At 50.6% G+C, this 70,970-nt stretch overlaps 3 protein-coding genes across 4 annotated transcripts in view; all 3 read right to left on the bottom strand.

The window, feature by feature from the left end:
* Positions 1-1,589: 1,589 nt before the first annotated feature.
* On the bottom strand, positions 1,590-2,984 carry DRD5 (dopamine receptor D5). The gene has a single exon (XM_039248979.1). It carries the CDS (start codon positions 2,982-2,984, stop codon positions 1,590-1,592), a length of 1,395 nt encoding a protein of 464 aa, XP_039104910.1.
* Positions 2,985-21,285: 18,301 nt separating this feature from the next.
* OTOP1 (otopetrin 1) lies at positions 21,286-55,594 on the bottom strand. Its single transcript, XM_039248993.1, has 6 exons — positions 55,189-55,594; positions 43,376-43,512; positions 40,035-40,093; positions 32,370-32,500; positions 27,252-28,183; positions 21,286-21,456 (listed from the first exon to the last, which is right to left on the bottom strand). Exons 1-6 carry the CDS (start codon positions 55,592-55,594, stop codon positions 21,286-21,288), a joined length of 1,836 nt encoding a protein of 611 aa, XP_039104924.1.
* A 14,633-nt stretch (positions 55,595-70,227) lies between these two features.
* The window catches only part of TMEM128 (transmembrane protein 128), a 10,010-nt gene continuing 9,267 nt past the window's right edge, over positions 70,228-70,970 (bottom strand). For both annotated transcript variants that reach the window (XM_039248983.1, XM_039248984.1), the window contains one exon: positions 70,228-70,860. Coding sequence is in view for 1 of the 2 variants with exons in the window: in XM_039248984.1 (XP_039104915.1) it covers positions 70,839-70,860 (22 nt within the window). In the remaining variant the exon portion in view is untranslated. The remainder of the gene's footprint in view (positions 70,861-70,970) is intronic.

The following is a 70,970-nucleotide window of genomic DNA, read 5'->3' as shown; positions in this document are numbered from 1 at the left end:
ACCTTTTGCAGTGAACAAGACGTGGTTATTCAGTAGACTAATCAAATTATCCCCAAAGAGACCAAAATTGATGAACTGTCCTTGATAATCCTGCTTCAAAGTAGGGGCTTGTAAGAAATTACATATTCAGATTTCATCCGCTTCCATTAACAGTGCTCACATTTAGATCTAGGGGTAGTAACAGGCTCTCACCTGGAATGCTTCTGGAATAAAATGCTCCCCTTTTCTGTTCAGGCTGCAGAGAGGAATAAAAAGACTGGAATTCATTGGGCTCTTTCTTGTTGTGGAGTGGCTCAACAAACCGAGCTTCCCATTTTGAGTTGATTCAAATATCATTCCTGGTTCCTACGTTTTTGTGAAAATGCTTGCCCTCATTTCCTACTGTCTACAAAGGAAAACGCTGATTAAAAGAAGAGGTTTGTTTTATAAAGCGTGTCCACTCACACATTTCAAAGCCTTCCAGAAATGTTGGTCATAAGCCACATAACTCTGAAACACCGTAGATTTGAGATTGAGAAAGATTAAGCTATTATTCTGTGTGATGTTTACAGTGAACTGATATGCTAGCGTCTGCCTAGGAACTGGGAGAATCCTCTTATGCTGTTTTTAAAAAGAAGATTCCAAATGAGAAAACAAATAGAGTTTTAGGCTGAAAGACTCCCTATCTGGTGCCAGTGGCACTAAAATCAGCTTTCAGCACAGACGTGAAATGTGTGTATCTAAAAAAGAAAGAAAGAAAGAGAGAAAGAAAGAACGAAAGAGAGAGAGGGAAGAAGAGAAAGAAAGAAAAAAGAGAAGGAAGGAAGGAAGGAAGGAAGGAAGGAAGGAAGGAAGGAAGGAAGGAAGGAAGGAAGGAAGGAACAACTGAGGAATTGGAAGTTCTTCAAGGCCCTTGCTCCTGTGTGTACCTTTAAGGCCGACCTGTCTGCAAAGAAAATAAATGTGTGCTTCCAGACCAAGCCCAAACCTTCCCTGCTTGTAAAGGTGCTCTGGTGGCTTCTCGAGGAGCTATCCTCAACACCAGTCTGGCAAAGCAGAGAGAATCACCCCATAATCCACATAATTTGTGTTTATTAGACACCAGAACAAATCAGAAAGAGTTCCCCAGCTGTCGTAAAGACACACGCGGAGGGCAGAAACCGCATAAACACGGACGACCGGAAGCAAGATACAGGAAAGCCACACGCATCCCCATCAGCACCACACGCACACGGGACCTGTTGTCCAGCAATCAACCGAACAGAAATTCACTGAACAATTCATTTCTGTAAAGGGGGGAGGGCGGAGGGCGAGTATATTTTTTAAAGATCAACTACCACTTTTTTTTTTTCTTTTTAAAGAACCGGACACCGCCTTCTCCAACTGGACCACCCGTCCATTTCTGCCAGGCTGGAGCACATCTGAGCTTATTCCAAACCTTCTGCCAATTCTTCCAGCAACAAATCAGTCTGGTGACGCTTCTAAGCACGTGGGCTACTACACAGACGCAGAGAAAGCGACACTGCAACTGTGTTTGTGAGTGTGTGTTCTGCATGCTTGTTAATGTCTGGGCAATTATATCGATCCACAAGGGGCCTTCCTTGGGCGCTCTAATAGAACCCGTTTGGGGTGAAAGGCGTTATTTTGCCCAAAGAAACCTCTCCCTCGCAGTCCAGCTCCCAGGCGGATTCAGCAGCAGGGTCGCCGTCTGGGGCCGTCTGAGAGATCTGGGACATTCGATCGAAAGGGCTCTCCTCCTCGTCCACCTCCCCGGCCCCCGGGGACACGGCGTTGGGGATCACATGGATGCAGGCGGCTGCCATCTCCTTGTGGAAGACGGCGTCCTGATTGTAGGAGACGAGCTCATTGCTGATGTTCACCGTCTCCACCGGGGTGCGCGGGCAGAGACGACTGCACCCCAGCAGCTGCGCAAACACCTTCCGGAAGTCAGCGTTGAAGGCGTAGATGACCGGGTTGAGGGAGGAGTTGGCCCAGCCGAACCAGACGAAGACGTCGAAGGTAGTCTCGCTGACGCAGGGGAAGCCGGCCCCGGGCCCCTCGCAGAAGGGGACCATGCAGTTAAGGATGAAGAAGGGCAGCCAGCAGCACACGAAGACCCCCATGATCACCGACAGCGTCTTGAGGACCTTGGTCTCCTTCTTGATGGACGCGGGCAGGGTGGGGTCGGGCGCGCAGGCCGCAAGGCCGCGGCAGCTCTGCGCGTGCTCCGCCGCCCTCTCCAGCGAGGAGATGCGGCGGATCTGGACCTGGGCGATGCGGTAGATGCGCGTGTAGGTGCCGATCATGATGGCCACGGGGATGTAGAAGCTGATGAGCGAAGAGGAGATGGCGTAAGTTCGGTTCAGGCTGGAGTCACAGTTCTCCCCGCTTGCCTCGGGCTCCCCTGCCTCCTCCCAGGGCGTCCCGTTGGCCAGGCGGGATGGCGGTTCCCAGGGGCCTGCCTTGTCCCTGTGCCAGTGGAGTTGAACCGGGATGAAGGAGATGAGGATGGACAAGGTCCAGGCCAGGCCGACCATGACCAGGGCCACGCGCTGGGTCATCTTGCGCTCGTAGCGGAAGGGCCTGGAGATGGCCCAGTAGCGGTCCACGCTGATGATGCACAGGTTCAGGATGGACGCGGTGGAGCACGTGATGTCAAAGGCCACCCAGATGTCGCAGAAGGCCCCAAAGGGCCAGTAACCGGCCACCTCGGCGACCGCCTTCCAGGGCATGACCAGCAGCGCCACGAAGAGGTCGGACACAGCCAGAGACACGATGAAGACGTTGGTCATCTTGGCGCGCAGGTGGCGGCTGCGCACGATGGCCGCGCACACCAGCACGTTGCCCAGCAGGGTCCAGACGATGAGCAGGGTCAGGAGGCCCGCGGTGACCACCTGCGCCGGCCCCAGGGGCGCCGCGCCCTCCGAGCCCCCCACGGAGCCCCCCAGCTGCTGCTGCCTGAACCGCGCCCGGGACGCGGTGCCGTTGCCCCCCGGCGGCAGCATGTCGGGCTCGGCGGCGGGGGCGGGCTGCGCGCGTCCCAACTTCAGCCTTGCGCCCCCCGGGTAACCCCATCGGGCACCCGGGGGCTAAGGACCCCCCGAGCCCCGGGGAGGGCGCTCACCGTGCGCTGCGCGGGTGCCCAGAGTGCGCGAAGACCCCTCCTCGAGCGCCTCCGGGTCGGTGGCCGCGTTGCGCCCCTCCAGCGCGGCGCCGGAGCAGGTCGGCCGGTGCGCGCCGGTCGGCGGCGGCCGCGGCTGTGTCTGGTTCGCAGCCGGAGAAGCGCAGAGCCAGCCGGCACCGAGGGGGCGGGGGCCCGCGCCCCCGCGCCTCCGCGCTCCCCAGGCTCCCGCGCGGCCGCCCCACCTGTGCCACCGCGCGCTCCCTCTCCGCGCTCCGCCGCCGCCCGAGTCTGGGGGCAAACCCGCAGGGCTGAGCGGCGCTCCAAGGCCAGGCCGTCCCCCCGCCCCCCCAGTGCCAGGGAGAGCGCGCCCCGGGAAGACCCAGAGAGGTCCCCGGCCCGGCCCTGGTGTCCTGGCCTCGGCCACTTGGGGAGCTCGGAGGCGGGTTAGGGATGGGGACAATCACTGACTTCTAGGCTGGGAAAGAGAGTTTGTAAGGTAGACGGCCGCTTCGGATTTCACGGACCTGAGACACCTTCGGGACTTCATTTCTGGCTGTGTGACCTTGAGCCTTCTACTTAGCTTCACTGGGCCTTGGTTTCCTCATCCGCAAAATGGGCTAATGATTCTTGTGTTAAGGTTCAGTGAAACCCGCCATCTGGGAAAAGAGTGCAGGAGTTTGTCTCCTGGGAGCCACTTCTCCTGACCCCCCTCCCTCACCCCCACCCCCCCCCCCCGTCAGTCCTGAAATTGGAAGTAACCCGAGGGAGAGTCTTTTTCCCCCACCATCACCCCCAATCTTTAAGCGATTTTTCCTCTGGGGACGAATTTTGGATGAACCCAGAAGACAGGGAAGAGGAAGGGAGCCTCCGGGCAGTTGGGAGTCCCCTCCCTGCTGGCCACTTTAAGGCTTTCTCTTTTAGAACCTTGAGAAAGACGCATTAATATCTCGGTGCTTGACAGAAGTGGAAACTGAGACTTGAATCGGTGGCCCAAAGCCCAAAGTTTTGAAAAGAATGGCAGGAAGCATGGCAGAGAACAGGTTCCTGGCTCTTAACCCCTCTCCCCTCCAGCAGACAAGTTCCGCTTCTGAAGGTCCCAGTCTCTGCCTGTGCGAAACTCCAGCTAGAGGCAACCGGGAGACTCTGATGAGGCAGCCGCGTGCTGCACACTTTCCATCCTGACCCCGCACTGCGGTCTGGAAGCAGGGTGTGGACTGCCTCGTCCCCTCCTTAATTGCTCTCTGCACTCAGACCCCCCACCTGCCCCACTCACCCCGCCACCATCTGCGTGCTGGACCGACGCCTGCAGCCGTATGCAGCCTCTCCTCTCTCACATCTCTGCCCGCAGTGCTTTCTGCTACTGGAGGTAGAAAGACCATCCATCCATCTCCCAGGAGCTGGTCCGCTCCTCTCTCCCCCAATGCCCCGTCCAGGACCGTGTCTTCTCCAACTTCTTGACGGGGACACAGGCTCTGCCCCGATCCTCTGTCCACCCTCCTCTCAATGGCAGGCATAGTGACCTTTCTCAGATGTAACTCTGATCCTGTCACTCCCCAGGTGGAGAACGCTCAGTATCACCCTTGCAATCCCTGATCCTTGGATAGCCCTGGTCTGTGAAGTCTTTGAATCTTCTTGCCCTTGCTCCTGAATCTTCTCCTGCACACCTCCTCCACCTACAGCCTGGATTCGAGCTGCCGCCACCACGACAAAACACAAACAAGCAGACAAATAGAACATGAATCATAATTTCCCTAGTGGGTCTGATGGAAATGTCTCCGCCTGGAATGGCCTCCAATCCACCTTGTCTTTCTGGAGAACACCGACTTAATGATGTCAGAAGAGAACGTGGGTTTTGGAGACAGGTCTGAAGTTCAATTCCTTATGCAGTGAACCCTGGCTTGCGAGCACAATTTGTCCTGGGAACATGCTTGTAATCCAAAGCACTTGTATATCAAAGCGAATTTCAGGAACCACTGGCTCATGATCACATGACGTTCGGTGCCACGTACTACTTGTATGGCAAGACACCTCTCATTTATCAAGTTAAAATGTACTGGAAATGTTTGCTAGTCATAGCACTGCTAGGAATTTACCCAAGGGATACAGGAGTGCTGATGCATAGGGGCCCATGTACCCCAATGTTCATAGCAGCACTGTCAACAATAGCCAAATCATGGAAAGAGTCTAAATGTCCATCAACTGACGAATGGATCAAGAAGATGTGGTTTATCTATACGATGGAATACTACATGGCAATGAGAAAGAATGAAATCTGGCCACGTGTAGCAACATGGATGGACCTTGAGGGTGTTATGCTGAGCGAAATAAGTCAGGCAGAGAAGGACAGATACCATAAGTTTCCACTTATAGGTGGATCAGGAGAAACTTATCAGAGGACCGTGGGGGAGAAGAAGGGGAAAAGTAGTTGGGGAGAGGGAAGGAGGCAAACCATGAGAGGCTCTTGAATACTGAGAAGAAACTGAGGGCTGATGGGGCGGGGGAGAGGGGAAGGGGGGTGATGGGCATGGAGGAGGGCACTTGTGGGGACGAGCACTGGGAAACCAACTTGACAATAAACTATGACAGAAAAAGCAAAGAAAAAAAAAGAAATGTCTGCTGGTCTTGTGCAATACTTGCTGAACAAGTTACTCGCAAACCAAGCCTCTATGCTACTTTTATTTGGCAAATATTTATTGAGCACCTATTATGTCTTAGAGGCTGTTTTGTTCACGGGCAATACAAGGGAGTATAAAAAAACATATCAACTCTCCCCTCTACAAGGTGATAGTCTAGTGTTGGAGATAGACTTTAACACAAGAATTATCCAAATAAAGGTACAACTGCAACTGTGACAAGTCCTATGAAGGAAAGGTGCAGTAGTGGGGCGTGACTTAGATGAGATATTTGGGTTGAAGTCGCAGTTAGGTGGACAAAGGGAAGACAGAAGGTAAGAACGAGCAGGAAGAACAGGCATTTGCAGCTGTGGGATCTTGGGCAAGTTACTTGACCTCTCTGAGACTCGTCTCCTCATCTTCAAAACAGGTTTAAAATTAAAATAGTTCAGAAGGTAAGGGGGAGGAGGCCACAGGAGTTCACATTCGAGTGGCTCAGAGCCTCCTTCTCCCACTGATGCTTCCCAGGTAGCTCCTTGCCCTGGGCTGCTCTCCAAAGAGCCTTGCCCTGGCTTTTGTAATGGAGCCAGAAAGTAGACGCACATTGGACCCGAGAGGCTGGTGCAGGAGCGAATGGTCCGAGGAGGAAGAGACTATGCTCGTGGCTGTGGAAGAGGGGAGGGCACCAGGGAATGAAGGAGAGTGGAAAGGAGCGTCAAGGGGAATTTTAGAAGATTACCTGTTTCCTTTGCAGAACTTAACAATTTGAACTTGGGAATCTCTCCTTGAATGCAGCCCGGCTGCGAGCCTGAACCGCATGGATTATGGCTTTACAAGTTGCACGGAGCACTTGGCCATGTTGGCACACTCCCTACCTCTCACATCCACCCGTGCACAGCCCCTCTCGGGAAAGCCTGCCTGGCTGCAGGGTGGAGCAGGGGCCCCGTGTCCAGCAGACCCTGTGCTAGCTCGTACCGCCGCAGTTATGAGGCTGTACTGTTACCCTCCGCTTATGTGGCCGTTTGCTCCTCTAGACCCTGAACTTCTGAGATCAGGGAGCTGTGTCTTCTTCATGTCTCCCCAAACTTCAAACTCCCCAAACCAGCACAATGAGCGGGTGCTCGGCAAGTCTTTTTTTTTTTTTTAATGTTTTATTTATTTCTAGGAGAGAGAGAGAGAGACAGCGTAAGCAGGGGAGGGTCAGAGAGAGAGGGAGTCACAGACTGAAACAGGCTCCAGGCTCTGAGCTGGCAGTCAGCACAGAGCCCGACGCGGGGCTCGAACCCACAAACCGCGAGATCATGACCTGAGCGAAAGTCGGACGCTTAATCGACGAAGCCACCCAGGCGCCCCTTGGCAAGTCTTTAGTGGTGGACGAATGGCAAAAGGAGGGCTCCGTGCCCAACACTGTGACAGTAATGGACAGACAGGACAGACGCACAATAGAGGCGTGCACATGCTCACCACACAATTTTGCATTGGTCTTCCGGGAAATTCTGAGTCCCTGAATTCCATCTACCCATTCATTCACCCAACAAGGCTTTGCTGAGGACCTTGGCGTGCGGAGAGGAAAGGAGGGGTATGCAAGTCATGGCCAGGCTCAAAGACGCCGAGCACTTCTGGACTGATTGCCTTATAATGCAGCAATTACACCATCAGAGGAGGGAGAGGGAAGGGAGAGAGAGGGAGAGAAGAGGGAGGAGAGAGGGAGGAGAAGGAGAGGAAGAGAAAAAAGAGTCAGACACGTGAGGGTAGGGGGAGAAAACTACATCCTTGAGCCTCTAGATCCAGTTACAAAAGTCAATAAATCGCCCATTTGCTAACACTTGCCTGAGTCTGGTTTCCATTGTCACCTACCCCTGAAAAGAGCCACTTCACGCAGGGAACAAACACGGTCCTGTGGGGGCTGAGAACGAGGGGGTGGTCTGCCCGTTTGGGCGAGCAGCACAGGGAAGGGCCGCACAGAAGAGAGGACGCCTGAGCTGGAGGGTGAATGGCATCCACCAGCATTCTGGGTGGAAGAACATTCCTAACAGAAGGAACAGCCTGTGCAAAGGCTCAGAGGCACGGAGTTTCCTGTGCGAGAAAGGGTAGAATTTTCAGGACTCTAAGGCCTGGCTTTCCCTCCGTTATCCAAAAAGCTAGGTTTCTCATCATTTTTGGAAACAAGAATTTTCTATCAATAAGACACTCTGCAATCAGCCTGGTTGTTATAGCTTGTCTCTCCCGCCTTCACCGGGAGGTTCCTGGAGTTGTTTGTCTCCTAGGGAATATGGTTTCTTGTGAGCAGCAGCTGTCCTCTCTCGCTCTGGCTCTTTCCCACATTTTCCGAAAGGCTCTCGTTGGCCTGGGAAGCCAGCCTCTCAGCACGGGCTCTAACCAGGTAGGCGGCCGATAAGCTTCCGGTCTGGTGTCACCCCGGCCGGAGCCTGGCCCTAGAGGATGGCAGCATATTTGACGACCTCACCCAATTTGGCTCCTGCAAACCTGTACTAAGAGGATTTACTGTGAACATTTTAGCACAAAGGGGTTCCCCTAATGCAGGTGGCAAATATTCTTCCGTTTGGACTCACCGATCCTCCTTCCCCTGAAGACGTATTTTCAGTTGGATTCGCTTCACTGAGACAAATGACCAAATCAATAGGATGACAGCCAGGATGCTGCTGCCGCCGCCATGGCTAGTGTCAAAAGACTCAAGTCTGTTTTACCCCAAGAAAGGTTGAGTCATTGGCCACAGGACACACGTGAGCTCCCCAGATGCCCGCTTCGTCAGTGTCCTCAGCTTGGCGCAGCAAAGCCATCACATCCTTCCTGTGGCTGGTCGAGCACATGGCTGCTGATGGTGACCTGGAGGCCTCCTCTTCGAACCCAAAGGTCAGTCCCTAGGTCCCCGCCCCCTCCCAGCTCAGACCCACAGTAAACTTGGAAATGAAGGCATGTCACCAGGACACAGCCGCCATCGTGACGGGGCTCTCACCTGCCAAATCTGGGAAAACTTGAGCATCAGAATTAATAACGATAAGAAGGGATTATGATCTATTTGTTAAAGTGAGAATCTATACTGATAAAAAGAAAGAAGGAAGGAAGGAAGGAAGGAAGGAAGGAAGGAAGGAAGGAAGGAAGGAAGGAAGGAAGGAAGGGGAGGGAGGGAGGAGAGGCAGGAGGCTTCCTTACAGGAGAATGCCAATTCATCAATGTCAGAGGAATAAGAGTTAGAAAATCTCATTTTGCAACCATGGATAGTAATAACTGATTGAGACAAGAGTCATCACCAAGTAGGGGCACCTGGGTGGCTCAGTCAGGTTGAGCGTCCGACCCTTGATCTCGGCTCAGTTCATGATCTCATGGTTCATGGGTGTGAGCCCCGTGTCGGATTCCGTGCTGGTGGTGACGAGCTTGATTGGGATTCTCTCTCAACTCTCTCTCTGCTTCCCCACCCCAAATAAACATTAAAAAAAAAAAAAGAGTCACCACCAAGTAAAAATTTGGAGAGGAATAGGATATTCCATGGTCTTTACTCATTTATTGATTTCAAAGAGAAAAATATGGTAACATTTTCGTTGAGAAATGTGGCAGGCATTGCCTTAGAAACAAACACAGTTAACATGACCAGAAATGGGACAGATGGACACCAGGTGCCCTGTGGTTGGATGCACTAAGGACACAGCATCCTTGCCTAGTGTCCCTGTCCCCAGAAGAAACATGAGACAAACCCGGAAGAGGCACCCTCAGCAACTGACCTGAACTCTTCAAAGTCCCAATGCCCGAACAGAGACAGGAAGGACAAGAAACTGTTCCAGGTTGAAGGGGACCCAGAAGCATGCCAGATCAGGAGAGATCTATCTATCTAGAGTCCCGAATACTATTGGGACAGTTGGCAAACGTGCAGTGGATTGTATATTAGGCAATTATTGGAAATTAGACCATTGACAATGGACAATTATTGACAGACAATTAGACAATTGTATGGCATCGATCTTCGGCTTCCTGAATTCACTCTAGACTCTTCTTGTTCTTACAGACCACACACAAACTGTTTCTAGTATCAGGCAGGGGGGAGCAGAGTGTCCAGGCTTGGCTTAAAGAAACCAAGGCTCATCACCAAAGACCGGGCACATCGCTTCCCCAACCAAAATCACGATTTTCTTAGCAAGCAAAGGATCATTGTTGGGAAGGCAATTAACAGTGTGTGGCATGATTCACATTTTCGAAGCTCCTCAGGTTGACCCTGTAGAGAGGAGGAGTCAGTCCCCATCCCCGGGGGCTCAGTGTGTGTGTCGGGGGGCAGTCCCCGTGACTCCTCTGCACAGCTCTCCATCCAGAGCGTGGAAACCTCTTCAGGGCTCAGTTAGGAAGAGATGCTGGAAAAAGTGGTTGATCTGGGCTTTTCCAAAAGGAAATACATAAATAACTTTTTAACCTGCCCCAATAAGTATCAAATAAATACATGTGCCTTTTGTTTTTTGGTTTTTACTGAACTTCCCACCATATTGAAACTATCTCACAAGTTCCCATTTTTGTCTGAAAAGATCTTCAAGCATCTATCCATTTGTTTGTTTGTTCAACAGGGATGATGCAGATCTTCGTCTGCTGACAGAGGGTATACAGTTGGGGAACAAGACAGGCATTGCATTGTCCCTTCTTTTTGAGGCTTACAGTTAAGTGGTTTAAAAGAAAGAGAGAGAGAGAGGCTTATAGTAAGTGGTCAAACAATCCAACACGCAATGGTATGATTAACAGCTACAGTAGCCACAATGAAAGAAAGCTAGATGTCATGAACATTCACAACAGGGACCTCAGACCTGGTCTAGGGGTGGGTGAAGGCTTCCCCCGAGAAGCCGGTGTTTGGGTGGAGAGCTGAATGATGAGTTGAATTAATGAAGTGAAAGAAAGAGGGAGCAGCAAGTGCTAGGGCCCTGAGGCAGGAGGGAGCATAGCACATCCAAAGAACTAAAGACGCTGGCCAGTGTGGTGGGAACACAGAGGAAAAGCAAAATGCGAGGAAAGGCTGGAGAGGTGGGCAGCAAAGACCACACAGGACCCCCCACCACACAGCACCCCCGGACCACACAGGACCCCAGACCACACAGCACCCCCGGACCACACAGCACCCCTGGACCAAGGTAAGAATCTCGGTTTTCATCTCATGCAGTGAGAAGTCATTGGAGGATGTTGTAGGAGGGACATGAGCATATTTGTCTTTCTCAAACACCACTCTAGCCTCAGTGAGAAGGGCAGACTGGTTGGGGCCAAGGAGGCCCGGAGGGGATGATGGTGCATCGGAGTGGGGAGGGGGTGGATGTGGGCAGAAGCAGATGGAGCCAGGAGTTGGGGAACAGACGTGACACGTTTGGCTGCTGCTTGGACGTGAGGCATCAGGGGCGTGCAGAGACAGCCCATGTAAGTCGGGCTTGCCAAACAGAGGCTGGTGCCATCCACGGGGGTGGGGAGAAGCCAAGGAGAGGGAGGGTTAGCCGGGGGACAGGACTCTTGGGTTTGGGGCCAGACACACTGGGTTTACAGCGGCTCTGAGTCACCTAAGCAGTCACCTACCCAGCAGGGAACTGAGAAGTGGGACCGGAGTGCAGATGCGGAGTCAGCAGCATCTAGACAGCAAGCAAGCCAGGGGCCGTGAGCCAGGCCACCGCGGAGAGCGGAGTGAGAAGCCAAGAGCTAAGAGGATGCCGGGCGGCCCCTGGAAAGGCAACACCCCCTGCCCAAGAAGGGGGCGAGGAGCCTGCTGGCCCAGAGGGGAGGCCAGGGGCCTGGGCCGTGCCCCAGGGCGGCGCACCCTCGAAGCCAGGTCCCTCTCACACTGCTCCTCCCCTCCCTCTCTGCAGATGGGAAACCGACACTGGGAGGGGCTGGTTCTTCTTCCCCCCCGCCCCCCCTGGTCACCCAGCTTTTGCTGGACACACTGCAGCGACAATCGAGCTCTCGTGTGCTTGTGTGTGAGGCACAAAAAAACAGGGTAAAGGTACCGCCTGAGTTTCCTGCAGCTGCTGTAACAAAGCACCACACCCTTAGTGGCTCTAAGCAACACAACTTTATTATCTTGTGGTTCTGAAGGGCAGACATCAGGAGGAGCCTCGCTGGACTAAAACTGAGGTGTCAGAAGGGACTTTGGCGGGGACCCAAGGGGACAATCCCAGTTCTGCTTCTTCCAGCTGCTGGTGGCTGCTGGTGGCTGCTGGTGGCTGCTGGCACTCCCTGGCCCGTGGCTGCATCACTCCCTCTCTGCCCTCCCTGTAGCCCGGTTCCCTCCTGCCTCCCTCTTAAAAGGACCTTAAATTTGGGGCCCTCGCAGATCATCCAGGATAATCTCCATCTCAAGATCCTCGACTCAGTCACTCTGGCAATGTTACCTTTGCCAGGTAATGTGACAGATTCACAGGCTCCAGGGATGAGGATGTGGACATCTTTATGGAGCATTATTTGCCCTCCGACAGGCTCCTCCCCTCCACGTAGAGGGAGGACCAGAGACCTGAGAAGTTTTTGGAGCAGCACCACTCCCCTCCCTGTGTGAAAACAGACATCTGGTCTACCCTCAGCAACAACCCTGGGGGGGCGCAGAGACATGAAATCTATTCATGAAATCAGAGTTCAGTGCGGGCCAGACGCCGTGGGCTTTAACCTGCACCATCTCGGTTCGTCTTCCAGAAGTTCAAGGTATGAACTTCTACTGTCGCTGTCTGACAGAGGAGAAAACCAGGTGCGGGGGCAGGCGAGGTTGGCTTGAAGTGGAGACCTGAGCCCGGCCTCAAGCCTTGTCCGGCCCTGCACCACCGCTGCACCACAGCTGACAAAGCAGCATTCCTCAGGGACCCGTTGCAGGGCCGGCCCCAGCTCTGTGTGCGCCCGCAGGGCCCTTCCCCAGAAAATCCCCCCTTCTGCTAGAATCTTCCAGGGCTCAAGGAGCCCCTGACTCCAACACCTCGGGTGTTTCTGCAGTTGATCGGTGGCCTGCGGCCTTAAGGATCATCGCGACACATCACCTTACGCCGTTGGAGGGGCTGTACTTCCCGGGATGGAGCCCAGTAGGGGAAGGCGAGGTCTCCCTGTTCCTCCCTGGCCCGGTCCACACTCCGGGGCTTCGAGCTCAGGCACAGCCACCTCCCTGCCTCTCTTGCTCTGTGTGGCTCAGCTCTGCTCCATCAGAGGGCCACGTAGGGAGGGTGAAGTGCGGCAAGTTGAGGGGAAGGGGGGAGGGCTGTGGCTCCCTGTGGTGCCCTCCACCCCTGCCTGGAAAAGTGAAAGCATTTAAGGTGATGTATTCACAGGACAATTGTTCGGATAAGGAGAAGAAAACCCTGAAGGAAACTGGGAAAGCATGACTGTGAACATGTAGAGACAGACAGACCAGTATGGGGGGTGGGGCCTCTGGGCTAATCCCTCCAGACCCCCCAACCTGTTCTGTGGACCCCGCCCCTCTCAGGCTCACCCTCCCAGCCAGCTCCAGGCCCCGCCTCTTCCCACAACCACACGGGCAGGGAAAAGGGCGGACCTCTTCCACCTGGCTTTCTTACTAGGTATCACAATCCTTCCAGAACTATCCAGCAGAGATCCCTTCCCCCTCATTGTCAAGACCAGGGGTCAGTGGACGTTTTCTGTAAAGGGCCAGGTAGTAAATATTTAAGAGCCATGTCACTGCAGCATAATCTTTTTGTGTGGGTATTTTTGTTTGTTGGTTTGGTTTTTGGTTTTTTGTTGTTTTTTTTTTACCAGCCCTTCAAAATGTAAAAGCCATTCTTAGCTCATAGGTGGTCGTTTGCAGGCTCCTGGCGTAGAACCGTTCACACGTCCCGCTCTATACCCATCTCCAGCCAAGGGGAAGCAGGCTCGTTATGTCTGGCTTTGACGGATCATCCAAAACCAGTGTTCTGGAAACATCTGCCAGAGATCCCTAGACAGCACTAGCCGTTGTCGGGAAGACAGCTCAAGCTGTCGCCCGCTGGTTCTCCCCTTCCAAGGAGGAGAGCAGAGCCCCCGTAAGCTTCTGTGCCCCATCCACAGGCCAGAGCGAGCAGAGGGGCCTGTATCCTAAGCAAGACTGCAGGCTGAAGGCTCCATCTTGTGCCTTAAAGGCGAAGAGGGAATTGGAGGCGTGTTCTAGAAGCAGGCCAAGAATCTCCCCCAAGACCTTAAACACTATTCGTGGAAACACACCAATCGTGAGCACCCGCTGTGCTCTGGGCACTTCCCCACGCCCTGCAATAGTCTGGATTGTGGGGGCGGCAGCCCACATGGTGAGGTCTGAGGGAGGAGGTTAAGCCTCACAAGGCAGACAGCTGTGTCAAGCACACATGAATAAGCAAGTAAAGGGGCCAAGGTGAAGTGTAATGGGGGAACTGTTTAGGTAGATGACCAGGGCACCCCCCCACACACACAATGGAGGGACCTCTACACACTGGCTGAGGGATGAAAAGAGGCTGATCTGTTTCAAGGAGCCAGAGAAGCACTCTCCTGAGAGCAAGATCAGCACATGCAAAGGTCCTGAGGAGTAGAGGAGTTATCAGTGTCCAAGGAAGGACACCTGTGCATGGCTGCAGCAGTGCTGGTGGGGGTGCTCGGGGGCGGGGGGCGGGGTAGAGGAGGGGACAGGATGAGAAGACGAAGTAGCAGAGGCCAGACCATGAAGATCCCAACAGACCACAGTCAGGAGTCTGTACTTTCTTCTTCTTTTTTTTTTTTTTAATTTTTTTTTAATGTTTTATTTATTGGGAGAGAGAGACAGCGTGAGCAGGGGAGGGTCAGAGAGAGAGGGAGTGACAGACTCTGAAACAGGCTCCAGGCTCTGAGCTGGTAGTCAGCACAGAGCCCGACGCGGGGCTCGAACCCACGAACCGCGAGATCATGACCCAAGCGAAAGTCGGATGCTTAACCAACTAAGCCACCCAGGCGCCCCAGGAGTCTGTACTTTCTTCTAAAAGCAACGGAAACAGATAAAGAGTTGAAGCAAGTGACTTGATTTACATTTTTGAGACAATGAACATTACTATCATTGTTGTGGTGTTTCTTACGTTATTAATGCGGCTGAAACACCATACCAGAATTATCACCCTTTTTGAGCATTAAAACAGTGCCCCCCTGGCCCCTGGGTGGCTCAGTCAGTTAAGCATCTGACTTCAGCTCAGGTCATGATCTCACAGTTCATGGGTTCGGGCCCCGCGTCGGGCTCTTTGCTGACGGCTCAGAGCCTGGAGCCTGCTTTGGATTCTGTCTCCCTCTCTCTCTCTGCCCCTCCCCTGACTGCACTTTGTCTCTCTTTCTCTCTCAAAGATAAGTGTTAAAAGGAGCACGTGGATGGCTCAGTGGGTTAAGCATCTGATTTCGGCTCAGGTCAGGATCTCGAGGTTCCTAGGTTTGAGCCCTCCATCAGGCTCTGTGCTGACCGCCACCTCAGGGCCTGGAGCCTGCGTCGGATTCGGCGTCTCCCTCTCTCTCTGCCCCTCCCCTGCTTGTGCTCTGTCTCTCTGAGTCTCTAAAACAAACAAAAAACATTAAAAAGATTAAAAGAAAGAAAAGCAACAGTGCCCCCGCTCTTCCCCGCCCCACCCCTGTGATCCTAGAGTCCGCTCTCAGGAGGAGCTCATGTTACCATCATGCCCTCAGACCCTATGAAACTGTCCTCTGTGCCCCAGCACCTGACCAGGTTCCACCCACCCTATTTGGGGTACTCTCCACGCGTGGGAACCCCCTCCAGCCGTGTTCCTCCGAAGCCTCTTGACGGGGACAAGGACATGGAGAACAGGTCTTGGGGGTGGGGACAGGTGCAGGGAACTCAGAATCCTCCCAGCCCTCACGTGGCAGTGAGGACAGCCGTCCCGGACACACGCCCCCAAGAGCCCAAAGTTGCAGACAGGGTACAGACGGGGCATTGTGCGCCCCTGCCCTCATTGGGTACCCTCAGGTCTGCTGCTCACCCACCAGATCGCCCCTCACTTTGCCCTAAAAGCTCAGGTGAGGACTCAGCGGAAAGGCACCAGCGCCCCCTGCTGGCCGTGCTCTTCCCCAGCAGCGCTCACGTGGGGCGGAGAAACCAGCTGTTCGTCCTTCACCATTTTAAGCCAAGTGTAGCAATTTATAACTGGGTATAAAGAGAAGTAATCTATCAGCTGATGACTTGTTCTGCACACATATCCTCAAGCATCAAGCAATTGTTTGACATTTTTTTTTTACCAAAGTGACTCTTTTTTAAGATTATGTGACTAATAGGAAAAGTCTGGGTTTTTAAATTTTTTTAAACTTTATTTTTCTTATGCTTATTTACTCTTGAGAGAGAGAGCGAGAGAGCAGGAGAGGGGCTGGGGGGCGGGCAGAGGATATGAAGTGGGCTCTGTGCTGACAGCAGAGAGCTCAATATGGGGCTTGAACTCATGAACCGTGAAATCATGACCTGAGTCAAAGTCAGATGCTTAACCAACTGAGCCACCCAGGTGACCAAATGTTTTTGTTACTGTTTATTTATTTTTCAGAGAGAGAGAGAGAGAGAGAGTGTGTGTGTGTGTATGAGCAGGGGAGGGGCAGAGAGAGGGACACAGAGGATCCGAAGTGGGCTCCTCACTGACACCAGTGAGCCCAAGGCTGGGCTTGAACTCACAAACCGCGAGATCATGACCTGAGCTGAAGTCGGACGGACACTCAACCAACGGAGTCACGCAGGCGCCCAAGGCAACAAGTTTTTAAAAGGCATAATAATCCACCGCGACAACTTTCTAGCCACGTAGGCGTGTTGAAGGCTCCCTCCTCTCAAGCAGAGCAGGGATGCTCACCTAACTGGGCCATGTCTTCACAGATGGAGACAAACACCAGAGGCGCCTTGTGAGCCGCCAGGGTTACCCAGCACGGAAGGCTTGTGATTGGTGTTTGCATAGACCAGACCTCCAGGCACAGGTGACCAGCAGGTGCTGGTGGGGTCCAGAGTTTGCAAAATCTGGAGCCATGGAGGCTGGGTGTGACCCTGGGTGTCCAGCTCCCAAATTCTTGCCCTCCCAGTTGGCCTCATCAAGAGCTATGGTGCCGTAGAACGTGAGTTGAAGTCCTGCCTTGATGGAGGTCATGGATGAATGAACTTGACCTACCAAATGTACAGATTCTTCTGTACAAGGTCACAACAGGAAGGGATTTCTCTGAAACCTTGAGTCCCCAGGACATCTCTCCCCACAGTGTAGAGCCACATGGGAAGGCAAATCGATGTAGAGTTTCTTTATGAGCACAGACTCATCCGAGGAGAGTGAGTTGGGAGATCTTAACAGCTAATGGCATTAAGCTACCCCACGTAGGGGCTCTACCCTCTGAGAGGACCAGACAGGGTGGCCCTGATGCCTTCCTCCCAACAACAGTGGATGAATGTTGGAAATCACTTTTGCTGATGACTCTAACTTGATCTTCCTTACATGGACTTTCTTTTCTCTTTATTTCAAATGTTGTTATTATGAAGTATCTCATGCATGTAAAAAAGTACAAAAGAAAATAATAATGAATGTGATTCGATACAGGTCACTTTGCTAGAGAAATCATGCATTTCAGACAGAGCAGGCTCTCAGCTCTCGTCTCCACCTCAGTCCTGTCTACCCACCTAGTCCACAGGTGGCCACTGTACTGAACTCGAGGTGATTTCTTACTTCATGGGTGTTTATAATTTTACTATGTATGTATCTCAGAAATATCAGATTGGCTTACCTGTTTTTAAGCATTATATTCATGATATCATGCCAATTATATCACCATGATACTTGTCAATATGGCATGGTCTGGAGAGATTACACACGTTGATGCATGTAGTTGCAATCCATTCATTTTTCACTGCTGTGTAATATTCCACTGTAGGAACAGCCCATAGTTTATCATTTCATTCTCCTAACTGACGGACATTCCAACTGTTTCTCATTCTTCCCTATTACAAGCACTAGTGCAGGGGACATTTCCAAACACATCTCTTTACACGTACATGTGAAGGTTATCTCTGGAGCACGTTCCAAGGAGTAGAATCGCCACGAGGAACATGTGCCTTCAGCCCAACTCAGTATTACCAATTGTGCTCACATCTGGCTTTGCCAATGGACTGCCCACCAGCAGTTTGTTTGCATTCTCTGTCCTTCACCTTTGGCCAACCCTTGCCAACCGGATGAATGGGAAATGGTGTCTCATTACTGTCTTACTTTGCATTTCTCTTCCACTAGCCAGCCCTGAGAGCTGACACTTGTTTATTGCACACTCTGGTTCCTCATCTGTGTGTTGCCTTGGTATTAAGGTGGTAAGTTGTCCTTGCTGCCTAAGCTGGTCGAGTCAAGATGCTTGGCAACCTGTGGGTCGAAGCTGCCTGGCTGAAATGGCCATCCTGATGCCGTGGGCCCTGTTTGTGTAGGAGCAAGAGAGAATCCATCTTTTTTTTTTTTTTTAATGTTTTATTTATTTTTGAGAGAGAGAGATAGAAACAGTGTGAGCAGGGGAGGGTCAGAGAGAGAGCGAGACACAGAATCTGAAACAGACTCCAGGCTCTGAGCTGTCAGCACAGAGCCCAACGCGGGGCTCGAACCCACAAACCGTGAGATCATGACCTGAGCTGAAGTCGGACGCCCAACCGACTGAGCCACCCAGGTGCCCCGAGAATCCATCTTTAAGGTCACGTCTCAGAAGCTCTGAGCCCAGCAAGACTGTGCTGACTTTTCCCAGCTCTGATGGTGCCCCCCAGCCACACCTGGATCATCCCAGCATTACTGTGATTCCCTTCATCTCCTTGGCAGAGTCCTAACCCCACAGCCCCAGGACTGCACCGATGTGCTCCGACTGGGGGAAATGAATGCCGACCAAAATGAGGTCCCCTGACTAGACTGGCATTCACATGTATTCATTTCATGCAGGGTAATTTATCAAAACGTGCAGATATATAGCCATGCAAATGCATGCCATGGTGTCGTTTATAATAGCAAAAAGAAAGCAAAAGAAGAAAAAAGGAAAAGAAACAAACCAACCATCAAATGGCTCTAAATGTCCAACATCAGGTTCTGACTAAATAAGGAATAATCCAGCCCTTCGTGGAATGTACTTTGGAGCTACCCAAGGTCATATTGCATAAGGATATACAATGTCAAGGCATGGTGTTCAGGACTCTTGACGTGGGGTCCATGGACTCTCAAGGAGGTCCCCTCTCTGGAAGGGAGACGGCATCACCTGAGATGTTTACCGAAGCATCTGAGCCCCACTCCAGCCCAAGGGAACCTGTGTGCACGTATGGGGGGGGGGGGTGTCCCGATAGGTACTGAGGTACCAAAAATTAACAGCAATTACCTCTAGATCACAGTATCAACCTTTGGATCCAGATCATCCTTTGTGGTGGGGCCATCCTGCGCACTGAGGATGCTTACCAGCATCCTGCTACCTGCTCACTAGACACCTGTCACACGCATAGCAGTAACAGTAAAAAATGTCTCCAGGCTTTGCCAAACGTCCCCTTGGGGACAAGATGGCACCAGGCTGAAAACCACCACCCTAAATATACTTCCACTTATAGGTGGATTAGGAGGAACTTAACCGAGGACCGTGGGGGAGGAGACGGGGAAAATAGCTGGGGAGAGGGAGGGAGGCAAACCATGAGAGACTCTTGAATGCTGAGAACAAACTGAGGGCCGATGGGGTGGGGGGAAGGGACGGGGGTAATGTGCATGGAGGAGGGCACTCGTGGGGATGAGCACTGGGTGTTATATGGAAACCAACTTGACAATAAACTATGAAAGAAAAAAGAAGGTATGATAGATCATATTTGACTTTGTTTTTAGTCTCTCTGCCCATTTAGTTTTTTTCTAGGATGAACTTAAAGTATTTGGTCATGTAAAAAATGTGGTGTTTCTTAACGTGTCATTGCCTGTGCTGTCAAACAAACAAATAAAAAATACACTCCGATGAAAGGATATTCACATTAGTGTTTAAAGGAAATAAGCTAATTTTATTATGATCTTAAAATAATTATGGCAAAGCACATAAAAAGGCCTTCCCAATGTCATTATCTCCTACGAGGCTTTAAAATATTTATGACCTTTGGAACAGGCATCCAGATTTTAAGTATATATCTTAAAGCAGCAATTATAATATATAGGAAATGCCTTACAAAGCTAGTGAATTTTTGCAGCGTCCCTTAAAACCAAAACATATAAACACTCTTAACAGCAACAACAGGAAAACTAACTGTGGCAGATTCATTTGAAGGACTTTAATACAGCATCAAAATGATATTTACAAAGCGTTTACGACAATGTGGAGGAAAGGTTTATGCTCTGTTGTTAAGTGGGGGGAAATAGCTACAAAATTGGACATGTCCATCACCACTGGCAAGTACAATAATGACAGTAAAAAGAATCCCGTGAGTCTCGTTGCACCTATGAGAAATACAACAAGGTGTTAAAAAGCGATTTCCAATCCAACAGTGATGTCCTAGGTGATTTTCCTCTCTACTCTGCTAAAATGTCCACATATTCTGTAATGAGCATGTATGCATTTCTAGTGAGAGAGAGAATAGCAAAGTTTATTTTTAAAAAAAATTCAAAATGATCACAAAAATGAGCCAAAATTTCCGGGAAGAAATAGGTGTCCATAATTGATCTGTACACTAATTTCCATCCAGATGAAAAAAATTAACTTTGTTCAAAAAAATGAACATATTCAGAAAGTACAATATAAACTAAGTGCGATTGTATCGGCACTTATCAGCTCTGGGAGGGATAAGACGTAAGCAGGATTGTACTATGTGGCCGGTCAGAAGAAGCTGTAGGCAGGGGAGCCTGGGGCGCTCCGTTGGTTGGGCGTCTGACTTCGGCTCACGTCATCATCTCGCGGTTCGTGGGTTCGAGCCCCGTGTCGGGCTCTGTGCTGACAGCTCAGAGCCTGGAGCCTGTTTCAGATTCTGTGTCTCCTTCTCTCTCTCACCCTCCCCTGCTCACGCTGTCTCTCTCTCTCTCTCTCAGAAATAAATAAAACATTAAAAATTTTAAGAAAAAGGAGAGGCAGTAGGCAGTAACGTGATAACAGAAAACAATTTTTATGAGAAACAAACTAAATAACATTTTTCCCCCAAGCTGAGATCACAGTCTTCTAAAACAGAGGATCCTGTTTAAAAGGCGAGAAGGGGCGCCTGGGTGGCTCAGTCCGTGAAGCGGCAGACTCCTGACTTCAGCTCAGGTCATGATCTCACGGTCAGGAGCTCGAGCCCTGCGTCAGGCTCCAAGTCGAGTTCTGTACTGGGCACGGAACCTGCTTAAGATTCTCTCTCCCTTTACCACTCGTGCTCCCCCTCTCTCAAAAAAAAAATAAATAAATAAAAAGAGTTATAAGAATTTGGGTTTGATCAGAATTTTCTACTGGAGACCAGGTCTCAGCCACTGCAGCGATGGTGCTCTAACTTGCTCATGCTCATCCAGGGTGACTGACAATTCCAGCTCACAGGAAATAATTACTGCAGACAAAGGCAGCCCTTCGCACACTTGTCAGGCGATAGTTGCCCAGCCTGGCCATTCCCGGGTGGCTCCAGTGAATTGTCTCGTTAGGTCACTCCTCGGGCTCAGCTGTGGACACAGACTATATCTTACAATAGACCTCAAAGAGAGAGGCAGCTGCGTGCATTCGGTAGAAAATAGAAAAAGGCATGGCCAGGTTGACCACAATGATCCAGGGTTCAAAGCCAAAGACGATTTCCTCTAGTCCGTTGTCGTACTCGGGGCGGCAGCCGAAGGCGGGAGGGATCCAAAGCTGCAAAAGGAGAGGAAGCGGTGCTAGTGGCCGCCTGGGGAGCCCCACGCACCCCCAGGCGCTGGCCTGGACTCGGGGACGCAGAGTCACACCTGTCCCCACACAGCTCCGTGGAGCCCTCCAAATGCAATCAGCCTGCCTGACTCTTCTGTCTTCCTCAGCCCCCTCCCGAATGAATGCTGCTCACACCCACCTGATTCTCTCCATCCACAGCTCTCAGCTTGGTCAGGACCTCGGTATCCCCCACCTGAGCTGCTGCAATGCCTGTCCACGTGTGCATGTCCCTCACCACGCCCGTCACTTCAGACTCCGAGGGCTAGATGTGCCTTTCTCCTCCCAGCCTTCAGGGCTTTGCATCTACCTCTTCCCCTATCAAGGGCTCTCTGTCTTCCTTCTTCGGCTGAATCCTACCTTCTTCCAAGTCCTGAGACACTTCTTCCAGGAAGCCCTCCTTGATCTAACTAGTCTGGGCAGGACCTCTCTATGTGTTCCCTCAGCCCCCAGGGTTCACCTACAGCAGGGGACATCTGTTTATCACACCCACCTTTCCATACCAGCATTGGTGCCTGGAGCCCCCAGCCACGTGGGCCTGTGTCGCTGAGCTCTGTGACCTCCTTTCTGGCTTGACCTGGACAGACAGCCCAGGCCCTGTTCACATCCCCCCTGATTAGGGGAGGAACATGTGCTTTGGAGCCACACCTGGGTTGGGGGCACTTACAGAGTGTCATTTAACCTCCCCAAGCCTCAGTTTCCTCATCTGGAAGATGGGACTACAGACACCTGTCACAGACGGCTCACATGAGAATAAAATGGTAACTATGTTTACAAAACCTAAAGCAGTAACCTATCGTTACTGTTGCTCGTGGAAGCTACACACCGGGCCTGCCTCAGTCTCCCTGCCCCCCAGTCCTGCTGTCGGTCTCCTAGGCCTGCTTCTCTTTGACACTGCACACTTCTGGAACCTTCTCCACCCTTGCATGGTGGTCGTGCAGCCTCTTGGATAACCCCCCCTCCCACCGATCCCACCTCCTAAGAGTCACAAAAATCCCTTCCCCTTGAGTCGGGCTGAGCCTAATGACTCACTTCGAACATCAGAATATGACAGAATGTGAGACGTCACTTCTGAGATTAGGTGGTAAAAGGACTGTGGAGTCCATCTTGCTCTCCTGCAAGAGAGGAAGCCAGCCGCCCTGCTGTGAGCTGCCCCGTGGCGAGTCCCTGAGCCGAGGGAGGTCTCAGGCCAGCAGCCAGCAAGGCGCTTGCGCCCTCAGCCCAACAACCCGCCGGGAACCAAATCCTGCCAACAGCCACATAAGTGGGTTTGGAAAGACCCCTCCCCCCCAGCAGTCAGCTGAGTAGAGCTGGATTCCTGACTTACAGACACCATGACATTAATGACCAGGTGTTGTTCAAGTTGCTGAGTGCGGGGCAATTTCTTACGCAGCGGCAGGTAACTGATACACTGAGCTTTCGTGAGCATCTCCATCCAGTTCCCTCTGCATCTCTGCCACTGTGTCCTCAGGCTCTGTGATTCTTACGGTGCCTCCTACCCCTCTGGCTGGCTCTTCCCATCTTCTTCCTGGCTCCTCCTTTGCTCAGTCTCCCACTTTTGGCTCGAGGCTCATCCCTGGGTCCCCTTCTCTCCTCTATGCACGTGACCCTGAATGGGCTCACCCAGCCTTGGCTGTCAATACCAACAATGGGCCAATGACTCCCCAGTGTGAATCATCCACCTGCTCCTCCCTTGAGGACCCCACGAGCTTCTCAGCCTCCAGCTTGCACCTCAAGCTCCCCCTCACATCAGCAACATCTTCCTCCCGTTGCTGGTAAAACCCCAGGTGTCACGTCACCCTCGTTTCCCCTCTTTGCCTCCACACACTCCACCCGCTACGCCGCCCATCAGCGAGCCCGGAGGACCATGCCTCCACGACGCCCTGGGGGTGGAGCCATCTCTGCCCACGTGCACCTGCCCGGCCACCACTGTCCCCTCACCCAGACCACTGCGGCTGCCTCTGGGCCGTCCTGGCTCGGTCCACCCGGACCCCTCAGCTACCAGACTCGTTTCTCGTGTGAGTAAGATCACACCCCTGCCCCGAGTAAGCCCCTGCAAGTCTTCCCAGCTACTTAAAACGAAACCGGCCCGTACGTGGGACTATGAAGCCTCTGCTGGCTGATTCCTCACCAGCTGCTCCCCCACCCGCCCGCTGCCCAGATGGTCCCTGTCACTTGGCCCACCATCCTTGCCCCGGGGCCTGACATCGGCTGTTTTCTAGAACACTCCCCACCAGCTCCTCCCCACCTGTCGGCACCCAGCCCCTGTCGCCCCCTGAGGAAGCCCCCCTCGCCTGCCTGGGCCCTTCTGATCTGAAACAGCGCCAGGCACTACCTCGCACCCTCTTTGCTCGTTCTCGATGGAGCGCACTTTGCCATAAGGGGGTCTCCTGCGTGACTGTTTGTTGCCAGCCCGGACATCTGGTTTGCAAGCCCCCTAAGAGCAGGACAAAGGTGAGGCCTTGGTCACATTGCCCCGCATTGCTCACAGCCGCACTGGCCCTCGGGAGCCACCCAGGGGGTCAGGAGGGAGAGGGACGGAAGGAAGACAGAGGGCAGAGAAGAAGGGAAGGACAGAGGACTGTCCGCGCAATATCCACACCCAGGCCCTCAGGGGCTGGCACCGCCCGTCTCAGCCAGACCCCGAGCCCCCGACCTGAGACTGCCATGCTGGAGACCCCGTGTGTAGGACTGCAGCCGAAGGCCCCAGCTGAGCCCCTCAGCCACCCCCACCCCAGCCACCAGACCTTGGACCCTCCATCCCAGCCCCCCACCAGCCTCAGTCGATACCACGAGCAAGAGGAGAATTTCCCAGCCACGATCCGCCAGAATTTCTAACCCATAGGATCGTAAGACCTAATAAAATAGCTGTTGTTTTTGTCCTACATTCGGGGTCATTTGTTACCCAGCAGGATGAAACCTAAGCATCTGACTTCTGGCTACATCCACCTGCGGGGTCTCAGAGGCACCTTACAAATGGACGCGTCCGGTACTAAACCCAGGCTCTTCCTTCCACACTGAGCCCCTCTCGGGCCTGCCTCCCCTTCAGAGTCCCCAATCTCCATAAATAGTGTCACCGTCTCTGAGAACTCAGGTCAGAACCAGGGAGGCATTCTTGACATCTGTCCCCCCTTCACACAGTACCACATGGCTGATCTGGGGGGACATCACGCCAAGTGGGACAAGCCAGACACAAAGAGACAAATACATACTGCATGATCCCCCTGACACCAGCTACGCGGGGGGGGGGGGGGAACAACGGGGGCTGTTTCCACGGCTACAGAATTTCAGGAAACAGGACTCAGGGACGGGTGGTGGTCGCAGTCGCACAATAGGGTGAATGCCCTTCGNGGACAACGGGGGCTGTTTCCACGGCTACAGAATTTCAGGAAACAGGACTCAGGGACGGGTGGTGGTCGCAGTCGCACAATAGGGTGAATGCCCTTCGCCCTACTGAACCGCTGCTTTAAAATGGTTAAAACGCGGGGCGCCTGGGTGGCTCAGTGGGTTGAGCGTCCGACTCTTAATTTCGGCTCAGGTCGTGATCTCACGGTTTGTGGGTTTGAGTCCCACATCAGGCTCTCTCTCTCTCTCTCTCCCTCTCTGCCCCTCCCCTACTCACTTTCACTCTCTCAAAACAAGCAATAAAACTTAAAAACAATCTGAGGGGCGTTGTAAGTCGTTCAGTCGGTTAAGCATCCGACTTCAGTTCAGATCATGATCTCAGGGTTTGTGAGTTCGAGCCCCGTGTCAGGCTCTGTGCTGACAGCTCAGAGCCTGGAGCCTGCTGCGGATTCTGTGTCTCCCTCTCTCTCTCTGACCCTCCCCTGCTCACTCTCTCTTTCTCTCTCTCTCTTAAACAAACAAACAAACCATTAAAAAGAAAGATCTGAGTTGCTACATCCCTCTCTGGAATACAAGCCTCACATAAAACGCAGCCCTGCCGCAGTCACTGCAGCGTGGCTGCAGAGAGCTGACCACGACAGGCAGGCGCCGTGGACGGGGCGTCCCCACCCTCCCACCAGCCACGGGCCTTGTGAGGCCCGTGGCGTGCCAGAGGCGGCTCCCCCCTCCTTTTTCCCAAGTCCTGCCGTCCTTCTGTGAATCTCCAGAACAGATCCCAACAAAACACGGTGCTCTTTGTCCCTTTTTCCTCCCTCCGCCCCCACAGCCCCTGCCCTGGGTCAAGGCGCCATCATTTCCCATCGGGGCTGCTTCAGGGCTTCCGTCCAGGTCTCCCCGCCCTGGGCCTTCCCGCACACTCCTGCTAAGGGGATCCATCCAAAACACAAACCGAGGGGGTCCTCTGTGGTCTTCAGCCTGAAGACCAGACCCAGCCAAGGCTTACGAAGCTCTGCTCAAGCCAGACCCACGGACCAGACCCGCCTCCCTCTTCCCACACCGCTGCTCTCCCTGACCTGTCTGGAATTCCCACTACACTGCTTTGCTGCTCCCCAAATAGGCGGTGGTGTCTCCTGCCTCTGTGTCTTTGAACAGCGTGTGCCCTCTGTGCTGAACGCGTCCGCTTGCCTTGGCACCTGGTAAACTTCCAAACTTTCCTTGAAACCCAGGCAGCCAGGACGGAGTTACTGTACACCTTCTATGTTGCTACTTCCCGTCAGAGGCTGAAGGCTGGAAACCATCCACTTCCCCAGCCTCCCTTGCAGCTCAGGGTGGCCACGTGAAAGCTGCTGCCTGGTGCTAGTACTTCCTCATGTCTTCAGCCCAGATGTGATGCTCGGTGCTTCCGCAGCCACTTTGTGACCATGTGGCAATCAGCATCACATGAAGCCTGTTGAGTGGAGAGGTGAACAGTACCGGGGTCTCTGATCAAAGGGTTCAGCTCCCAGATCGACCCTGAATATCCCACCTCGAGAATTCTTATCTTTAAGCCTGAAGAGACTGCTGGCCAAGCTTTTTATTCTTTGCAGCCAGAAGCTCTCCTAACGGAGCCTGGGCCTCACCTCAAGCACTCACTCAAGTCCCTCCCTGGACCTGTGCTCCCATTGCACTTTGCACATACTCTGTCCCAACACTTGCTCTGCTCCCTGTATGTTTTCCCGGTATCCGTCTCCCTATACTGTGACCTCTCTGAGGAAGACACTATTGGGGAAGGTCACCTAGAAGAATGACTGCCAGTCGACCCCCGAGCTGGACCGGGGCACTCAGAGGCTCCTCACCGCCCCCTCCCTCATCCTTGGAAGGTGGGTTCTCCTTGCCCTTTTCGCTGCCAGAAGCTGCCCCAAGGACACAGCCCTGAAATAACGATGTGGCATTGAGATCACCTGCACAGTATACGTGACTGAACCCCGTCAAGGCCTCTCTGTGAATATAAGCTTCTACGATTTGGCAGCAGCTACAGGGACTCGTTCGTCTTGCTGCTGCCCAAGTGTGTGGAAGTTCCCTTCGCCTGGTAAGACCGTCGCCTATAAGGCTGAAGTGGCCTGCCTCCTGCATCCGCCTCTCCCTGCCTCCGTGGGGCAGACCTGTCACAGAGCTCGCCCGGGAGGGTCACCAACCAGCAGAGACGGGGTCTTCTCCTCTGCGATCGTTAGCCCCGACCCCAGCCCCTGGCCCGCAGCAGTGCTCAGGAAGTGGGTTGGTAGAAGAGATGCCTTCATTCCAGCCTCATTTTTTAACCTCACACTTAAATTATTTCGATAATAAGCTTCCTTCTTTGAAAAAAAAAAAAAGCAAGGAAAACAGAGAGATCATGTTTAAGTAGATAACTTAATGCCAATTACCGAAATATTGCAGAGAAACAGAAAGGCTGCAATGTTCTTCAAGACTCTTCTCTTGCCATCGCCCTGCAGGAAATGGGGGAGGCAGGCTGGGCCCGGGGTCCCTTCCCGGCTCCCCTCGTCCCCCTCTCTGCCACTGCCTTCTCTCAGACCCACATTTCCGTGGGCTGCACATGGCGTCGTCTCACTGCCCGGGGAAGCCACGTCCCCGGCCACAGCTCCGCTCTTGAGACGGGAAAAGGAGAGGGACACGGCATTGCCGTTGCAGACTGTGACCACCCGCAGGGTCCTGATGTCCTCGGACAGCCTCTCTGGCTCTCGGTGGATGGACTCGATGATGAAGAGGTTCTGGATGTATTTCTCGGCGATCACCAGGATGGAGTAGGGCAGGTTGAACCAGGTGTAGGGGGGGCAGGCCTCGGCACAGAGGATGGCCAGGAGGGAGCCCCAGGAGATGAGCCAGGAGCCGGAGGCGGTGCCCACCAAGAGGTCCGCATCCAGTTTGCGGGCGGGGCTTCTGGACTCATCTAGGGATCTCTCGTCCATCCTGTAGATGCAGACCCCCAGCAGCCCGGCGGCCCCCGTGAGCATCAGCACGGCGATGGCATACAGGTAGAACATGATGAGCACCGACTCGCTGTTGGTTTTGGAGCGCCCAATCTGAATCAGATACACCACCACGACGCCAACCGTGGTGGCCAGCACGCTCAGGCCCAGGACCGAGCCCGCCACGACCCCGCGAAACTTGAACTGCACGTTCTGATGCTGTTGACCATCAACTTTGCGTCCGACATTCTTCCACAGGACGTAGAGCATCATGGAAGCCAGGATCTGATACTCTATGTTGAAGGGGTAGAGGTAGTAGATTCCGTGTGAGATGGCGGAGCAGAGCGTCGGGGGCGAGCAATTACACGGAGGCGTGTGGTCGTCCAAGGCTGGGGGCAAGAGAGCATGCGTGCGAGGGTGGTTAGCGTGCCCAGCGGGAAGGTGGGAAAGCACAAGTAAACAGTGTCACTGAGGATTCACACGTGAGTTTTCCCACTGAATAAAACCTTTGTGTTGTGCCTTATCATCATGTTTAATGTCGTGGCTAAATTGACGGCCTTGACTATCCCCCAAAGAGCACTAACTACACGAACCACATTTTATCCATACACCAGCCCTGGTAAGTAGTATCATACTGCCGGGAGCCACACCGGCCTCTCTGGATGGCAGTCACAGCAAGGAAATGGCAGCGTTTGCAACTCCTGCCGTGAGAAATGAAAACTGGTATCTCCTTCTGATACTACTGGCTCATGTTGTGCTGGTATTGACCAGGCCTCACAATATTCCATATCAGACCCATATTCTGAATACAGATCCCTCATAAGGAAAAGCATATTCCTGCCTTTACCAAAGAGATTTTAGATGAAAGCTCTATAGGCGATTGTCAAAAGGCTCTTCCTATGGGCCTTGCAGATCCGATACTTAGGGGGTTAAGAACACAAGAATTACAGTTGAGCCTGGCCCTGAGACCAAGGGCCTATTTTGGGGTTAAGAGCAAAACATAGTTACCACATATATCTTTGCTAATTGGTGAAACATAACAGTCCCTTCCTCAAGGCCTACTTTCCACAAACACCCTCACTTACACTGGCAGCTGGGATGAGGAAAGAGAAGAGTAGCTAAAACATAAACCCAGGTGCAAAGACTGACACATTCAGGGCCCCCATGTTAGTCTCCACAAACCAACCAATTCAGAAACATTCATCCTCTTGAGAGCCAGACAAAATACTCCTAACTTACCTATATACAATTTGACCTATATGTTATCCTGTTTTTCACTAAGAACATTCTGTTATTTCCTTGGTCAGAATAATTCTACTATTGACATCACAAAAGGCCTCCCATTGTGGGAAATTCCTTTCTCTGACTTCATCTTGTTGCTGAACCTTTAAACAGAGACACAAAAACCGACAGGACAGAGATGCCTGCCTGGTGATCAGAAAGAATCTCGGAGCTCTCTCACTCTCTCTCTCGCCGACACCATCCATCCTTCAGGGACCCCTGGACCTGCCAGAGCTGGCGCCTTGGGCATCGTACAAATTTACTTAACGTGCAAAGACGTCCACAAGATTTTGCCGAACCAGAGAAGCTTGCTGGAGGATAGAGTGTAATTCCACTTTCATAAATTATGGACATATAGACGATATGCAGACAGACAGACATAGAAGATATAATCTAAAATGTTGACAATGGTTATCTCTGGGTGGGAAAGTGGCAGCAATTTTTTCTTTTTTTCTTTCTTTTTTCCAGAAAACAGAAGTTCTATGGTGTCTCTTCCCCCCAGCTTCATGGATTTATGGGGACGTAATTGACATGTAATCCTGTGTAAGTGTAAGGTGTCTAGTGTGTTACTTCCCTCCCTTTGCTTCCTGTATTCTCTAAACTTTCTATGCACATATGATTTATATGTGTGATTTTTAAAATATTTTTATTTACTTTTTTTGAGAGAACACACAAGCAGGGGAGAGACAGAGAGAGAAGGAGAGAGAGAATCCCAAGCAGCCTCCATGTCCAGCACGGAGTCCTACACGGGACTCAAACTCAATGACAGTGAGATCATAACCTGAGCCCAAATCAAGAGTTAGATGCTTAACATATTGAGCCACCCAGGTGGCCCTAAATTATTTTAAAATAACTTTATGAGGGAAAATGCCCCTTCTCATTAGCACAGCTTTTCCTCTTGAGAATATTGGAAAAATACTAGCATGTGTAGCATGAGACAATTACCATCAAACACTAGCAGTGGGCATGTAAGCTGGCACCACCTTCCGGAAGGCACTTGGCAACGGTATAAAGAGCAATTTCATAACAAGGAGGGAAAGTGTTGTAAATAAATAATAAAATATATAACAGAAGCCTTAAAGATGATACAGCTGTGGCCTCTGACCTGTAATTCCAATCTGTTTTAAGGAACAGGTCAATATGTATTCAAAGCCAAAAAGTATAATACAAAATCGTGTGTCTGTATGTGGGGGTGGGGGTGGGCGCGTGTGTGCACTAGAGAGAGAAAAAAGAGAAACATTTTGGTGTCTAACAATTTAGAAACTGTTAAGTGAATTTTGATACCTTCATAGGATGGAATAGTAAGCAGCCATTAAAAATTATAATTAAGGGTTTTTTTTCTTTTTTTTTTTTAAATGTTTTTTACTTATTTCTGAAATAGAGACAGCGTGAACACGGAGGATCAGAGAGAGAGGGAGACACAGAAGCTGAAACAGGCTCCAGGCTCTGAGCTACCTGTCAGCACAGAGCCCAATGCGGGGCTCGAACCCATGAACTGCAAGATCATGACCTGAGCCGGAGTCGGACGCTTAACCAACTGAGCCACGCAGGCGCCCCAATTAAGTTGTGTTTTAATGATACAGGAAAATAATCATGTTACATAACAATGGAAACAAATAAGAATACATTGTATATACAGTATTTTTTAAATGAATATCACAAAGGGGTCCTTCGGTGGCTCAGTCCCTTATGTGTCCAATGGTCATGATCTATGGTCACAGGATCGAGCCCCACATTGGGCTCCAAGCTGTGTGGAGCCTGCTTGGGATTCTCATTGTCTCTCTCTCTCTCTCTCCCTCTGCTCCTCCTCTGCTTGTGTGCATGCACTCTCTCCGTCTCTGTCTCTCTCTGTCTCTCTCTCTCTCGAAATAAATAAATATATATATATACATATCGTATATCTATGATATCGCATATCTGTGCTGACAGCTCAGAGCCTGGAGCCTCTTTCGGATTCTGTGTCTCCCTCTCTCTCTGACCCTCCCCTGCTCATGCTGTCTCTCTCTCTCAGAAATAAATGAAACATTTTTTAAAAATAAATAAATAAGGGGCGCCTGAGTGGCTTAGTCGGTTAAACGTCTGACTTTCGCTTGGGTCATGATCTCGCGGTTCGTGGGTTCGAGCCCCGCGTCGGGCTCTGTGCTGACTGCCAGCTCGGAGCCTGGAGCCTGTTTCAGTCTGTGACTCCCTCTCTCTGACCCTCCCCTGCTCATGCTGTCTCTCTCTCTCTCTCTCTCTCTCTCTCCTAGAAATAAATTTAAAAACAATAATAATAAATAAATAAAATAAATAATTAATTAATTAATTAATAAAAGGATCCCTTAAAGAACCTGGTTTGGGTCCCTTCACTTTATGAATGAGAAAAGGGAGGTGCACCTGGGTGGTTTAGTCAGTTGAGCGTCCGACTTCAGCTCAGGTCATGATCTCACAGTTTGTGGGTTTGAGCCCCGCGTCAGGCTCTGTGCTGACCGCTAGCTCAGAGTCTGGAGTCTGTCTTCGGATTCTGTATCACCCTCTCTCTCTCTGACCCTCTCCTGCTCATGCTCTCTCTCTCTCTCTCAAAAATAAATAAAACATTTAAAAAAATTTTTTGAAGAGAAAAGGGAGGCCCAGAGAGGTTGAACGGTTATGAAATGTCACACAGCCAGGACATGATGAGAACATCCCCAAATCTGGGACATCCAGTTCCTAGAACATTTCTGCTCTGCACGTTCCTCTCGGCCCCACTGTTCTAATAGAGAAGTGACAGGTCACAAATGCGAAAGAACTTTGGAAGCAGGTAGACTGGTGTGGCAGGCTCTCAAACAGGAGCAGGCGGGGGCGGGGGGTGGGGGTAAGGATGGGCCACCAGTGCAAGCCTGGTAGACTTCAATAAAAACTTCAAATGCACTCAAGCCAATTAACGAGAACCCTGAGACCTCTCTGGGTATTTCAAAGCTATACTTTTAGCAGAAAGAACTGGCAATAGAGGCTTAATTAAAAACACAATGGGCCAATCTTCCATCGCGGTAAACAAAGACTGCGCCGTGAGAAATGGTACCCAAAATGATAACCCTTGGGTCTGGCAAGTCCCTGAGTCACGGAAGAAACCATTAATTATGCCGGGCACGACACCGGGATGAGGGGCTTAGGAGGTTTGGAAAGATTTTCAACAACAGATGATTGTCTGGCCAACGTTGAGTTGGAAGGAGCCTACAGTTGTTTGGAAGCTGCCTCTCCGACTCTGAACATTGCTGGTCTCTGTGGGCTCCTGAGAGGTCCCAGCATGGGGACCCCACGACTCCTATCACTCACCTATTGTGATATTCCCGAAGCCCAGGGTGATGAGACGTTCCTTGTGCTCGTTCAGTTGGTGCTTTGACTCATTCAGGACGCCGTTGGTCCACAGAAGCAGGTTGGTGAACACTGAGTGGATCACCCCAAACCTGAAAAACCACAAGGTCTCAGTTAGTGAGCAGCCCTGGGAAGCTCCGAGCCCCCCCATTGTGCACACACACTCCCGCACGTGCTCACACACACGCGTGCGTGATTCTCAGCCTTGATTCTGGGTTTGCCCGGCAGCTCAGACTCCGGGCGGGTCCCTATCTGGGGAGAGGCAGTTCCATGGGAACTTGGCAAAACCACGGTCTCGGCATTCTGCCTTAATCTTGAACCTGCCAAAACTCAACTCATTGTCGAGGGGACAAAAAGAAACTGGGTCTTGGAAGCAGAGGGACCCAGTGGTGGAGACTTACCGAAAGCAGGCACCAACCCCCCCATACCCCACCCCCTTCCTTCCAGAAGGGGAGAGAACCATGACGGAAAGATGAAGGGCTACACGGGAAATCTGGAGAGCTGGGCCCGCCCTCACTGTTGGCCGGCCAACCCAGGGGTCATCATCCACCCTCTCTGTCTTGCCGCTCACCTCTAAGGAAACTGAATCAACAATAGCCAAATACGAGAAGAGCCCAAGTGTCCTTCAACTGATGATGGACAAAGATGGTATGGTACACACACACACACACACACACACACCCCGTGGACTACTACTTAGAGATGAAAAAGCATGAAATTTGCAACAATAGGGTAGAATTGGAGGGTATTATGCTAAGTGAAATAAGTCGGTCAGAAAAAGCAGGTGTCTTTAAAAAGTAAATGAAATGTCTTTTTAAACATAAAATAGGGCAGTTCTTTAGAGCAGTTTTTGGTAAACAACAAAAAGTGAAGAAGAAAGTACAGAGTTTCCATACTTGCCCTGCCCCTCAGCAATGTATGCAGCCTCCTCTACTATCAGCATCCCTCATCAGAGTGATAAATTTGTTACAACTGATAAACCCTCACTGACACATCTTTACCACACAAATTCCATAGTTTGTATTAGGGTTCATTGTCAGTGTTTACATTCTGAAGGTTTTGATAAATGTATGATGACAGATTATCTACCGTTATAGTATCACACAGAGTAATCTCACTGCCCTAAAAATCCTTTATGCTCTGCTTATTCACTCCCGACCTTCCCCTTAGTCCCTGGAAATGATTGATCTTTTTGCTCTTTCCATAGCTTTGATCTTTTCAGTATGTCATATAGTTGGAATTATGTAGTGTGTACTCTTTTCAGATTGACTTTTTTCTTTTCCACTAAGTAATATACATTTAAGATTCCTCCATGTCTTTTCATGGTTTGAAAGCTCATTTCTTTTTAGTGCTGAATAATATTCCATTGTTTGGATAGACCACAGGTTGTTTATTCATTCACCTATGGAAGGACACCTTGGTTCCTTCCAAGTTTTGGCAGTTATAAATAAAGCTCCTATAAACAAACAAAAAAAAAAAAAAGAAAGAAAGAAAAAGCAGGTGTCGTATCTTCTCACTCATGTGGAATTCGAGAAACCTAACAGAAGACCATAGGGGAAGGGAAGGAAACGTAAGTTACAGACAGAGAGGGAGGCAAGATGAGAGACTTTTAAACATGGAGAACAAACTGAGGGTGGAAGTGGTGGGGGGGGAGGGGCAAATGGGGGATGGGCATCGAGGAGGCTACTTGCTGGGATGCGCACCGGGCGTTGTACGTAAGGGATGAATCACGGGCATCTACTCCCAAAGCCGAGACTACGCTGCATAAACCATTTGTTAGCTAACGTGACAACAAAAAATTTAAAAAAAAAAAAAAAGAAGAAGAAGAAAGAAACTGGAGCAAGTCAGAGACTCGCTGTCTGGTCTCCCCTGCAGCCTGGCAGGGCCACTCTGACCAGTGAGATGTGAAGTCTACGGGGCACTACTGAAAGCTTCCGCTTCCGTGATGAAAGGGATGAAGATAAGAAAGCCTCCTTACTGCCCCTCCCCCCTGTATTTCCAGCCTTGAATACAGACACGAAGGCTGGAGTTGTGGCAGCTACCTTGTGTCCATGAAGCAGCTAGCATGGAATGAAACGCTAACCCCCTGAGAAGGGCAGAGTGAAAGCATACACTTGTCCACCATCTGCCCGGAGGAGAAATGGTACGACTGGGTCCTCAACCCTGACCTTGCCTCTCCTCCGAGTTTTTAAACCCCAGCTGATCCCTCTGGGGCTCCCACAAGCGACCGCAAGCCAAACTTTCCTCATTTGAACCCTGGCTTCCTGCAGCAGCTGCATAGTGCCCAGGCACCAGTGGAGAAGGAAACGGGTGTTTGCCCATCTGCTCGCCCCTGTGCTGGCCCAGCGGCTATAGATTGGGGCCAGCTCACCCCGGGGCGTCCGGGAGCCACTGGATAGAGCCTGGTACAAATGCAGACAATGCTGTTTGCCTCAGGCCAGCTGCCTTTTCTTCTACTTATAATGCACACCGCTCCTTTTCTTCTTTTCTTTCCTGGTGCGCAGGACACCGTCCAATCCCGGCCCCACTGAGCCCGATGAGATAATGCGAACACCACCTGCAGCTGCGGACGGTTGCCGTGGGCTGGCAGCCTCCTGTCGGTCTGACCTGGAAACCATCCTACAAGCTAAGGGCGGGCCGCCTTTCTCATACTTGGGGCTGATGGCCCCAGACCACAACAAACACAAGGTTTCCGTGCGCCACTTCTGAGCTCGGTTTATGTTTTCAGCTTTGCTTGTACAGCAACTGGACCCTTTAACCCTCACCCTTGGGAAGAGAGAAGGACTCAAGCAAGCTAAGGGGAATTCTTAGATCAGGAGAAAAGTCCCAGGACATGCGAAAAGCATGGGACTGTGGAATATTGGCTCAAAAGACCAGAAAAAAAAAAAAAAACCCACAGCAAGTCTGGGAGTGGTAAGTTCTGAAGCCTTCAGGAAATGATGAATAAAGTAGGTCTGGGGTACATTAGGGAGTGGTGGGGACTGTAGCAAACTGAGAGCACAGCCCCCACCCAGCGCTAGCCCTTTATTGCACATGCCTTTGGGATGACCAAACATTCCAGGTTTTCTAGAGAAGTCTAAATCCAAAACCTAAAGGCGGTGAGTAACTCAAAAATGTTTAACACATCTCTCTACAAACAAAATAGGCTAAATTAAGCTCTGTGTGTATCCTGTTCAAGCCTCTCTCTGTCCAGGTTGGGAAAGGGGCCCCGAGACAGGGGAGAGACGTGTGTCCAATCAGTCAACAAGCAAGGCGAGCACAGAGTTCTGTGTTCCATCCTTTGGAGTCCCCTCAGGTGACAGATGTCTGGGTGCCTGGCCTCAAGCCGTCCTGTCCAAAAACTGAAGTGCAAGACACAGAGGTGAGCCATACGTATAATTTCAGATTTTCCTGTGGCCACAGTTTTAAGAAGTGGTTGAAAAAAAAAAAAAAGGAACAGGTGAAAATAGTTTGAATAATTTTCTCTTAAACCCGATCTAAATGGCTATAATGTCAACGTAAGATCGATAGCGACAAAAATTATTATTGAGATCTTTTATATTCTGTCACCCGAGGCTCTGAATCCTGGTGTGTACTGGACACGTCCCACGCATATCGGATGGAAGTAGCCACGGCTCAAGTGCTCAGAAGTTCAGCCACATGTGGCTGGTGGCTGCTGAACTGGGCAGCGCAGATGTGGAAAGTAAAGCCAATGACACTTCTCTGCCTGGAGGGATATGAGCCCGAATGTCCCAAGGCTGTGACTGCATGAGTGACATTAGCAAAGAGAAAGATGACTCCACCAGCAAAGCCAGGAGCCCACGCAGCTGCTACGATTTACAAACAGGGCCCTCAGCTGTGCTCAGGCAAGATGCTTGACCTTGGCCATTTCTTTGAGCCTCGGTTTCCTCATCTGCTGAAGGGGGTTGGGGGTCATAGGGCCCCAAAGGGGCAGGGCTCACGTGAGAGAAGTCCTCATGAGTAAAACACTTGAAAGAAAGTGCTTTATGCGTGGCCACGCCCACCCCACTCAGCCAGGAGTTTCTGGGTACAGACAAGTTGCCGCCCACACACCTGCTGAAAAACCTCTCGCCCTTTCACCCCCATGACTCTACTTCCAGGAATTTACCCCAAGCAAATAATCAGAGGTGTTCAAACACCAGAGATGTTTGACCCAAGATGTTCATCACAGTAGGGTTTGTAACAGCAACAGAACTTTCAGGATTAGGTGTTATGGACTGGCTCGTGTCTCCTCAAAATTCTTCTGTTGGGGCGCCTTGGGGGCTCAGTCGGTTAAGGGCCCGATTTCGGCTCAGGTCATGATCTCGCGGTTCATGAGTTTGAGCCCCGCGTTGGGCTCTGTGCTGACAACTCGGAGCCTGGATCCTGCTTCTGATTCTGTGCCTTCCTCTCTCTCTCTGCCCCTGCTCTCTCTGTTCGCAGCTCTGTCTCTGTCTCTCAAAAAGGAATAAAAAATAAATTCTTCTGTTGATGCCCTAATACCACAGTGTGGCTGTATTTGGAAACGGGGCCTCTGAGGAGGTCATCAAGGTTATAATGGTGAGGTCACAATGGCGGAGTCCTGACCCAATGGGATTGGTGTCCTTGGGAGCAGAGGAAGAGACGGCAGAGCTCTCTCTGTCTCCGTGGGCACAGAGGAAAAGCCACGTGAGGCCACAGCAGGGAGGCAGCTGTGTCCAGCCCCGTGGTTCCCCTTGACCTTGGACTTCCAGGCTTCAGAACCATGAGGACCATACGTTTCTGTTGTGTCTGCCGCCCAGCGTGGGGCGTTCTGGCACCACGGCCCAAGCAGAGTCACACATCAGCGCGGCCGGTTAGACGACGGCGGCAGCCCGCTGGGCAGTCAGGAAAGGTCGTGGCGCAGACGAACGCTGACGGAGGAGATGCGAACGATAAAATGGAAAAAAAAAACAGCAGGAAGAGCAGGACCATGACTGTGAGTAGAAAACGGAGGCGCCTGGGGGCTCAGTCAGTGCAGCGTCCACTCCTGACTTCGGCTCAGGTCACGATCCCAGGGCGGTGGGTTTGAGCCCCGCGTCGGGCTCTGCGCTGAGCAGAGACCCTGCTTCAGGCTCTCTCTCCCTCTCTCCTGCCCCTCCCCTGCTCCCTCTCTCTCTAAAATATTAAAAAATAAAAGGAAAAAGGAAAAACAACGGTATCTATTCATGGAAACCAGCCCACAATGTTAACGGCGGTCGGCTCGAGGGCGTCAGCTGGGGCTGTCGTAACAAAACACTCGATTCTTTCTCAGGTTCTGCAGACGGGAAGTCACAGGTCAAGGTGCCAGCACGGCTGGTTTTGGTGAGAGCTCTCACGCAGCCTCTCTTCTGGGTGTTCAGAGAGAGAGAGAGAGAGATCTCTCTAAGGGCACTAATCCCATGGGGGGGGGGGGCCCACCCTCAGGACCTCATCTAAACCTAATTACCCTCCAAAGTTCCTGCCTCCAAATACCATCACCCTGAAGGTTAAGGCTACTGCATGAGAGGGGTGCCTGGGGGCTCAGTCGGTTAAGCATCCGACTTCCGCTCAGGTCATGATCTCACGGTTCATGGGTTCGAGCCCTGCATGGGGCTCTGTGCTGACAGCTCGGAGCCTGGAGCTGCTTCAGATTCTGTGTCTCCCTCTCTCTCTGTCCCTTCCCCACTCACACTCTGTCTCTCTCTCTCTCAAAATAAATATTAAAAACAATTGTTTTTTATTGTGATTTCCAATGCATCGTCATGTTTCGCTTTGACGTTGACCTGTCTCTCCTGTACTTGAACACCGTCTTACAGCCCTGCGTAGATCTGAAGAACCCTAATGCCTCAAGCTCCTGAACTTGGGAGCTAACAGCAGGGCAGGAAATGAGGAGTTAACTTCAGGTGGACTTACAAGGAAGCAGAGGGCAGCCCGCACCCCCTCTTGGGTACCGCCTTCTCTTGTGTCTCCCTCTCTCTCTGTCCCTCCCCTGCTTGTGCTCTGTCTCTCTCTCTCTCAAAAATAAATAAATGTAAAAAAAAAATGAAAAGGCTACGACATGTGAATTTGGGGGAAACCCAAACATTCAGTCCACAACAGTGGCGTTACGGCGATTTTTAGATCCTATCGCATCCTTACAATCTTATCAGTTAAAAGGCACAATCCTTAACGAGCATCTGCGGGCGGAAGAGCAGACGATACCCGTATTCCTCGCCCCCCAGCACACAAAATGGGACAACCTGGGACAGAAATCCCAGGGCTGCCGCTTGGGCTCTGGAGACCTGGGCTGTCCCCTAACCTGCGGCTGCACCCCTTCAATGCAGGGGAGCATAGTCTCCACGAGTTACCCTTACAGAGCCCTCGTGCCGATGAAATGTGCGGGTGGGGTGGGATGTCTTTGCTCTGTTCAAAGGGGCAATTAAAGTGCTCTTTGCTGGGGTCTCCGGGCCCAAATTCGTCTGTCCTGGATTTGTCCCTTTGACCGCATTTGCCCATTCCTCTCCCCCGGAGGCAGGACCATCGATGCCACTTGGGCCCCTCCCTGCTGCTCCTCCTGAAACGGGAGGTGTGGCTTCTCTTGGTAAGGCTGGGGATAAAGATCACGGCCAAGGCTACCTCTCTGGGATGCACAGAGGATAGCACCGGCTGCCCAGCTCCTGGGACATCCCCCCAGGAGCCTGGGATACCGTGGCCCAGCGTCCCTGCGTATCCCCAGCGGTGCCTGGTAGTGGGCCCTGCACACTGTAGCCGCTCGTTAGATACTTCGCTGCCTGTTGAGGCTGATCCTTTCTGCAAAACGAGATTGGAGAAAGTGATTTCTATTTCAATAGTCTATCAAAACGGTTCTACCCAGGGATCATCCATAAATCCTTTCTTAAAATTTTTAATGTGCATTTGTTTATTTTGAGGGAAAGAGAGAAAAAAACATGAGCAGGGGAGGGGCAGAGAGAGGGAGGGAGAGAGAATCCCACGCAGATTCCACACTGCCAGCACACAGCCCCCAACCCACAAACTGCAAGATCATGACCTGAGCTGAAATCAAGAGTCTGATACTTAACCGACTGAGCGCCCGGACACCCTCACAAATCAATCTTTTAAATATCTGCTGTCATTTCAAATGGCGCTTGGGGAGTCCTTTCTATGAAACAAATGGTGATTCTTTGATTCATTGGTATGTGTGCACCCAGGGCTTTCTTACATGATGACAATGCATTCCATGTAGTTAATTCGCCCCATTATCCTATAGATTCTTTTCCTTGATCCTCAATCGCTCAAGAAAAAGGTGACGGAGAGAATGACAGACCTCACGCTTACTGAGTACTTATTACGTGCCAAGCACATGCTTTATGTCAATTACTTCATTCTGTCCTCAGAGGCTGGCTCTACTATCATCCCCATTTACAGATGAGGAAAACTGAGGATCATAAAGGAAAATATCACAGATGACAGAGTCAGAATTCAAGCCCACATGGTCCTACTTCCGGGGCCATCCCAAGGAAGAGACGGACTTCGGAGGGTCTCCTCCCCAGGCCACGAGCAAGGGCTTTGCTTGTCAGGATGGAGGGGAGAGCTGGTCTCCTATTTAAAGCCCAAGCACAATGGCAGTGATGAATCTGTGTTCTAAACGAACACCAAGTTCAACAGTAAAGCAGTTCCCACGACTTTTACCTTTCCAGGGTTTTGAAAGACTGGATGATGTCCTTGGCATGCCCCCAAAGAAAATACACCTGGGGAATAAAGGAAGAAAAGAAAGACGCTTCAGTGAAAACCATCGTTGTGCTTGCACACGGAGAGGCTCTGAAACATACAGAAACAGAGCGGGGCGGTGTTGGGGACGTCCGTGGGGACCCATCCCAGGGTCTCCTGGATGGCCAGTCACCTTCAGGTGGCAGTGCCGCCTTGCGGTGGGGACCGTGCTCCCAAGGTGAGGCTCCAGGTTTGCGAGAAAGCGCTGCCAAGACAGGTTGAGGCTGTCAGCGGGGAGGGGGCTCGGGGAGTGGCCGCCTGCCTCTCATGATCCCCGTTACCCCATTTGCATCACCCGTGTGAGGCTTCCCCCAAGAAAATACCCAACAAACAGTTCCTGCGCCAATGGCCCTGAAACCAAATTTTGAGTGCTTTAAAAAAAAAAAAAAACTTTCTTTTAAATGTTTTATTTATTTTTGAGAGAGAGGGTGTGAATGGGGGGGGCAGAAGGAGGGGGGACAGAGGATCAGAAGCAGGCTCCACGCTGCCAGCAGGGAGCCCGATGCGGGGCTTGAACTCATGAATCATGAGATCATGGCCTGAGCCGAAGTCGGTCGAGCAACTGACTGAGCCCCCCCCATTTAAATGTTTTAAATGAAGTGTTTTAAATGAAGAGCAGATTGGTGCAGGCTGGTCCTTCGCTTCACTCTGTTACATGTGCCACCCAGGACATCAGTGCCTACCCTGTGGCCAGGCACTGATGGGGCAGCTGGTGGGGACCTGCGTGCGAATCACGGGGAAATGGGAGAAGCTTTCTCTGTGTTTGCCCCTCCATGAAACGGGGAGGATAAGAAGACCCACGTCGGAGGGTATTGTGATCAGTTAAATAAGACCATCCATGTCAACTACTTAGAACAGCACCCGGAGACAGTGCCTTTCCAGTACACGCTGTCCACTACCAATTTACTCGTTCGCTGGCACTGACTGAACGAACACCTCCTATGTGTCCGGTATTACTTGAATTCCCAAAACGTGTTGGGTTTTATGTCATATACAAACACACACTCGGCACCCGGTACATACCAGACACCGATGGGCACTTTATAAATTTGCCTCGTTCAATCTTCATTTGCAAGTACGTGCTATAAAAAAAATCAGATGGCACCAAAGAAAATTCACTTACACCTCCTATCTCTTCTGCATTGTTTTACCTAAGACTGACCAGCCTGCTCTGAAAACACTTTCAGGGAAAGGTTCCTAAAACATCTGACAACCTAAAAGACAGAGCAATGACTGCTGGTAAAGTTGCCCTTCAGCCCAACAACAGGCAACCAGTCCGGTAAGAAGATTCATCAACGACTTCCAAGTTAGACAGCCACTTAACTGATACTTTCGTAAAGACCACATGGCAACACAAAAAAAAAGTTTATAATTTTTTAAAAGTGAAACCTCAGAATAGAAAATTCTGCATGTTCTCTGTAAAACTTTGACAAGACTGTACACTTAAGTACAAGGAAGGGAAAGAACACAAAAACAGCCACAGCTACACATTGTTATCCTCCTTTCCAGTGTTTTCAGTAAGGTTAAATTACATTTTATTTAATTTTTTTTAGTGTTTATTTTTTGAGAGAGAGACAAAGTGTGAGTGGGGGAGGAGCAGAGAGAGAAGGAGACAGAATCTGAAGCAGCTCCAGGCTCTGAGCTGTCAGCACAGAGCCCGACATGAGGCTAGAACTCTTGAACTGTAAGACCATGACCTGAGGCAAAGTCAGATGCCCAGCCAACTGAGCCATCCAGGTGCCCTCCAAATAAATGTTTTTTAATTACCATGTTTTCCAGCAATCCCACAACTGGGTATATATCCACAGGAATTGAAAGCAGGGTCTCAAAAAGATATTTGCACGCCCATGTTTACAGCAGCGTTATTCATAACAGCCAAAAGGTAGAAGCAATCCAGTATCCATGGATGGAAGGATAAGGTACGGTCCATCCATACAATGGAACATTGCTCAGCCTTAAAAAGGAAGGAAATCCTCACACCTGCTACAATATGGATGAGCCTTGAAGACATTAAGCTCAATGAAACAAAGCCAATCAAAAAAGACAAACACTATATGACTCTACTCATCTGAGGTTCCCAGAGTAGCCAGCGTCACAGAGATAGAAAGCAGAATAGTGGGCACCAGGGGTTGGTGGAGGAGGGAATCTGTAGTTAGTGCTTAATGGGGATGGAGTTTTAATTTTGCAAGATGAAAGGGTTCTGGAGATTTGTTGGACAACAATGTGAACATACTTAACACGACTGAACTGTAGCTAAGGCAGCAAATTTTATGTTATATGTATGTTAGCACAATTTAAAATTAAATACCATTTTAAAAAAATAGTGTTTTTCATTCTCCAGTCATCTAGTGTAGCAAAGGCATGTACTAAGTGTCTGCTAGGTACGAGATGCTTGATTAATTGACTGATAAAATGCCTTAAATTAGGAAGATAGAGATCTGCAACCCACCAAGCAACAGAGTGATAGTTTGAAGACTCACATCTGTCCAAGTCATTCCTCTTCCTAAAGCCTTTGATGGCTCCCCATTGCCCTCAAGATCTAAAGTGCAAGCTCCTAAGGGGCTGTGAGACTTAACCAAGTCCAAGTCCAAGTTCAAGATGAAGGTGTGGGCAGGGTTCTCCCGAGCCTCCCTCCCTGACTTGTAGATGGCCAGCGTCTTCCTCCACTGTCCTCACACAGTCTGCCTTCTCTGTGAGTCTGTGTCCTAATCCCCTTTTCATATAAAGACACCAATTCTATTGGATTAGGACCCCCCTGCATATGACCTCATTTAGCCTTACCAAGCTCCTTAAAGATAAAATCTCCGAACACAATGTTTCAGTGACCCCAAGCAGTGACCGTAATGGCCCAGGGTCTCTGTTGAGGGTGGATGAAAATGTTCTAAGATTGATTGTGGTGATGATTGCACAGCTCTGAGAATATTCCAAACCACTGACTTGTACACTCTAAATGGATGACTTGTACGGTATGTGAATTACAGCTCAACGAAACTCAATAAAGTATATTAAAATTTACTCTCAAGCCTTTTCTGTAGACTCAAGCTTGGCAAAATGTCCTGACTCTCTCCATCACAGGTTCCTCCTCATAGGACCCCCACAAAGGCAGCCGAGGGGACACAGAGACCGTCTGACAGCGGAGGCAGTGGAAGGACTGAGCCTCAGAGAAGGATTCAGGCTGCCTCATGTTGCCCCCCCACACACCTCCCACTTCGCATACATTCCACGGGAGCCCAGGCGACATGCATAAACATCTTAGGGTTTACCTGCACCAGAGTATGTGCTGTGTGTGTGACAGGGAAGACCCCTTCAGTGGCTGATAAACATTCAGAAAATCCAACGAAGTACCCAATTTTGAGGCATCCCAGGATGATGGTAATGACCGCGAACAATGTCATACTACCTGCATTGAGGAGGGCGGGGAGAGCACAGAAACACACACTTGTAAGTGTTGACATGCATGGATGTCATCTCAAAGTAAACGACATTAAAACCCTCATGTATAGGGGCGCCTGGGTGGCTCAGTCAGTTAAGAGTCCGACTTCAGCTCAGGTCATGATCTTGTGGTTCGTGGGTTTGAGCTCTGTGTCGGGCTCTGTGCTGACAGCTAGCTCAGAGCCCGGAGCCTGTTTCAGATTCTGTGTCTCCCTCTCTCTCTGACCCTCCCCTGCTCATGCTGTCTCTCTCTCAGAAATAAATAAAACATTTTAAAAAATTCGAAAAAAGCCCTCATGTATAGGGTCAAATGATTTTTTCAAGGGTGCCAAGACCAGTCAGGGAAGAAAGGGCAGTCATTTCTACAGATGGTGCTGGGAGAGTGGATATGCAATCACAAAAGAATGAATTTTACCTTACCTTATGCTATATACAAAAATTAACTCCAAATAAATCAGAGACTTACATCTAAAACCGAAAATGGTAAAAGATTTTAAGAAAATGTAGAGAAAAATCTTGACAGTGCTGGACTGGGCAATGATTTGCTGGATAAGACACCAAAAGCGTGAGCAATCAAAATGAAGATGGACAAATTGAAATACATCAAAATGAAAAACTGTTGGGCATCAGAGGACACTATTAACCTCCATTAAGGATGGAAGAAAATAGGGGTGCCTGGGTGGCTCAGTCAGTTAAGCGTCTGACTTCAGCTCAGGTCATGATCTCACAGTTCGTGGATCCGAGACCCATGTTGGGCTCTGTGCTGACAGCTCAGAGTGTGGAGCCTGCTTCCGATTCTGTCTCTCCCTCTCTCTCCTTGCCCCTCCCCTGCTCATGCTCTATCTCTCTGTCTCTCTCTCTCTGCATCTCTTACTTTCAAAAACAAATAAACATTAAAAAAATAACAACAGAATGGGAGAAAATATTTGCAAACTATATATCTGATAAGGTATTAGTATCCAGAATCTATAAATAACAATAGTTTAACAACAACCAACAAAAAAATCCAATTAAAAATGAGCAAAGTACTTGAATAGGTGGTTCTCCAAAAAAAGACATACAAATGGCGAATTAACACATGAAAAGATAATCAACATCACTCATCATCAGGGAAATGCAAATCAAAACCACAATAAGATAGCATCTCACATCTGTTAGGATGGCTCCTATCAGAGAGAGAGAGAGAGAGGGAGAGAGAAAGGAGAGAAGAATATAAGTAGCAAATGTTGGCAAGGATGTGGAGAGAGGAGAACACTGACACTGTTGATTGGAATGGAAAGTGGCGCAGCCACTGTGGAAAAAAGAATGGCAGTTTCTCAAAAAATTAAAAACAGTATTTCCAAATCATGAGAGACTCTTGAATGCTGAGAACAAACTGAGGGCTGATGTGTGGGGGGAGGGGGAGGGGGGAGATGGGCATGGAGGAGGGCACTTGTGGGGATGAGCACTGGGTGTTATATGGAAACCAACTTGACAATAAACGATTTAAAAAAAAAAACAGTATTTCCACACGATCCAGAAATTCCACTTTTGGGTGTATACTGGAAAGGATCAAAAGAGGGACACAAAAGGATTATTTGTACGACCACGCTGATGGCACCATTATTCACACTATCCAATACGTGGAAGCGAGCTAAGTGTCCATTGACAGGTGAATGGATAAAATGTGGTCCAACCATCCGACAGAGTATCATTCAGCCTTAGACAGGAAGGACATTCTGACATCTGCGATGACACAGGTGAGTCTTGAAGACATGTCAAGTGAAATAAGCCAGCCGCGAAAAGACAAATACTGTGTGATTCCACTTAGATTAGGTTCCTTAGAATAGTTAAATTCATAGAGAAAGTAGAGTGGTAGGTGCTGTGGCTGGGGAAGGGGAGAAAGATCAATTCTGTAAAGGGTACAGAGTTTTCATTTTGCAGGATGAAAGACTTCTGGATATAAACTGCATAAAGTCAATATACTTAACACTATTGCATAAAATCAACGTACTTAACACTACTGAACAGTAAACTTGTAAACAATTAACTTGATAAATGTTACGTTACGTTACGTTACGTTACGTTACGTTATTAACAATTAAGTCGAGGGGTTCCTGGGTGACTCAGTCAGTTGAGCATCCAACTTTAGCTCAAGGTCATGATTTTGCAGTTCATGGGTTTGAGCCCCACGTCAGGCTCTGTGCTGATGGCTCAGAGCCTGGAGTCTGCTTCAGATTCTGTGTCTCCCTCTCTATCTCTCTCTGCCCCTCCCCCACTCACACTCTGTCTCTCTCTCAAATATAAACATTAAAAAAAAATAACAATTAAGTCTATAAATTTTAGGTTGTTATACATATTATAATTAATTACATATATATAGCAAGACAGTATTCTGTCCTGTTTATCATTGCTCACACCCACGTATGCTGGGGTCTGACAAATGATATACATCCAACAAAGATTAGCCCAATAAACAGAAGGCCTCTAGGAGCTTTTCCAAAACAAAACAAAACAAAACAAAAAAAGGTCAGTCTAAGAGTGTCACTATTCTTCTAAAAAAAAATCTGTTCTCTGATTCTAAAATCCTGCTCTCTAGAGAATAAAGATGAGGGGCACATAGGCATTCAGTAACTCTTGTAAAATCTTTGCAAATCTAAAACTTTTCCGAAACAGAAAGCATATTTTTAAAACTGATAGGAAGGGGCTCCATAAACAGTCATGGAAAGGGCCCGTACTTAGGGGAAGCGAAGAAAGGAAGCATTCTTTAATGGTGTATCTGGCATGGTTTTGACTAAACAACAAAAACAAACAAAAAATAAGCATAGAAAAAAAAAGATGGAAAGGAATATACAAAATACATTAAAAAGAAACTTGTAACAAATAAAAATATTATCAAGAACAACATAGTGATCATGGAGACTTGATCAGTGTCAAAGTTCCTAATCGTTCTTCTGGGCCGACATTGACCGCCATTCACATCTTCTCTCCCACGAATGGGAGGAAACTGGACCATGTGTGACATGCATTATGGCGAGATGGAGAGAGAGGACCGGGCCCTCACATGAGCTATAACATTACAGCGCCAGCTTAAGAAGCCTGCAGTGCAAAGTAATGCAATCGCCCGGCTCCTTTCCGTTGCTCAAAGCCTTATAGAAACAACCCTAAGTCATGTTTTTTTTAAATCCTGGCAAACCCCCAGTGAAATCAAAAACTCAGTAAGAGCGGAGATTCAATCCCAATGCTTTGAAAAGGTTTGGCAAATGCACGGTTCGTTTTGATTACAGGGGAAATAGCGAGAGGAGGTGAGGCAGCCTGGCTGGAGTGGTAAGGGGCACAGGCGGCAGCCACGGGCACCTGGGCGCTAGTTCCGGCTGTGCCCCCCATGGCATGCGTGAATTCAGATGAGTCACTTCCCTGCTCCTAGCCTTGGTTTTCCCATCTAGAAAATGAGACTGGTCTCCAGCACTGGTTCTCAAACTTGAACATGCATCAGAATCACCTGGAAGGGTTGTTAAAACAGATTGTGGGGCTCCGCCCCCAGAGTTTCTGCTTCAATAGGTTGGGGGGGGGCAAATTTGCATCTCTAACAAGTTCCCAGGTGAGGCTGACACTGTAGATCTGGGACCGCACCTTGAAAACCACTGGTTTAGAACACCCCTGTCACTGACATTTCAAGAGTTATGATAAATACATCATATACCTTCTCATGGTCTTAAAGTCCTTTCTTCCTTTATCCATCCATTTATTTATACAACAAATATTTGGGGGACTCCTACTATGCATCTGGCGTTTTGCCAGGGGCTCAAAGCAATCCAACAAGATTGCTGCGGAAACAAAAAATACACACGTGTAATATTGAATAAATTGGGGTATGCACAAAATGTAGATGTGAGCACTGGCACCAGACCTCTCATCTGCAGCATGGGAAAGCAGAAGCCAGGGGAAGAGTAGGTAGAGCCCATTTCAAGGGAAGCACTGCAGCTTAAGAACCCCATTTCCAGCCAACATGTCACCTGCTTGTGAGGGTGAAAGACAGAGATCTGAAGATATGCAAATACAATTCATTCAGCACCTGTTTGTTCTGGTGATGGTCCAGCCACTGTCCCATGCACTAGAGACAGAAAAAGAGCAATAATATAAAGTATCTGCCCTTGGTGAGTTTAACATTCTAGTAGGGAAAACAGAGAATAGCAAATAAGTAATAAACATAGAAGAAGTGTTCGGAAGTGCTAAGTGTGTGAGGAAAAGTAAAGTGGGAAGAGGACTAAAGTTGATGATGGTCAGAAAGAACTCTCTTAGAAGGTGCTAGTTGAACAGAGGACAGAGGTGGGGGGGATGTCATCCACATAACTCATCTGACACAGGGCTTTAGCCAAACAGCCGGTGAACTGGGGGAGAGTCTCTATAATTGGGGAAGATGAAGAGGAGAGGGGACAATGCTGAGCAAGAAGTGTAGCAAAAGATTGGAGAGGATGATGGATGTATAATCGAAGGAAGGGGGGAGGGTGTAAAATGGATGGATGGATGGATGGATGGATGGATGGATGGATGGATGGACAGACAGACGGATGGATGGGTGGATGGATGGACGGACGGACGGATGGACGGATGGATGGATGGATGGATGAGTGGAAGGATGGACGGACAGATGGATGGATGGGTGGATGGATGGATGGATGCACACATGGACAGACGGACAAACGGACGGATGGATGGATGGATGGATGGATGGATGGATGGATGGATGGATGGGTGGATGGATGGGTGGATGGATGGGTGGATGGATGGATGGATAGACGGATGGATGGATAGACGGATGGATGGATGGACAGATGGATGGGTGGGTAGGTGAATAGTCCAGTAGATTGAAAAATAAATTAATAGGAAAGAAAATCAGGGTAAGAGAAGTTAAATCCAAATGGTGAGATAAATCAACTGGAAATGTGTAATTTACATGCTCTATAAAAACTTTGTGATACAGAATAAAGTTGGGACAGACTGGATGGGGCGCAGATGCAGAAAACCCTCCAAAGGTCTCATGGGAAAGAGATAAAGACCAGGTGCAAAGAGGGACAAAAGAGAGAAGAAGTGGATTGCACAGATCTCATTGGAGCAGACAGCCATGTGCCTTCCTGGAGGAAATGTGTAGGGGTTTTGGGGGGATATGAATGGAGTAATATGCATCTGATTGTGAGAACAGGAAAGGAAAGATAGCCATTCATTGAATAGAAAGACACAATAAAATGTCCAAGTGCTCTGGAGCACCTGGCTGACTCAGTCGATGGAGCATGAGACTCTTGATCTCGGGGTTGTGGGTTCGAGCCCCGCATTGGGTGTAGAGTTACTCAAAAACAAAATCTTTTTAAAAAAATGTTCAAGTGCTCCAAAAAGCAAACGTATGCAAAAGGAAAATGAAACAATATGTAAAAGAAACCATAATCTTTGCAAAGAAAACTGGGAACAATAAAGTCAAGCATATAAATCCTTATAGTAAATGTGTACAGGGAATCATCTCAATCTCCCATTAATTTAGTCAACAAGGATGGGAATATTAGATTAAAAGCCAAACCTAGCTGTGTCTGTTTAATGAATCACACTATTCACTAAGTAGCAATGGTGGAGAATCAAGGTGTGAACAAAGAGGCAATGCAAATGAAGAGAGGGCAGGCAGAGCAATATTGATACCAGACCACAGGGAATTCAAATTAAATGTAGTAAACAGGATAAAGAATCTCTTCATCTTTGTCATCACACATGAAAAAAAAAGACAGAACGTATGAGAAAGATATAATAGTAGTCCCTTGTGTGCCAACAACAACAACAACAAAAACAGTTTTCCCCTTGTGTCTGCTACTTTAAAGACATAAAATGGAAGATTCCAGAACTAGACCTATCTGGTAGGAGGAAACATAAGTAAGGACACAGAAGAATTAAGTCATACAATCAGTAAACTTGGTTTTACAACACCACTTTGCACACCTCAAAAAGAGGATATATAATTTTGGAAGCCGATGAAGTATCAGCAAAAGTCGAGTCCGCTGTGAGAAGACAGTGGGCCGTCATGGTCGGAGCCTGGCTTTAAATCCTATTCCCTATCAATCATTAGTTGATGACGTTTGGCAATTACTCAACTTCTCTTAAGCGTCAGTTTCCTCATCTCTAAAACGTGATAATAATGCAGTTGGCTTTCTCTTGGGGGTGCAGAGGAGATTAAATGACTCATCTAGAACAGTGCCTCACACGTAGGAAATTCTACAAATGGATGCTACCATCATTATTATCATCACTCAAGCACAAACAAAAACTTAATGAATTAGAACCAATTCGAACTTTCTCAGCCACCTCACTTGAGAACAATCTTAAAACGTCTACAGTTGGCAGAGGGGAGACCCGCCCCCCCGTGATAGGCACCCAAATACTCCCTAGGAGTCTGGAATCTTGAACTGTAGGCTCTTAGAGGCAGAAGACCCCGCAAAGTCAGGCTACATCCCCCGCCTCATGCAAGAATGCTTCCCAGTGCATTACGACTAGCGGCCAACTGGTCTCCCATCTGGACACGCCCAGGGCTGGGAGGCTCACCATCTCTCCAAGCACACCCTTTGATCACCAGCTGGGGCTTATACTAGAATGTTCTTCCGTATGCTGAACTGCAGTCAGCCTCCTGGAACTGTCATCTTCTTCCTTAGAGATTCTGTCATCATTCACTCATTCATTCATTCATTCACCCATCCATTCACTTGGTGATTCAGTAAATCCCATCTGGCACTTGTTACATGTCAGGCACTGTGCCAGGAGCTCAGGCTATAATGAGGGGCTCTGCCTCACATTCAGACAGGGGCTCTGCCTCCAAGAGCTCACCATCTGGTGAGACAGACAAACTGAATCACACAATCTCCTGCTTGGTTTGTGTTAAGAAGAAAATGGAAGATCTTGGAATCCACACCTGGTGAAGATACCAGGAAAGGCTTCCCTAAAGAAGTGACTCTGCTCTCCAGAAGCTGAAGGATGGTCTGGAGCTGATGGGAGTGAGGTTGCCTGCCCCCTCCTCTCCCTCTGGACTGGACACCCTTTGTCCCTCCTGGGGCCACCCTCCTACAGGTGCACATGTGATGCTTGGCCCAGCTTTCTGGGCAGCCTCACTATCTTGTTGATGCTGAAATCCTGACATTATGCTTATAGTTTGTATTAGAGAAGAAAAAAATCTCATCCAAAGGATAATATGTAAGAAAATGCAGGCAATTAGGCAAAAGTCTCTCATCGTGACCCTAGGCTGGGTCGTGGGGTCCCACTATTCTCTTTCCCGAGGGAATTGCTCAAACCCCCCCCAGCCAAGTCGATCTGCTCCTGGACTTTGCCGGGTGTTACTGTCATGCTCAGTTTGCTGTATTCTGTGTATTCTTTTATCATTTTGAAATGGTTTTTAATGTTTCTTTCCAGGCTCCAGCAAAAACAAAAGGCCTTCCTCTGGGGACTCTTCCCTAAATCCCTAAACCCTCACATCCCCCCCCCCCCAGCTGCTCTTCTGCTTCCCTCAACACATCCGCTGCACCTGCACATTATAATGCCGAATCGTGTATTTCATAAGACATTTCTCTTGCAATGTGCCAGAGGCTTCTAAGCATTTTGTATGTACTAACTCAGAGTCTCATAACAACCCTATGTGATGTGTGGTATCATCATCCCCATATTACAGACGAGGAAACTGAGGCAGAAGCAGAGCTACATGCCCAGAGAAAGGGGCATGCTCTTACCCATCAGGTTCTGTTTTCCTCATTGTCTGCACCCCTCTGTGCCAGGCCATGCCCGATGGTCCCGCCATCCCCAGAGCTCAGCCAGTCCTGGGAGCTCAGTCCGGGCCGTCAAACAAAACCAGACCAAAAGCTCTGCCCAACCACCATGAAGATTTCCAAGCTGTGCACTTGGCTCCCTTCTCTGTTGTTCTTTGCAAGATCCCGAGATCCTTCTGCTGGATGAAGAAGACAGACAACAAAAAGGAAGTCGATTTTTGCCTTCTCTGACACCTGTTGGTATCGTGTCATCTGCCCGGAAGCAAGGAGCTTATCCCTCTTCACTTTCTCACTGTTGTTTTTTTTTTTTTTAATATTTTTATTTATTTCTAGGAGAGAGAGAGACAGCGTGAGCAGGGGAGGGTCAAAGAGAGAGGGAGATACAGACTCTGAAACAGGCTCCAGGCTCTGAGCTGGCAGTCAGCACAGAGCCCGACGCGGGGCTCGAACCCACGAACCGCGAGATCATGACCTAAGCGAAAGTCGGACGCTTAACCGACTAAGCCACCCAGGCGCCCCACTTTCTCACTGTTAAACATGCCAGTAATGGGCAGCTCAACTGTTGCATCTCTGTGTTCTATGCCTTTGTCCCTCCCCCCCCATCTGCTGCTCTCTGATGCCATCCTCCCGTGGCACCCGCCATCTCCATACACACACTGGGACCCGTCTCATTTATCAGCTCCCGCTTACTCTCATACGTGGGGACAGCCCTTTTCCCAAACCCCTCATCACGTTCCTGACCTTTAACTTGGCAGCCTGTCACCCACCACCCGTGGGCTGGTCTCACATGAGCAGCACACCTCTGTCCGCCACTACCAGTCCTTGAAGGGATGATGGCCACAGTGCTGTGAGCAGCCCGTTTCCAGGGGCGGCATGGGGGACAGAGATGTACCATATACACAGGTGGGTCTCATTTTAAAAAAAAAAGTATTATGTAAAAATCTGATCTTATAAAAGGAGTCAATTTGGGGGTGATCACTCACAAGCATTGAAAAAAAAATCGCTGTGACAAATAATTGAGACAAATAATGCTTCTAACGTGCCTGCGTTCTGAACTCACTGAATAAATGCAGCTTTTATTCTTATTGTCATTGTTCCCATAATTGTGTGTTAATGACACTTCTCAGGACTTGAGACAAAATAGTCACAACAAAATCCTATCCCTGGGAAGTAAACCGCTGCAGTCTTTTACGGACTAGCAACAATAGAAACAGCGACTCACTGAGTTGGATGTCACAGAACCCACTGGGCAGGAGCGAGAGAGCCAGGCTGCTGTCATTCCTTCCAGAAAAAACCAACGTCTTTACTCAGCAAACCGAGGAGATGGAGTAATAGTCTGTCATGTCTACTAAATATTTTAATACATCAATATTATTTGTTCCAGAGGCAATTTTCACTTTCTCATGCTCAGTAGGTGGAGCAGAATGTTTTCTGCTCAGAGACATGCCTCAGCCCATACCAAGACCCAGAGACTTTCTCTGAAAACATCAGTGCCCCGAATTCCACAGGCTGCCTCTGTCTCAGAGCCCCGGACGCCTACGACTGTCACAGAAGCCAGGGCAGAGCTGAGTCGAACCTGTCTTCCCAGCTATGATTCCAAGGAAAACCTAGCACTGGCCAGGGCTGATGCATTTTCCTTGAGACCACAGCCTCCCAATGTTCTTCCGAGACAATTAGCCTCTTGCTTTTTGATGAACCACAGCTCATTCACAGGGACCTCAGTGCTTTGCAAACTGCGCTCAGCTCTTTCCTGAGAAACAACTGGGATTCTTATTTTACTGATGAGGAAACAGGGGCTCGGAAGGTGAAGGTAACAGAGCTGGGACACGGAGCCAGGCCCTCGAGGGCCAGCACCATTACCATCATCCCCACACCTCATCTGAATGCTTATGTTATCGTGTTCGTCTCAACGGCCGCCATTTATTGAACATCTACTATGTGCTCTCTCTATATTGCCACTACTCGGTGTCTAATAGACATCTCAAATGTAACGTGTGCACAAGAAGAAATGTGATTCTACATCCTCACCCCTGCTCCTCTCTCTGTCTTCTTAATCTTGGGAAATAGCACCACCATTCAGCCACTGACTCAGATCACAAGGCTTCGAGTCTTCCTGGGCGGGGGGGGGGGGGGGGGGGGGGGGGGGGGGGGGGGGGGGGGGGAGAGGAGGGAGAGAGAGGGGAAGAGCAGGGGATGGGAGGGTGGTAGAAGGAAGGGGCCAAGGAGGAGGGAAGAGGAAGGGAAGAAGCAAGGAGGGTCAAAGAAAGGAAACTTCCACTATAGGAAAGCATAGGTCAAAAGCCTATGTGTATAATATTTTTTAGCCCGTGTAAATCAATATCCTCAAAATAACATTTCATTCCCACTTATTTGTTTGATTCAAACACTGGAAAAGGCATTGGATTCCCCACCATTCAGAGTCACAGAACCATGAATCTCCTTAAAACAACGATTTTCAGAGCAGGAACTTGGGCCGGTCTGGAGTCGGATCCAGTTTTTCCAAAGGCAAGATGAACTAGACGCAGTCCCTGAGGCTACGAAGCCTGAAATCTCATCCTGCGACATGGCTCGTATCCAACTAGCCATAATACAAGGTGGAAGCCGTCATGGAGCAAACCGGCTCTACACACAGAAAGCCACCGTGGCCGCAGGGAGCAAGGAGTAAATCCTGGCGGGCGGGGTGGAGACGTCACCGGGGCCAGACCTCTGAAGGGATGTGGGTGGGAAGGGGAGTGGATGTGTGCTGGGCGCCCCAGCCTGAACCCCGCCAGCCGTCACTGGTCCCCCCAAGCGTGTGATTCCCAACCTGCTGGAGCGCAGAGGGTGGATGGATGGATGAATTATGTCACGTGCCCGAGGCCATGGAAAGACAAGAACAGCCACCCTCTAGGGCAGATTTAAATTCAGACCTGATGAGAATTCACGTAGAGAGGTGCCCTGTGTGTGGTCCGCGCGGAGCGACACGTACCCAGCCTCTCCCATGAAGGTTTCTCAGTGACTGTCTCCTCAGTTGACTCCCTACGGCCTCCTCCCTCTGCATCGTGTCTAGTTCCCTTTCAAGAGCGGAAGCTCCTTCAGGAGGGGAACCTTCTATTTGGCAATGTCCCAGTCAGCACGCTGTGAGTCCCTAGCAAGTGCTTCTGCCCTCCACTGCCCCAGGATTTATCCATTTATCCACGAGTCCATTCGCCCCAGCTGCATGCCCTTAGCATCTCCTCTAGGCCAGAGCCAGACCAGGAGGTGGCTCTGGGACTGAGAGATGAGCATCACAGAGCTCCCCAAGGGTGGTGGCAGGGGACAGAAGTATCAACAGGGACAGCATCTTCCCAGGGCATGGTGGGGGGTGGAGGGGTGTGGTCAGACCACAAAGAGCAGGGGAATCAGAAAAGCACCACTGGAGGGGACGGAGTGAGGCCCGAGCCTGTTCTGGAAAGCAGGTGGAATGCACTGCAGGAGGAGGGAACAGAATATGCGAAGGCATGGAGACACGAAACACTGTAATGAGAACTAAGAGCTTTCAGGCTGGAGCCCAGATTGAGGGCGAAGGAGAGGATAAAACTAGAAGGCATTTGGGGGGCAGGAGGGGCCGACCTTAGAAGGTCCTGAATGCCAGGACGGGGCCTGCGGCCTCCCTGGTGGGGTCGATGCATCCACCGCAGGAATTTCAGCCAAGGAAAAGACGGGAGCAGGTTTGTGCGGCTGTGGCTCTTAGGCTGGAATGCGTAAGGAGAGCCTGGCAGAGAGAGGGGGCCCTGCGGCCATCCAGGCTCAAGGAAGAAAAAGAAGGAAGGGAGGCGGGGGAGCCAGACAAGCTGCAGGGGAGCCGGAGCGGAAGGCAGGGGGGCGCCGGGCCGCACCTGCCTGCGGGGACTCACCGCGGAGCCAGCGCGCGCCGGCGTGCGCGTCCTTGGGGCGGAGGAGGTGGCGGTGCGCGGCGCTGCGGCCCACGTACCACAGCATCCAGAGCAGCTGCAGCAGCATGAGCGCCGTGAGGAAGCAGAGCAGGTCGCTCCTGCCCACCCCCGCGGCGTGCACGGCCCAGGCCAGCAGCAGCAGCAACCCCGCCGCGAACACCACCAGCCCGTACTGGCTGCTCAGCGCCTCGGCCAGCTTCCGCGGGACGCTGGCGCGCAGCGCGCCCCGCCCGGGGGCCGCGGACTCGGGGCGCCCCGCGGCCGCCGCCGGCTGGGGCGAGGGCCGGGCCGCGGGCCTCGACGCCGCCCTGTCCGGGGCGCTCCCGGCCGCCCGGGGAGAGGCCGGCGCCCCCTGGCCCCCGGGCATCACGCAGGGACCCGCTGGAGCCTGGATTCGGGAGTGGTGCCCGCACCCCTGCCCTTGCGCTGACGCTCTCCGCCAATCACCCTGCGACGCCCGCTCTCCCCGCTTCCTCCCCTCTGCCCTCGGTCAAGATGCACACTCGGACGGCCGCCCCCCACCCGCCGACCCGGCTGACCCCCGCTGCTGCTTCGCGCTCCTGAAGGCGCACTGCCCACTTCCCCGGACTCCGCAATGCCGGGTTGGGGGGGGGGGGAAGGGGGGCGCCCTCCCCCTACTCTGCGACCCACGCGGCTCGCTCCCAGCCCCTGACGCCTGGGACCCTGGCCAGCCCTTCCCCGCTCCCCTGCCCGCTTCGTGGACGCCCGCCCCCCCCAGCCCTGCCCGCGTCACGGAAGCCCTGGATGCTGACAGGTGCCCCCGGCTCCTGGGGTTGCGGTGAGGGACAAGGGGTCACCCTGGGTCAGCCGGACTGGGTAGGCGCAGGGGGCGTGGCTGGGTCCCGCGGGGCGCCCGGGGTCCACAGGTGCGAGCACTGTTCTGACGGTCCCAGAGGAGCTGCGACCAGAGTGTCCTTGGGGGTCTGTCTGTCCGCCCGTCTGCCCTTCACCCTGTGTATTTCTATGGTATGTTTTCTCTGTGTCTGGCCTCTGTCTTAGGGGTGTGTCTGGTCGGAGCAGGGCGGGGAGCGTCACAGCGCTCCTCCCCAGGTCTATGAATAGGGGGAGGGGGTGTGTTTTTGTGTGTGTCTATGTTTGTCCATCTGGTGTATTTGTGTGTCTGTCAGATGCCCAGATGGCCACGAGCCAGTTCCCAAGAGATCATCTCTGTACCCCCTCCAGGTGAATGGGAAGCTGCTTCTGGGTGCAGAGGTGTAGGGAGTGGGGGGTTGCCCAGGGCCTCCCTGGAACTGCAGGTGCCCCCAGCCGGTCCCTCAGCACCCCAGCCCCTCTGAAGCTGACCGTGTCCACCAGGGTGTCCCGCTCAGATGCCGCTAGAGGAGATTCCTCCCAGAGCTTTTTGCAAAAGAGCATCCTAAGGGCAGAGGTGGCTGAGAGCAGAGTGCGAGCAGGGAATTGGGGAGGGAGCTGCTGGGGTGGGGGTGGGGAGCTGCCTGGGGGGCAGCCTGGAAGAGGGAAGGTGGGCCTCCTGGGTGAGCCCCCTGTGCAGCAACGGAGGGCTCCTCACCCAGGAGACCCCCTCTTCCCCTTGGTTTAATGCTCTCTGCTGCTCTCCTGAAACTAAGTTTTGGGCAAGCGGATCCACATTTTCACTCCACAGTGGCTCTAGCAAATTACACAGCGGATCTGACTGCCAGAGGGTCCTAGCTGGGGTGGGGGTAGGGGGTGGAGGCGGGAGTCCTGGGCCAGCAGGGAGTATGCCTGGGAGCCTTGTCTTGCCTTCATTCATGTTTTTCAGTTCATTCGTTCACTGATGTGGCCAACACTTACTTATCCAACGCTGAACCATTTGCCAGCTCTGTTCCGGGCGCTGGGGCTTCAGCTATGAGAGACTGTCATCAAGGAGCCAGCCTCCCAGCAGAGACACGCTGAACAGACAAGGATTTATCAAGAACGCCCTGGGAAGTTAGAGAGCATCCGATGTGAGACGCGGCTCTGTCTTCTAATCATAGCCCGCAAGGGTGACTGAGCAGGCAGCCCCGGGGAGCAGGGCTGCCTGGAGGGGAGGGTTGGGTGAGCCTCGAGTCTGCGGGAAAGATGAGACGTTCCCAAAGGAGGCACCGCCTGCTCATCTTTTAGGAGGAAGAGCTGGCCAGGTGACATGGGACAGGGAGGGCAGGACATTCCAGAGAGAGGGTGAGGCGTGTGCACAGAAATGAGTGTGGAAGATACAAACATGTCCTAAGAGTGTGCCTTTCAGCGGGGTTTCCCCAGACCCAAGCCAAGTGAGTTAATGAAAGCACAAGTGGGAGGACATTGCATGAACAAGCAAGCCAGGCGTGGGTCTCGCCAGACCCGCAGGACCCAGAACACGATGCTGTGTCTTCCCAAATCTGCGCTATCCCCTTTCCTTGCTTTATTTTCCTCCTTAGCTCTCGTCCTTGCCTGGAATGTGTGTGCATCTGTGGCCCGTCTCTCCCGCTATAACGAAAGCTCTGGAAGGACATTGCCTATCTTGCCCATGGCTCTCGCTCCAGCACATAGGAGAGTGTTGACCAGCACACCCTGGGTGCTCCGTGCACATGTGTTGAATGTGTCCCCCCAAAAGATGTGGGAGTCCTAACCCCCCAGACCTGTGAATGTGACCTCAGTTAGAAACGATTGATGACATTTATGAGATCATTAGGGTGGGCTCGAATCCAATATGACCGTGTCGTTACAAAAAGGGGAAAATGAAGACAGACCCCTAGAGAGGGAAAGATGATGTGAAGACACAGAAAGAGTGCCATCTACACACCAAGGAACCCCTGGGACCACCAGAAACCTGGAGAGAGGTCTGGAACAGACATCGTGATCTTGAACTCCTTTTAAGAATTCTGAGATGATACATTTGTATCATTCGTGGCCTTTGTTGTAGCGGCCCCAGGAAACAGACACCCAACTTATTCCTTCTGTGGCCCCCCTGTGGGCGTGTCCAGCTCCCATTCCTCTCTTCCCCACACGGAACACTATTGTTTACAGTCTTTACAATGCTGAGCGCCCGAAGGGCAAGACTCTCTGCTCTCTGGCCCCCAGCCTGTGTTTTTATCAGACATTGGAAAATGCGTAGTGAGCGCCTCCCAAGTGCCAAGTACAAGGCCAGGACTGGGGACAGCATGGGAAACCATAGCTTGTGCCAAATGTCACAGGAAATTGGAGGGAGAGACAGAGACAGAGGGAGGGAGGGAGGGATAGTGCCTGGCAGATGACAGAGGCTCTGCAAATGCCCCAAACTTCCATAAAAACCACCTCTGCTTTTATTTCATTTTGCAGTTTTACAACGCACGTTAACTCATGGTCCCTTTCATGAATCAGCATGGGTTTGTAGGGAAAGGCAATATCATGTGGTGGGCAGGGAGGTGAGTTCTAAAGCCAGCCTTCAAGGTTTGATTCCTGGCTCCATCTCTTACTGCGTGTGACCCTGGACAAGTTACTAAACCTCACTGTGCCTCAGTTGCCTCATCTGTAAAATGGATCTCTTAAAAAAAATTTAAATGTTTATTTATTTTTAAGAGGGAGGGACAGAGCGTGAGTGGGAGGGGGACAGAGAGACAGGGAGACACAGAATCAGAAGCAGGCTCCAGGCTCCGAGCTGTCAGCACAGAGCCCAACACGGGGCTCGAACTCATGAACCGCAAGATCATGACCTGGCTGAAGTCAGATGCTTAACCGACTGAGTCACCCAGGTGCCCCTAAAATGGAGCTCTTAATAATAATCATTCTTGTAGGTATCTATGAGGAAAAAATAGCTTGATCCATATGAAGAATGTGCCCACCAAGTACAATGTACGTAAGACACTTTGTTATTTACTGAGCACCTACTATAGATGGGACGCTGAGCAGAGGCCATGCTGTCAAGGCAGCCAGCTGACCATCAAACATGTGCTCCCCTTCCATGGTGTAGAATTGTCACTGGGAAGTGACTCTGATTCCCAGTGTTCCTGGCACCTAGGTGGAGCCACGTGGTAGGTTCTGGTCAGCGGAAGTGGAGGCAGAAGTGATGACATCAATACCCCCCGTGCCCTTGAGAACTCTGTGCTAAAGATGGCAGAGTGTGTCAGCCTGAGCCCCCCTCCCCACCTGGTGAGGGGGCAAAAGCAGACTCGCCCTGCTGAAGCGGGGCCCCCATGAGTGAGAAGTAAACGTCTACAGGGCTAAGCCACTACAGTAACATGGCTTACCTGTTAGAGCAGTCGCACTGCCTCTCCTCGGTGAGAACCCAAAGATAAATAACACGCGATTCCCATCTGAAAATCAGGTGGGACTCACTTCTCTGGGCCACCTCGATTCTTTTTAGTGAGCAATGAAATGTAAGTTTCTGGACGTGAAAGAGACTAAAGTTGGTCTCCTTTACTCTCTACTCAAAACTCTGTACTCAGTGCTCAAGACTGAGAGATTTCTCCATCTTTCTGCCTTCTGCTGATGTGTTTCAAAGATCTGAGCCACACAGAACCCTCAATTTCTTTTTTTCTTTTTAAAAAATTGTTTAAATGTTTATTTATTTTTGAGAGAGAGAGAGAGACAGAGTGTGAGCAGGAGTGGTCAGAGAGAGAGGGAGACACAGAATCTGAAGCAGACTCCAGGCTCTGAACTGTCAGCACAGAGCCTGATGCAGGGCTTAACCCTTTAGACACGAGATCATGACCTGAGCGGAAGTTGGACATTTAACCAACTGAGCCACCCAGGCGCCCCTTTATCTTTTAATGTTTATGTATTTATTTTGAGAGAGAGAGAGAGAGAAAGAAAGAGAGAGAGAGAGAGAGAGACCATGGGTATGTGAGCAAGGGAGGAGCAGAGGGAGGGGGGAGAGAATCCCAAGCAGGCTCCACACCATCAGCACAGAGCACGATGCAGGGCTCGAACTCACAAACCGTGAGCCGAAATTGAGAGCCATAAGCTTAACCAACTGAGCCACCCAGGTGCCCTGGGACCCCCAATTTCTTACAGCCGCCCCCAGCTTGGCAGTGGGCAGGCATGAGAAGCAGTGAGCTCTGATAGCCTCTGGACCCCTGGCTTTGGCCACCTTCAGAGCATGCTTTCCCCTACCCTCCTCCAAATTCCACTGCGAGAGCCCCCCTCCATGGCCCATCTCAGCGCAGGACCAGGCAGCTGCTTTCCAGAACAATTCAGTGCCGCACGGGTGGCGGTGAGACACTCTGCCCTGCGACACGGGCTCCCCATGTCAGGGAGGAGGATGGGATTGCAGCGGGCAGAGGCCGGCAGGAAGAGCCTAACTGCCGCAGACAGCTGGAGCACCCGGACCCACGGCCAGGTAGAAGAGTTTGCCCTCAGTTACCTTCGGGGGTGACTCTATAATCTCAGTTTCCAAGAATAAACGAGGTGAGCGGTGTTCATTAGTGTCCCAAGGGGCTCTACCAGGCCAACGCTGACTGAGGGGACTTACAACAACAGAAATTTCTTATCTAGCAGTTCTGGAGCCCAGAGGTTGGAAATCGAGGTGTCACAGGGACTCGGTCCCTTTGAGGGATCTAGGGGAGGGACCCTCCTTGCCTCTTCTAGCTTCTAGAGGCTGGTCCTAATCCTAGTGCCCCTGAGCTCCCAGCTGCATACTGGAATCCCTGTCCCTGTCCTTGTCACATGGCCATCTTCCCTCTGTGCCTGTGCATCCCCTCTTTGTGTAAGGACACTACTCATATTGGAGAAAGGGCCCACGTTACTCCTGTATGACCTCATCTTACCTTATATGGTAATTACATCTGCAAATAAGGTCACATGCAGAGGTACCACGGATCAGGCCTTCAGCATATCTTTGGGGAAGGGGGCACGATCCAACCCACGACAGGCAGCTTATTAAAGCATTATTATTCAATCTATATAACTAGGAAATCTCCAGATCAGGTAAACAGATCTATCTTCAATCATTACAATTCCCAAGCCCAAGCCAGTTCACAGACCCAGGGTCCTCGAAGGAAGAGGGGGCTGGGTTCCTTGTCAAAAGGCTTGCAATACTGTCACAAATATCCTGGGAATCGGGGCGCCTGGGCGGCTCAGTGAGTTAAGCATCTGACTTCAGCGCAGGTCATGATCTCGTGGTTTGTGAGTTCGAGCCCCGTGTCAGGCTCTGTGCTGACGGCTCAGAGCCTGGATCCTGCTTTGGATTCTGTGTCTCCCTCTTTCTCTCTGCCCCTCCCCTGCTCATGCTCTGTCTCTCTCTCTTTCAAAATAAATAAACTTAAAAAAATTAAAACAATAAATAAAATGTAAAAAAAAAAAAAAAAAAAGCAATGTGGAGTGAAACTCCATGACCGTATAAATGCCAGCAGAAGCATCCAGGGAAGGAAAGGCAAACTCATCTTCAGAGTACGTATCTCATCCAGGGAGGACAAATCCCCACTCCCTTCATGATGGAAGGGAACTGATATAATCAGATGTCCACCAGGCAGGCGTCCCCAGGGAAAGGCACCCCATCAGCAGCTCAGGGGTGGTCTCTGCTGTCCACTTCCAGCAAATCTAATCAATTACCCAACTTAGTGGCCTGTAGCAACCATTTGGTTGTGCTCATGGGTCTGTGGGTCAGGATTTGCAGAGGACACAGCAGGGATTGCTTTTATCCTCAGGTCTACAATGTCCGGGGCTTCTGCAGGGAAGATGAGAACGGCTGGGGGTGACTCAATGGTGGGGGCCGGAACCTCTGAAGATTTCTTCATTCACATTCTGGTGCCCGAATGTCCCACAGCTGGGGCTTGGCTGGGTTCCCACACGTGCCCTCTTTACGTGGCTTGAACCTCCCACCGCCTTACATCTGGGCCTCCAGAGGGAGCATCCCAGGAGCCCAGGAGGGAACATCTGGACACCACGCATTCCAGGAGGCCTGGCAGAGGCTGAATGGTCTTTACGACCTAGCCTTAGAGGCCACCTGGTGTCGTTTCTGGCATATTCTACTGGTGAAGGCGGTCAGAAGCCCATGCAGGTTCAAGGGAAGGGAGGAGTATCAAAAATTCAGAGCCTTCTTCTAGATCACTCCAGAAGGTTCTGCAGGCAGCATGTGTCAACTGTATTAGCCGTGGGGAGGGACTTCTACGTCGCTGAGCGTGTGCACAGTCCATCACGCACCTTGCCCGTAGAGCAAACATTGGGTGGCTAGGCAGAGGCTGACGGACACCAATAGAACATGTTGTCTGGGGCACCCAGGGGGCTCAGTCGGTTAAGCGTCCAACTTCGGCTCCGGTCATGATCTCACGGTTCGTGAGTTCAAGCCCTGAATTGGACTCACTGCTGTTCTCAGCACAGAGCCCACTTTGGATCCTCTGTGCCCTGCCCCCAACCTCTGCTTACACACTCTTTCTCTGAATATAAGCATTAAAAAAAATTTTTTTAAAGGAGACAGTGCAGCAAGAATCAATCTCAAAGGCCCCTGAGCCACCTGTCCATGCAACTTACTCATGGCTTCAAGTTCAAGTTCAAGCTTATATGCCATTTGTACTCAGCAATGCATTACATGCCCAGCCTTGAGTTTGGTGGATCAGATGACATCCAGTTCATGCCACAGGTAGGTGTCCATTTCTCGAGACCTGGCCGTTCCCCATCAGGCCCTGACTCTGGTGGATGAAGTTCCCCAGACTGAGAAGTCAGCCGTCTCGGATACTTTGCCCACAGTGAAGTCCTGAGCCTGATCCTTCGCGAGGTCTACTCTGTAGCTCCAGGAGGTAAAGATTCCCTTAAATGCCGCCGCAGAGAAGACCTCCTACCTCTCCTTCTTGACAGACTGTTCTAGCGGAAACACCTCCAGCTCAGACGAGAGGGGAAGACAGTGCAAAACGAAGAGCACTCAGGACCTCACGCCTTTTCTGGGCAGGAAGCAGGCTGAGAAAGCCACTGAAGTCCAAACTGTTTTCTTCCAGAAAAGGATGACACAGAGGGTGGAATAGAGCCCAGAGGGTAGAGCCTAGAGTTTTGCCAGAGTCCTAGGAGGCAGTGCTGGTCCCTAATCAAGAGAGGGGGACATGCGCCCAGCTGGATTTCAAGATTTCTGTAGACCAGCGACTGCGTGCCTTGCTCCCTGCTTTTTCAATGGGGATGTTATTGCGCGTACCCTATGCCTGCCTCGTCACTGTATGTTCGGTGTATAACCGGCAGCTAACTTGCCTGTGAAGGTGGTCAGCTCGGGGCCCCTGCCCCTGAGCAGCCGCACCTGCACCTGCCTCGACTTAGCTGATGAGATCCTGGAGCTCAAGCCTGTATCTGATGCTGGAACAGGAAGGGGCTTCCAGGACTGGGGGCTTCTGCGTGTGGGAGGAATACAGTTTGTGGCCAGAGACTGTGGCGATTTTAACACCTGGCTGCCTCCTCCTTTAGGATGGGGGGAAGCTATGTCCCCTTGAATCTGGGGTCCGTGACCACTTGGACAGTTTCTGAGCCCATGCTCTATGTGGGGGCTGCCACATCCCATCGCTGGGACACAGGGGTGGGTAAAGCGATGCCCCCAAAGAGGCCCACACCCTGCTCCCGGGAAGCTATCGACAATGTTGTGTTACGTGGCGAAATGAACACTGATGATGAATTAAGGGATTTAAAATAGGGAGAGTACTGGGGTTGCCCAGGTGAGCCTGGTCTAACCACATGGGCCCCCTTAAAGCGGAAGGGGAGGGTGGAAGAGTAGAGCAGGGCAAAATGATGATGAGGAGGAGGCAGGACAGGTGCAGCCTCAAGAGCACCACGAGGCAAGAAACGCAGGTGCCTCTAGAAGGCGGGAGCAGCCCTCGCTGACTCGGCATGGGGAGCTCAGTCCCAGGACTGTAAGGACTTGAACTCTGCCGCCCGCCTGAGAACACAGGAAATGGATTCTCCCCGGGAGCCTCCAGAAAGGACCACAGCCCTGCCCGCACCTGTGAGATCCACCGCAGACTTCAAACTACAGAACTGCGAGAGCATCTGTTCTGTTGTTATAGCAGCGAGTGAAAACGATACAAAAGCTCTGGATCTGAGCTGCTCAGGTCCCTCCGCGCCGCCCCCGGGGGAACCCATGCGGAGAGAAATCAGCAGCCAGCGCCCCCTCGCCGACCACCTTGGAAGGGGACCGGCCACGGAGACCCATGTGGAGTGCAAACAAGTTGTTCCTGTAAATTCTTGTTCAAATTTCAGATGCATGGACACAATAATGATGGTAGTGGTGCGATTTGTTATGCAGATGACCGCAACACACGGACGCATGTGGGGGTGAGCCCAGGCAGGCAGACGGGCCGGGAGTCTCAGGCGTTTTGTGCTGGCCACCGTGACAGGGATGAAGGGGCTATAGAAGAGTCTCGATGAGTGCCGGGGGACAGTGGGGGAGCAGTGGCTGAGCTGGGGGTCACTCCTGCCGCTGGAGGTGTGTGGGCTGGGCAGCACCCAGCTCCTGAGTTCCTTTTTGCCGCCTCTTCACTGTAAACATAAGGGAACATTCTGACACTCTCTTGCAAAAGTATGACCTAACAATTTTTCCAATAAGGAGCATGAGCAGAGAGAGCTCTTTGGTGGAGTTTTGCCATGGGCGGGGGGTGGGGAGGAAGAAAATGGCCGGGAAGCGGAGAGGCATGAGGGAACCCGACTTGGGGTGTGTGTTCGAAGATGGGAAGCATAGCAGTATACCTGCATGCACGTGGGAAGGAGGCATCTCCGCGCACAGCGTGTACGCGCAAGTGAGGTTCTGAAAGGTCTGCAAAAGCTGCAGTTAACACCAAGATCTAGGCGCCCACGCTGCTTTAGAAATAAGGCGGCTGTATGGTCCACTTGTGCCCAAATGGGGAAATGCCGGTCCTCAGCTTGGGGGCTGCATCTGACGCTCCCGTGAGGGAGGGCTTTGCCACCACACCCCCCACCCCGACCTGCCCTGGGTCCAGAACCCTGCAATCAGTCCTCAGTGCATGCAAAATAGTCCTGGTGCTGATTCATTTAGTTTTTTTGAGGCCCACATGCCTAGAAGCCACCAGACTCTTTCTCACCTGGAGGAACACTGCCGTTGAATCGGTCTTTCTTTTCTTTAAAAAAAATTTTTTTTAATGTTTTATTTATTTCTGAGAGAGTGAGAGAGACAGCGTGAGCAGGGGAAGGTCAGAGAGAGAGGGAGACCCAGAATCTGAAACATGCTCCAAGCTCTGAGCTAGCTGTCAGCACAGAGCCCGACGCGGGGCTCGAACCCACAAACCGTGAGATCATGACCTGAGCCGAAGTCGGACGCTTATCCGACCGAGCACCCAGGTGCCCCCTGGAATCGGTCTTTTGAGAGAAAAATGTTCTAAGTGGAGGCGTATATCTGGACTGGGACTGGGGAGGATTTCTGGTAACTTCTGTCACCTGGTCCCCACCCAGCCGCACACTAGCCCACCTGCGGAGATGAGGCTCTGCACCTTTCCCCAGTCCCTTCCAGTGCCCGGCTTCTGCTGCAGAGAACTTGTAAGGCAAATGTACACAAGAGCAAAGAGCCCCGACGCGGCCAGGGTCCTCAAGCCCCACAGTCTCTTAAAAAGACCAGGGTCTCTATTCCAAAAAATAGAAAGTGAAGGAAAACTCCCAGACTCATTTTATGAAGCCAGCATCACTCTGATTCCCAAGGCAGACAGAGACCCAGCAAAAAAAGAGAACTACAGGCCAATATCCTTGATGAATACGGATGCAAAAATTCTCAACAAGATACTTGCAAATCGAATTCAACAGCACATAAAAAGAATTATCCACCAAGATCAAGTGGGATTCATTCCTGAGTTACAGGGCTGGTTCAACATTCACAAATCAATCAATGTGATACATCACATCAACAAAAGAAAAGATAAAAACCATATGATCCTGTCGATAGATGCAGAAAAAGCATTTGACAAAATACAGCATCCTTCTTAATAAAGACTCTAGAGAAAGTTGGGATAGAAGGAACTTACTTAACATCATAAAAGCCATCTATGAGAAGCCTTCAGCAAACATCATCCTCAACGGGGGAAAAACTGAGAGCTTTCCCCCTGAGATCAGGAACACGACAGGGATGGCCACTCTCACCACTGTTGTTTAACATAGTGCTGGAAGTGCTAGCATCAGCCATCAGACAACAAAAGGAAATAAAGGGCATCAGAATTGGCAAAGAGGAAGTCAAACTTTCACTCTTCGCAGACGACATGATACTCTACATAGAAAACCCAACAGACTCCACCAGAAGCCTACTGGAACTGATCCAAGAATTTAGCCAAGTTGCAGGGTACAAAATCAACGTACAGAAATCGGTTGCATTTTTATACACCAACAATGAAGCAACAGAAAGAGAAATCAAGAAGCTGATCCCATTCACAATTGCACAAAAAACCATAAAATACCTAGGAATAAACCTAACCAAGGATACAAAAGATCTGTATGATGAAAACTACAGAAAACTTATGAAGGAAATTGAAGAAGACACAAATAAATGGAAAAACATCCCATGCTCGTGGATAGGAAGAATAAATATAGTTAAGATGTCATTACTGGGGTGCCTGGGTGGCTTAGTCGGTTGGGCGTCCGACTTTCGCTTAGGTCATGGTCTCGCGGTTTGTGGGTTCGAGCCCCACGTCGGGCTCTGTGCTGACTGCCACCTCAGAGCCTGGAGCCTGTTTCAGTCTGTGATTCCCTCTCTCTCTGACCCTCCCCTGCTCACGCTGTCTCTCTCTCTCCTAGAAATAAAGTAAAGAAAAAAAAAAGATGTCATTACTACCCAAAGCTATCTACACATTCAACGCAATTCCAATCAAAATTGCCCCAGCATACTTCTCAAAGTTAGAGCAAACTATCCTAAAATTTGTATGGAACCACAAAAGACCCTGAATAGCCAAGGTAATACTGAAAAATAAAACCAAAATGGGAGGCATCACCATCCCAGACTTTAGCCTCTACTACAAAGCTGTCATCATCAAGACAGTATGGTATTGGCACAAAAACAGACACATAGACCAACGGAACAGAATGGAGAACTCAGAAGTGGACCCAAAAGTATACAGCCAACTGATATTTGACAAAGACGGAATGAATATCCAATGGAAAAAAGACAGCCTCTTTAATAGATGGTGTTGGGAGAACTGGACAGCAACATAAAGAAGAATGAAACTAGATCATTTTCTCACACCATACACAAAAATCAACTCAAAATGGATAAAGGACCTGAATGTGAGACAGGAAACCATCAAAACCCTAGAGGAGAAAGCAGGAAACAACCTCTTTGACCTCCACCGCAGCAACCTCTTACTTGACACATCCCCCAAAGCAAAGGAATCAAGAGCAAAAATAAACTATTGGGACCTCATCAAGATTAAAAGCTTCTGCACGGCAAAGGAAACAACCCACAAAACTAATAGGCAACTAACGGAATGGGAAAAGATAGTTGCAAACGACATATCAGATAAAGGGTTGATATCCAGAATCTATAAGGAACTCACCAAACTCCACACCCAAAAAACAAACAACCCAGTAAAGAAATGGGCAGAAGATATGAACAGACACTTCTCCAAAGAGGACATTCAGATGGCCAATAAACATATGAAACGATGCTCAGCATCCCTACTCATCAGGGAAATACAAATCAAAATGACACTGAGGTACCACCTCACACCAGTTAGAGTGGCTAAAATGAGCAAATCAGAGAACACGAGATGCTGGCGAGGATGTGGAGAAACGGGCACCCTCTTACACTGTTGGTGGGAATGTAAACTTGTACAGCCCCTCTGGAAAACAGTGTGGAGGTTCCTCAAAAAATTAACAATAGAACTCCCCTATGACCCAGCAATAGCACTGCTAGGAATTTACCCAAGGGATACAGGAGTGCTGATGCACAAGGGCACGTGTACCCCAATGTTCAGAGCAGCACGCTCAACAATAGCCAAAACATGGAAAGAGCCTAAGTGTCCATCAACGGACGAATGGATCAAGAAGATGTGGTTTATCTATAGCATGGAATACTACATGGCAATGAGAAACAATGAAATCTGGCCATGTGTAGCAACATGGATGGACCTTGAGGGCGTTATGCTGAGTGAAATAAGTCAGGCAGAGAAGGACAAATATCATATGTTTGCACGTATAGGAGGATTAGGAGGAACTTAACAGAGGACCAAGGGGGAGAAGAAGGGGGGAAATGGTGGGGGAAAGGGAGAGAGGCAAACCATGAGAGACTCTTGAATGCTGACAAAAACTGAGAACTGATGGATGTAGGGGGGAGGGGGGATGGGCATGGAGGGCACTCGTGGGGATGAGCACTGGGTGTTAATGTGGAAACTAATTTGACAATAAACTATTTGTAAAAAAAAAAAAAAGAAAAAGAAAAAAAAGAAAGACCAGGGTCTCCCAAGCTGGGTCGCAGACATAGGCTGGGGGTTTGGGGCGAGGCTCGGTCTGGTTTTTACCCTCATGAGCGAAGTTAGAGTCCTCGATCTCTCTGTTCCCGGCCGATTCGAAGGCCCCAGCCTCTGCAGAAGAGATCTCCCCGCAGACTGGGACAGGAAGGTTCTCGACCCGGGCCACACGCCGGAACCACCCAGAGAACGCCTCTTGCGGAACAGCCCCGCTCCCCAATTGCATGGCCACCTCTGGGCAGTGGGCTAGGGCGTCTGGGGTGCAAGCAGGTAGGAGCCTTGGACTTCATAGTTGGGATGGTCCAAGTCAGGGACAGCTTTAAGAGCACACACCTGCTTCTACCACAGCCTTGGCCTTCAGGGCAGAGAGTTTGCAAGTGCTCAGTTAGCCTTTGCTCTGATGAGTGGTGCGCCTCCTGCAGGAGGGCTTGATACTGTTTGCACTTATTTAGTAGTTCCAGTAATGGGGACAGACCCATAAACAACGTACGTGGCAGTTAGTTAACAGAAACAGGGACCACACATGATCGTGTTTCTAAAAAAACCTAATAAAATGTCTCTTTAAAGTAACAGGACAATTTGACCATCTTGCTGGCCGCGGCATCAGCGCGTGGCTCTCCGTGTTTTGACAAACAAGTGTACAGAAATGCCCAGCCTCAGATTTCTATCCAAGCGCAACCACGCTCTGCAATAAAAGATGGGGTGGGGGGAGGGGGCCCCGGGGGGGGCTCAGTTGGTTAAGCGTCAGACGTCAGCTCAGGTCATGATCTCACGGGTCATGAGTTTGAGCCCTGTGGCCAGCTCTGTGTTGACAGCTCAGAGCCTGGAGCCTGCTTCAGATTCTGTGTCTCCCTCTCTCTCTGCCCCTCCCCTGTTCACACTCTCTCTCTCAAAAATAAAAATTAAAAAAAAAAAAATCAAGATGGGGTAAGGGGAGCAGAGGAGAAAGCAAGGGAGAGAGGTTTTATCCTTCCAGAGTCTATCCAGACCCGGAATGTGTGGGCACGGTCGCGCCACCCAGGCCCCTCGGGTGGGTCAGGACCAATGCTCTCATCCTAACCTGGAGGGCCTGCAACCGCAGCCTGCTCTGGGCCCCACGTCACCCACTGCCTGGCCACGTGACTCTGACCTCTGCCTGCCCTCGCTCCTTACATGTGAGGAAGCCCTCCCGTGTGTTCAGACTGGGCTTGACGCGGCCCGCGAATCACGCCTGCCTCTCCCCAGCCCCGATCCCGGATCCTCTTGGGCTTGCTTTCTCTCTCCGTTACCGTGAATGGAGTGAGCACCTACTGTGTACCAGGCGCTGTAGCAGGTGTTTTGTAAACCTTAGTCCTACTAGCCACAACCCTACAAACAGATACCCCCACTTTCCAGCCCGAGAAAGATTACTACTCAAGGTCCCATTACTGCCCAAGGTCCCTTCAAGGTCAGTGTGGGTGTGACTCAAGCCCGACACCTGCGGGGACTGAATTAGATCCTCAGAAGTCCCTCTGTGGGGGAGATGACAATCAACATCACAAAGCCCATGACCATGACCTTTAGGTTTAATGTGAATGTGGCTGCATTTGAAAGTGTCTGTCTTCCCGAGTTCTCCAAAGCAAGCGCTGAGCAGATTCACAGTGAACTCCGTGCTAATAGCTGAAAACGAATGCTCCGGTCTGTAGTACAAACCCACAGGAAGGTTATAAAAATAGTTTATTTAAATGTTAAGGAAAAAGTACATGTACTTAGAAATGATTAAAAGTGCCCGTGTTAAACAAATGCTAGAAACCCAGTCATTTACACATGACGTAATGTAAAGTGACAGGAGCATAGAAAATCTTCCCAATGGCCGTCTCACTAACAAAACTATTGTAAAAATGAGGTCGTAACCTCAGAAGCTGAGTTAAAGGCACACGGCATGGTCGTTCCTGTGCATTCACAGCCAGGGATCGCGTCCGGTCACAGGTGAGCAATTCCTCTGCCATCCTGGGAGGACACCACGTACCTACGTGAAACTCTGCTTAAATGTTTACACCAATACTTTCTCCAATGACTCACAGGATTAACACCGCACACTAATTACTTCTATTTTGAACAGAGTATCTCTATTCTGAATTTGAAGAATTCAGTCATAAGTACTTGAGTTTGAGGACAGGCAAATGAAATCGAATTTATTCTGATCGCAGCCAGGCTGCAGCGTTACAGTTTTTCCAAGGAAGCCACTCGCTTGTGAGATACGGGAACACGCCGCAGCTCTGCCCTTATGCCCGCGACGCGGTCAGCCAGCTGGGTGTTCAATCGTTCACGTCAAAGTGACGCGCTCTTAAACCTGAAAGAAAACCAGCATTTATTTTCTGAATGAGACATTCTATCTTTAAGCTGCTGGATTTACTGTTTTTTTGTTTAAAATTTTTATATTTTATTTTATATTTGAGAGAC

This window comes from Hyaena hyaena, unplaced genomic scaffold, assembly GCF_003009895.1.
Source record: "Hyaena hyaena isolate Hyena2069 unplaced genomic scaffold, ASM300989v1 scaffold_328, whole genome shotgun sequence".
NCBI classification, from domain to species: domain Eukaryota; kingdom Metazoa; phylum Chordata; class Mammalia; order Carnivora; family Hyaenidae; genus Hyaena; species Hyaena hyaena.
This window is presented reverse-complemented; position numbering and strand designations above follow the sequence as displayed.

Excerpts from the sequence above, each read along its gene's own strand:
- DRD5 (XM_039248979.1), bottom strand. The coding sequence starts at position 2,984 with ATGCTGCCGCCGGGGGGCAACGGCACCGCGTCCCGGGCGCGGTTCAGG.
- OTOP1 (XM_039248993.1), bottom strand. The coding sequence starts at position 55,594 with ATGCCCGGGGGCCAGGGGGCGCCGGCCTCTCCCCGGGCGGCCGGGAGC. Across the intron at positions 43,513-55,188 it reads CGGCGCGCGCTGGCTCCGCG|GTAGTATGACATTGTTCGCG; the intron begins GTGAGTCCCCGC and ends TCCTCAATGCAG. Across the intron at positions 21,457-27,251 it reads TGTTTCTCTGCAATATTTCG|CTTTGGATCCCTCCCGCCTT; the intron begins GTAATTGGCATT and ends CTCCTTTTGCAG.